General features: G+C 44.7%; 2 protein-coding genes across 2 annotated transcripts; both read right to left on the bottom strand.

The window, feature by feature from the left end:
* Positions 1-7,745: 7,745 nt before the first annotated feature.
* On the bottom strand, positions 7,746-24,700 carry LOC108282941 (membrane-spanning 4-domains subfamily A member 18-like). Its single transcript, XM_017498992.2, has 7 exons — positions 24,573-24,700; positions 20,320-20,802; positions 17,045-17,176; positions 15,243-15,299; positions 13,286-13,381; positions 10,798-10,911; positions 7,746-8,287 (listed from the first exon to the last, which is right to left on the bottom strand). The coding sequence occupies exons 2-7, from the start codon at positions 20,788-20,790 to the stop codon at positions 7,961-7,963; spliced, it is 1,197 nt and encodes a 398-aa protein (XP_017354481.1). The 5' UTR covers positions 20,791-20,802; positions 24,573-24,700; the 3' UTR covers positions 7,746-7,960.
* An 11,599-nt stretch (positions 24,701-36,299) lies between these two features.
* On the bottom strand, positions 36,300-52,596 carry MS4A8 (membrane spanning 4-domains A8). Its single transcript, XM_017498837.2, has 7 exons — positions 52,396-52,596; positions 51,085-51,298; positions 48,620-48,742; positions 44,042-44,101; positions 42,069-42,200; positions 36,979-37,092; positions 36,300-36,807 (listed from the first exon to the last, which is right to left on the bottom strand). Exons 2-7 carry the CDS (start codon positions 51,295-51,297, stop codon positions 36,688-36,690), a joined length of 762 nt encoding a protein of 253 aa, XP_017354326.1. The 5' UTR covers position 51,298; positions 52,396-52,596; the 3' UTR covers positions 36,300-36,687.
* Positions 52,597-71,053: the final 18,457 nt, after the last annotated feature.

Consider the following 71,053-nt stretch of genomic DNA (forward strand, 5'->3'; position numbering starts at 1 on the left):
AACAAACACTTATTGAGTGTTAACTATGAGCACCAAGTTCAGGGTCTGGGAATGTAATGACGAATTTTTTTTTTTTTTGAAATGGAGTCTCACTCAGTCGCCTAGGCTGGAGTGCAATGGTGCAATCTCAGCTCACTGCAACCTCAGCCTCCTGGGTTCGAGCAATTCTCCTGCCTCAGCCTCCTGAGTAGCTGGGACTACAGGCATGTGCCACCATGCCCAGCTAATTCATTGTATTTTTAGTAGAGGCTGGGTTTCACTGTGTTAGCCAGGATGATCTCGATCTCCTGACCTCATGATCCACCCGCCTCAGCCTCCCAAAGTGCTGGGATTACAGGCACGGGCCAGCAGGCCCAGCTGATGAATTAAGGCTAGATGTCCTGCTCTCAGATACTAGCAAGGTAGGAGGCTTGGTGGATGCAGGGAGAAGCGTTCCTGATTTCGGAACTCAGGGATGGCTTCAGGGAGGACATGGAGCCAACACAGGGGGCCTCAGAGCCTGCTACCCTGCTGTCCCCATCTCCCTTGCCCCATGTTCCTTCTCTTTCCTTTTTCTCTCTTCTTCAATCTCTTTCTCCCTCTGCACCTTCTGCAGTCTGAATGTGTCCCCTCCAAAATTCATGTTGAAACTGAATCTCCATCATGATGGCCTTAAGAGGTGGGGCCTTTTGGAAAATGTGAAGTCCTGAAGGCTCTGCCTTGTGAATGGATTAGTGCCTTATGAAAGGGAGACAGGGAAGTAGCTGAGGTCCTCTTCCCTTCTGCCTTCTGCCACGTGAGGAGGCAGCATCTGTCCCCCACGGAAGATGCAGCAACCAGGCGCTGCCTTGGAAGTAAGTGAGGAATGGGACTCTCACCAGACACCAAACCTGCCGCACCTCGATCCTGGATGTGTCTGCCTCCAGAGCTGTGCAGCATACATTTCTGTTCTTTATAAATTACCCAGTCTCAGGTCTTCTGTTAAAGCAGCACAAAATGGACATATTTGGGGAGACTCTACAGTTTCTGAGGACATCACTAAAGATTTTCTTGCCCGGGAATCCATGAACACTGGATGAGAGAGACAGACGTCAGAATGAGGAACTCGGGCTGACGGGGACCCACCTCGCCCATCGGTCTGTCCCTTCCTTGGATGTAACAATGAACATTTACAGCCCGTATCTTACTCCAAGGGAGAGGCAGTCATGGATTATTTGGTGTGATTTAGAGATAAGAAAACAGAAGTTCAGAGAGGACAAGTGTTTTCCTTCCAGTTGGACAGAGCCTCAGTGGCAGAACTGGAATGGACCCAGACTCCTATCTCTCAGTGGGAAGAGTGCAGACGTATGGAATTCCTATACTTTTAGGTTTGAGTCCTGGCTTTGTCAGATGAGGGAACAAATGGTTGTACTTCACTCCTGGGAGAAATGGTTCAGAAATGCGTGGTGTTCACAGATCAGCAAATGAGAAACACATTGGGACCAGATGAGTCTGCCAGTTTTCTACTTTCCCAAGTAAGTTCCTGCAAAAAGTCATCCATGTTTTCACCATCATCTAGGAAGGCTATTTGAACACCAGAGGTAGGAAGGACGTGATTTTAAGATACAAACACAAAACCTTTAAATGAGACCATTATAACTTGGCAAGCCCCTCACCACTCTGCCTGTATAGGTGTCATTTCACCAGGGACAGGTGAACACTGCGTCTGAGACTCGCAGTGGTGTATGGGCAGGTTTGTGGACCTTCTGGGTGGGGAAGGACCAGCTCCATGTGGTTCAGCTGGGCTCCTCCTGGGATTTCATATCAGACTGGGCCTGTGCGGCCCCAGATGGGAGCATGTGCATAATTAACAACATCTCTCCTGGGCAAGTGGTGAGAAATTTGCAAAACAGAGACCTTGTGATCCTCAGGGGAAGAGAAAACACCTATAAAAATAGGCTCTCTGTCAACAGGCAGGGTAAGTGAAATCATGAGCATGAAAGTGCCACATAGTTCCTGAGAATGTAAACTCCTCTCTCCTCCCCGCCCTCTGTGGCCGCTACCAGCGCCTCTGCACCCTGGGGCCGGGGACTAACTCATCTGCCACATTCCGGAGGCCATGCCCCAGCTCTGCGCTACCCAGAAGGAGGACTTTCTTTTTCTTACTAACCCATCAGTCAGCATGCCCAAAATACAAATGCGTGTGTCAGGGACAGACAGGTGGAGGAGGGAACGCCACTGCCCCCTGCCTCCAGGAATCTGCAACTTACCCATTAGAGGAACAGCTGCCTGTAGCAGAGACACAGAAAGTGCCCAGACATCACCAAAATGCATGTCTTCACCCAGTGAATGGGCAGTGGTAGTAACAGCCCTCATAGGCACAGCCCTTTTACAGTTTCTAAAGAGCTGTCACCTGTATGAGACCATAGAACCATCCCATAGCCCATAAGGTAAGTGTTATTCAGCCCATTTTGCAGACCAGTAAAGCAAGGGCTAGAAATGGCAGTGTGGGAGAATGGGACAGGCTGCGGGCCTTGAAGGCTGATGTATTTGTCGGAGATGTTGAAGGGAGCTTCAGCTGAGACCAGGTACTGAAGTGAGCTGTGACGCAGACGGGTCAGTGGGACAGGTGGAAAGCAGGTGGCTGAGAACTTGCTAGATGCCTTTCCTCCTCCCCCACCGGGTTAGGAGTGGGGGTGAGAGTGGGTTTGGGGAGAGAACTTACAGAATCATCTGAGCACTGTATATGGGGGAGTGGATGCATCCTTCTTCATCTTAAGACAAGATAGAGAGGCTGGCTTTAAGGAGACTGCTGGGAGAGATTTCAATGTACAGCCTGCAGAATGGACCTGCCTGATTCCTGAGTTGAGGGAGGAATTTTGTGGGGGCTACACAGGAGAGAGACCTCAAGCGTGGGGGGCCATCTCCATAAAGCCCATGAAATACCCTTGCAGAGAAATCAGCTTGACCTCCAGCCTCAGGGAGGTGATGCTAGCTTCTAACAGTATCAGGCAAGTACGCATTCCTATCCCGTTCCCCTCTTTCCCCATTGTTCCTCCTTGCAGAGGGCAGAAGCCACAGTTAGCTGGCTGGCTGGGGAAGAGGAGGGAAATCCAGTGGGAAAAGGGAGGGGAAGCCCACCAGACACCCTTCTCAACTGCCATGTTCCCGGGGCTGAGAACTGAGGGGCCCCAAATCAAGTCGTGACATACACAAGACTGAACACTTCACTGACTAGATCACAGCTGCTTGTCTTGTCTGAGCACGGTCAGAAAAGCCACTGGACTGCCCCAGTGTCAGACTTCCGTGGTTGCTGTGAGTTTTAAGGGAGTTAACACCCAACCTGTGCCTAGCACAGTGCCTGGTACACAGGAGGCATGCCATGCCTTTTAGCTTCAATTATTGTTAACAGCCTTATGAGGTCGGTACTATTAGTATTCCCATCTTGCAGATGAGGAAACTGAGCTTAGGACATTCAGTGACAGGCTGCCCCAGAGTCCTAGGCTGAGCCGCCCTGAGCAGCCAGGACTCGTTCTGTGAGCATCTCTGTGAGCGTCTCTGTGCATCACCTTTATTCACGAGGAGCCAGAAGCAACTTTGTTCGCAAGCTCCCCACTCACCTGTGCAATGGGGCCTATGGGCTCTGGGCTGGTGGTTCCCTGTCTGTGAGAGGCTGGGCATTCAGAGGGCACCAGGAGCTTTCTAGCCCCTCGTGCCAGGTGGGGGATAAGCTGCATGGGGAGGGCCGCACCCTCCTGTGATGAGCAGCTCTACCTCTTTCCTTTCCCAGGGATCCCAGGTGCCTGTGTGCCAGTTCCCCTGCTATGCCCTGGGGCTGGGCGGCCTGGACTAACGCCCAGCAAGGGCAGAGGGTACTCACCCGGCTGCCACCGCTGCTGTGCCGCTGCCCGCTCCCCGCTGCCTCTGCTCTCCCTCAGCCTACTCTCCTGAGTTCACACATATTCATGTGAAAGCTTTGCTATTCACGTGGGGCTTGGAAATCCACTCTACTTGTGAGCCACTGCCTCTGGGAAGTTCTCAGGTCTCTCCTGGCTCTGAGGCCTCTGTCTGTAAGGCCCAACTGAGGGAACCGAGGAGGCCGCTCATGGAATCATCTGCCATCAGCCCACAAGGGCCCTGGGAGAACATCTGGATCCCTTCCCACAATTTACAGAAGGGGATACTGAGGGCCAGAGAGGCAAGTGGTCCATGTTAGCATCAGAGCTGGGATGGGGAGCCACACTGGCCTTCATCTTTCTGCCGCTGGGTGGGGGAAACTGAGTAATCAAAGGCCACCTGTCTTTCTTCCATTGGACTTGTCCAATGTTAGATGAGGGGCCAGGGAGCCCACAACTTCCCAATGCAGGGGCAGAGTGTGTGAGCATAGGGGCGAGTGTGTGTGAGAGTATGAGCATGCGCACATGTGAGTGAACACATCTGAGCATGTGTGTGTGCATGTGAGTGTGCATGATGTGGGTGCATGTGTGTGGGTGTGTGAATGCGTGATGGTGGGTGTGAATGTGTGCACACACAAGTGTATGTGTGTAAATGTGAATGTATGTGAGGGTGTGAGTGTGAATGTGTGGATGTGTAGGTGTGTGTTAGTGTGTGTGCATGCATGTGCATGCACATGTGTATGTGGGTGTGTGCGTACACATGTGAGAGTGTAAGGTGTGTGCACACATGTAAGTGTGATTGTGATTGTGTGTGCACACATGTGCCTGTGCACCCATATGTGTGAGACAACATATGGGTGAGTGTGCACACATGCACACTGTACATGTGTGCATATGTACACATGTAAGTGTGTGTACACATACATGAGTGTGTGAATGTGTGTGCATATGTGTATACACATTTATGTGTGTGCATACATGAGTGTGTGTGAATGTGTGCACATGTGTGCGTGAAGACGTTAGTGTGAGTATGCACATAGTGTGATATTGGAGTGGTACATGCATGTGGAACAATTTGTTAATCAGTTTCTGGGTTCCAGTTCTCACCAAAATAGCCCCTGATGCTTCCATACAAAGTCAGGGAGATGATACAGGACCTGAGGGCTCATGATGGCCCAGGGAATGGTCTGGATGCCCCTGGCTGGGCCAGCTTTCAGCTGAACCAGTACCACACCTCTTGTAGCTAGAGATGGAGTCTCTTTTCCCAAATCCTTGAAACTGAGCTGCTTTGTGGCTTCCTTTGCCAATAGAACACAGCAGAAGTGGCCATGTGTCAGGTCTGAGCTGCTTCCGTTCTCCCTTGGAGCTCTGCAACCCCCTTGGACCACTCCTGGACCAGCCTTCAGGAGGATGAGACACCTGGAGCACAGCCAAGCTGGCCCAGTGGTCCCTGCTGAGGCCCTACATATGCAGTCAAGGTCAGCAGGGCCACCTAGCTGACCCTCAGTGAACACAAGCATATGGATGAGTCCCGCCAAGCCCAGATCGGATCAGGAAGGCTGCCCAGCCAACAATAGACTCATCAGCAAAAATAAACGCTTCTTGTGGGTTGCCACTGTGTTTTTACAGAACGTTTATGGCAATAGCTAAGTGTAGCAGTCTGTTTCTTTATGGTCATTGCTCACATCAGCAACCCTGTAGGCCCAGACCAAGCAAGGCATGCTGAACTTTACGAACTAGGAACAGCAGGAGAAAATGGAAATATCCAGGCTCTAAGCCCAGCACTAAGCTCTACCCTCTCCTTGCCTGCTGCTGTGCTATCCCAGCTGATGACCTATTTACCTTCCTTGGTATTGGCTGCCCTAGGCTGAATGATTCTTTCCTTGCTTTTCCTTATGAGAATGCTTGATTCCTTCCTGTTATTTCCCAGTTTTTAGAATAATAGGTGTGTTCTAGCAATCTCCAAAGACGATCACAGGTTTTTTTTTTTTTGAACATGATGAGCCATGTATTTCAATCCATTGCAGGGGTTGTTGCTATTATAATTATTGAGATTGCTATTATTCTTGGTGTTCTAATTCCTTCCTTTTTGGCTATGATTTGTCATTATAAGAGTATTATATACGTGGAATCACCAGTGTACAACACTTTGAGACTGGCTTTTTCACTCATGTCTTTGAAATCCAAATCGTTGTGTGTATTGAAGGAAACCAGATTACGTCACCCCCAAATATGACTCTTTGACATAAAAAGTATTTCAAGCTGAAAGCAATTAAGAAAAAGCAAATGCAGTAAAAGTTCCCTCCATCCTCTTCCTTTTCTGCCTAAAGGCAGGATATAAATTCTCCTTTACTGGAGAAGACTCTAGACTCTAATTAGCCCAGAGATGGCTCCAGAGGAAACTGCAAACCTTACTCCATTAGTTTCTTTCCGTATATTTAACTTCCCACAGTTTCCTGCCTTTGGAAGCCTAAAACTGCTTTCCTTTGTCCTGTCATTTCTCTACAAATCCATTGTTCTTTGTGGATTAGAATCTGCTATGAAAGCAGATTCTAAGCCACTGTTTTGAGTTACTTTTCTTCGAGGTTTTTCCCAGGTGATGTGTGCTGCGTGGGTTAATAAACTGCTTTTCTCTTGTTAACCTGTCTTTTTGTTAAAGAGCCTCAGCTGAAAACCTATTATAGCTTGATTTAGAACTGGATTTTCAACAGTGAGCATACATCAGGAATCATGGAACAAAAATGCACCCTGCACTGTGCCAAGGTTAAACGATACCGAGAGCCAAAGGAAAATTATTTATGAACGAAGAAAAAAAGACATCAATAACAAACAGAAGCGAAGATAGGTAGAGGTAAAGTTTTGCCTCCCCCACAATATCAATAGCTCGTTCCTTTTTACTGCTGAGAAGTATTCTATTGTACGGGTGTAGCACAGTTTGCTTTCCATTACTTATCCACTGAAGGATATTTAGATTGTTTCCAGGTTTTGGTTATTACAAATAAAGCTACTATTCACATTTTGTGTCAAAGTAAGTTTTATTTTCTCTGAGATAAATACCCAGGGGTGAGATTGCTGAGTCATATGGTCAGTGTATACTTTGCTTTATAATGATCAGCCAAGTTGTTTTCCAGAGTAGCAATGCCATTGATATTCTAATAACATCTGAGACCTCCAGTTGCTCTGTGTTTTCACCAGCACTTGGTATTATCAGTATTTTTTATTTCAGCCATTCTAATAGGTGTGTAGTGGTGTTTCACTGCACTGGCTAATGACAATGAACATCTTTTCATATGCTTATTTGCAATCCTATAGTCTCTTTGTCAGAGCTTCTGTTCAAGCCTTTTGTCTAATTTGTAATTAGATTGTTTTCATACTGTTGAGTTTAGACAGCTCTTTATATATTGTGGAAATGTGTCCTTTGTCAGATATATGATTTGCAAATATTTTCTCCTAGGCTATGACTTTTTATCTTAGCAAGATCTTTCACAAAGCAACTGTTTTTTTTTTTTTTTCTTTTTTCTTTTTCTTCATAACATTCTTGGAGTAAAAGCAACTGTTTTTAATTCTAAGTTCAACGTACTGATTTTTCTTTCCCTTTGCTAATTGTATTTTTGGTGTCTTATTTAAAAACTCTTTACCTAACTCTAGGTCACAAAGGTTTTCCTCTACTCCCACACCAGGGAATACTGAACACACTCTACATTGCTCCGCCTTTTCTGTGGGGGAGAACTGTGTCACAGTTAGAGCCGGGGACTGGGCAGAAGTTGGACCTACAAGAATTCCATGGCTGAGGCACTGGTTTAGAACTGGTTTTTTAGCGGTGAGCACACATCAGGAACCATGGAACAAAAATGCACCCTGCACTTCACCAAGGTTAGAAGATACCAAGAACCAAAGGAAAATTATTTATAAATTAAAAAAAAGGCATCAATAACAAAAATGAAGGTTAGGGGTGAAGAGGAGAGGAAATGCTTGTTCATTTCAGTCTGGCAGCAAGGGTAGGGTCATGGGCATGGAAGTTTCAGGGAGGAGGAAAGATACTGCTGCAGTGCATCCTCTTGTCATTAAGACAGGCATCCTATGTCATCTAGCTTTGGGCAAATCAGTTATTTCTTGATATGAGGGTTCAGGGGTACAATGTTGGTGTAGATAGCATTGACAGAATTGGTGGTAGTGTTGGCAGGGCCAGTGGTGGTGTTAACAGGGCCAGTGGTCACATTGACAGGGCTGGTGGTTGCATTGACAGAAACAGTGGTGGCATTGACAGGGCTGGTGGTAGCATTGACAGGAACAGTGGTAGCATTGACAGGGCTGGTGGTAGCATTGACAGGAACAGTGGTAGCATTGACAGGGCTGGTGGTAGCATTGACAGGGCCGGTGGTGGTAGTACTGGATGGGTTGAAACTGAATATGGCTGGAATCCCTGTTGCATTCTGAAAGACAAATGGCATGTGGTCATCACCTTCCTCTGTAGTAAACAGCAAAAAGTGACCAAAAATTCTTCTCCTTCCTCCTTCCATACCCTTAGGTAGACCCTCTCTCCCTGATGCTGGGCTTGGTCATGTGACTTCCTTTGGCCAAGGGGACAACAGTAAATGTGACCGTAAAGTGTTTGCCCATTGGAGATTGCTTTCTCTTGTTGCTCTTTGGAACAGTGAACATAAAGACTGGCCTGACTGCTGGATAATGAAATACAAGTGGCCCAGCTGGCCCTGTTGATTGCCAGCTTGCAAACATCCAGATGCCCATGTGGGACTGCCCAATATCATCCAGCCACTAGGCAACTCACCAACTGACTGCAGACTCATGGCAAGTCCAGCAGGGGTCAGAAGAACTGCCCAGCAGACCCAGGGGATCATGAGCTACATAAGTGGCTGCTGAGTAAGCCATCAAGTTTTAGGGTTGTTTGATACAGGACAAAAGCCAATTGACATGGAAATTGGTAGCTAGAAGTAAGATAACAATCATCCAACACATGCATGGGGTTTGGGACTGGGTGGCAGATGGGGCTGGAGAAGCTGTGAGTAAGCCTCTAGAAAAGGCTGGAAAAATGGTGATCTCACTGCTGGAGGAGGCTGGAAAAGGGGAGAAGAAACTGCCACAGCAGAGTGGAGAAATGATTTCCCATGTTATACAGTGGTGGAGCACTGTTGTATTTTAGAAGACAAAAATACGCATCTAATAGCATTTGGATTTGGCTAAGGAGATCAGGCAGAGTATTGAAAATGTCACTTGGGTGCTCCTGGCTGCATATGATAAAGTGCTGTAAGAAAGTGAGAGGATAAAGAAGGAATGATTTCGTTTGCAAGTGGTATTTAGAGGCAAAGTAGAGGGCCCAGGACTTGATGAGTTAGAAAACAAGATTGTCTCTAACTTCCAAGGTCCTCAAAGGATAAATAACATTCAAAGTAAAACTAGGGCTAAGAACAAAGATCAAAACAAGGATGTGTCTACACAGCCCTTTGTTAAGACCTTTGAAGGCCTAATCAGTGCTTGTTAGATCCTTTCAGATAGACAAAATGCTTCTAAGAACCTTAAAGTATTTGTCTCACAGAAGGCTAATCCCAAAATAGACATTGACAGATTTGGAGAGAAAAGTATGTCTAGAGCAGTCTCATGTGTGGCTCTTATCAGATGGTGAAAGCCATAATCTAATACATAAAACACCCTTGGAGTTTTAAGGGAATTGTATTAGTAACGGGATCACCAACTTGGACCAGATCTGACTGAAATTTCTCAAACTGCAAAAAGACCTTTAGGTCTCACTCTTAATATAGGAATCAGGTTGAAAAAGCAAAATGGAAAATATAGGCCTTTTCTTATGAAAAAAGAAAACATGTTTCTGAGGGTGGAGCCAGGAGTCCAGAGGGTGGGGCCAGGATCCTGGAGAACAATGGATTAGAAAGCTCCTCTCAGGAAGCAGTAGAGAACAGTGGCATGGGCAGAGTCTTCTAGATAGTCAGATTGACTCCTAATCAAGAAACATTCTCTGCCCCCAGGGTAGGACAATACGTGCCCGCATAGGATTTCAGAATTATTATGGAGGAGTGACAATCTTGTGCTTCTGTTCTTTTCCTTATTGAATGGGGAAAGAACAGAATTCTATTTATCCTATTTTTCTCTCACTAAAGTATGTTGGCTATATGGGGGGTGGAACTTGCTTTTAGTTCATAGGTTTCTGAATCAAGAAGAGCAATACCCCCAAATCCTCAGTCACATCTAGATCTGATTTGGATCCTAGTTTTCAAGACTGATGCCATGCCATGATTAGATGGTATGTTTGGGCATCCAAAGTATGGGCTGAGCATGCTTTGCATCCTGAACAACTGTGAGTTAATTGTGGTCAGAGGGAAGCATTGTTGTAGGCTGCAATGCTGGTTACAAATCCTTACATTCATCAGCCTTTGCTGGGTGACCTTGTAGCTCCTCTTATCAAGAGGTAGAGCTGTTGCTCCACTCATGGAATCTGGGTTCAGCGATGTGATTGACTGTGGCCAGTGGGACATTAGCAAATGTGATGCAAGCAGGGACTTAAAGTGGCTGCCTGTGGGGGCTTGCTGTGTCTTGCTACTCTGAGAACCCAGCTCCCCATGAAGAAGCTCATGTGAGCTTACTGGAGGATGAGATAACATGGGGAGCAGAGATGAGCTATTTCACGAAGGACCCTGGAGACCAACGATCCCCAAGCCAAGATTCAAGGGTGAATTCATCTGAGGCCAACAGAAGAGCTACCCACTGACCATAGCTCAAACTGATGATGTGAAGAATGAAGAGCTAAATAATCGGAAGCCACGAAGTTCTGGGGTAGGTTACTATGCAGCAAAACTTAACTGATAGAGCCCCTCTCAGGTCTCATCTCTCCAGATCTCTGGTTACCTCTTGCTACAGCCCACGCCCAATCCCAGAGCATGCTCTGATTATTGGAACAGAGTCCAACACTTACCTCAAATTGTCTGCAGCAGGTGGCCTGGCACCCAAAATATGAGACCACACAAGTGAGGATGAACTCCAGGAGGGCGAAGGGGAGCAGACCACCAAAAATTGTCTTTACATCTACCTAGAGACAGAGAGAAATGGGAGGCTTTTAGTCCTTTGGCTTGACGGTCTAGGTGACAGTCCACATCTGGAGTGCCACACATCTCACCTGGAAGCCCTGAGACCCTCTCTGCACGTGGTTCTTTGGAGCAGATGCTGGGGGCACACATTTTATATGCCCTTGCCTTACCCTTTTAGTCACTGGCCTGACTTCCAACTGCCAGCACCTGTATTCCTTTGCCTCAGGGCTCTCTCTGGCCTCTGGAGCCCATTTTGCTGTTGGCACAGGTTCAAAGTTCCAGGGAATGAGTGCTCCTTGAGAACAGCCCTCTCTCCATGACTGTTAGGGTGTGGTGTATAAATACCCCAGCTCCCTCAGTCCTTAGGTTGGTGTTTGCTTCCTCTCCCAAATAAACTACTTGTCTCAAAGTCTGCTTCTGGGAGGAACCCAAACTGAGACATTTCAACAAGTGCACTGGCTAGGAAACCCTGTGTGAGGTTCTGGGTGCCTCTCCCGGGGCCAGGTGATAGACACCAGCCCGGTCAGGATCATTAGCTCTGCCTGGCTCCTGGGTTTCTCAGCCCTCTTCCAGTATCCCTGCCTCATACTTCCCTTGGCAGGTTGGGATGCGTCCTCGGAGTTTCAAGGGCTTCTGCCAAGACGGAAGTTAAGACAGGATTGAAGGGGCCCCACACAGCTCAGTGTGCTCTGGGCCTGGTCCCTGCCCACAATAAGGTGGGAGAGATCACTGAGCTCCTCTCATCCCTACACACTCTTTCTCTGCAGCAGCAGGTGGGGAGCCTGGGGCTTGGAATGCCTGTTGGACTCCAGTGCCTTCGTGCTACACTATGCTAGTATGCTCTTTGATGACAGAGGCCCTGATTGCCAAATGGCCACCTTTAGGATTTGTAGCTGTTGTGGTCTTGGTTCCGCGTGACCACAATCCACTCCCTGGACATTGTTGGGACATCCTGTTGCATCGTGTTGAACTATAGAGGCCAGCACCTTGCTGCCACATCCCCTAGACACCAAGTTACACCCTGTGCATCAGGGTTCTTCCCGGGGTCTGCAGGGAGCTCTCCCCTTAGGGACTGCCTTCACCTCTGTAGACACGTCTAGTTTAAGACCCTGTGTCCTGCCAGCCTTCCCTTGCCCACTTGGTTAGTCCTGAGAGAGGATCAGATTGCAGCCAGCTGTGGAGCTAGCTACTCTTGATCTTGTTCTTCAGGTCTCCTCCAGTACTGTGTCAATGTTACCGACATCCTTCCCACATTTCCATGCCTGCTGCCTGACTTTCATTTGCGTGGCTTTACCTGAGGGCTTCCTTTGACCACAAGAGACTCCTTTGTCCATGATCATGGCAGACTGGAAGCACTAGGGAATTGATGCCCCTCAGGGGTATTTTTTTGTTTTTTCAAGACAGAGTTTCACTTTTGTTGCTCAGGCTGAAGTGCAGTGGTGTGATCTCAGCTCACTGAAACCACCACTTCTGGGGTTCAAGTGATTCTCCTGCCTCATCCTCTCGAGAAGCTGGGATTGCAGGCACATGTCACCATGCTCAGCTAATTTTTGTATTTTTAGTAGAGATGGGGTTTCACCATGTTGGCCAGGCTGGTCTTGAACTCCTAACCCCAGGCGATCCACCTGCCTTGGCCTCCCAAAATTCTGGGATTACAGGTGTGAGCCGCCGCACCTGGCCAGGGGCAGTTTTTGATCAATAATTGAGGGAAGCTGGTGGATAAATACCCCAGCTCCCTCACTCTAGGACAGGGTACAGCTAAGATGCATGTCATTCTCTGGCTACCAGGTCCCCAGCGGGTTCATCTCCAAAGGCCTTTGCTGGATAACACTTTTATAGTGAGGCTTCCTCCCCTTGCTTGTCTTATTTCTTCCCTCCTCTAGTGAGGTTTCCTAGAATAACCTCTGAAATACACAACTTGCACCTGAATCCTTGTCTTTGCATCTGCATCTGGAGGTCCCTACCGCCCCCCTTCCCCCTCCCCCTGCACCAAAAGACCAGGACTAGCATCAGCACTTCCTGTTTGTGTGAAAGGCTATCCCATAACAGACTCCTAGGGGCAGGTGATCTTGTGAGTCTGAGTGTGGCAGCCATCCAGGCCGCTTACCTGGCCACCTGCTACCTCCAAGCAGAGAACAGGATGAGGAGGGGTCAGCTGGCTGCATCTCTCTGAGTCTCAGCATCCTCACTGTGAAATGAGGTTTATCATGGCCACCTCAGAGGGCACAGGATTTTGTTGAGGGTTAAATAGCTTACAGGCCTGGTGGTTGTCATACTAGGATGGAATTCTGGGGCAATTCCTTTCTGCTCTGGAAGTAACCTTGTAAGCCCTCCTGGCCCTTTGGCAGCATGGGGCCCTGGCAGTCAAATGCTCACCATCTTATAGTCAGTGCACAGATCCACAATGAGAATGAGGATCCCGCCAAGGGACAAGAGTGCGCAGATGACGTTCAGGACGACGCTGGTGCTCACCTGTGGGAGAGGAGGGAGAGGAGAGGGAGCCGAGTGCGAAGAGTCTGAAGCCCAGCTTGTGGGGACTCTTGGGAATTCAGAGAAGAGAGAAGGCAGGGCAGAAAAGAGATGGCCAGGCAGGGTGGAGAAGCCAGTTTATTTCAGCGATAGTGAGGTGAGAAATCATTTTAAATTCATGCTTGTTAAAGTCCAGGTTTGTTCATTTAAGTTCAGGTTTGTTACATGGGTAAACTTGCAGCATGGGGGTTTGTTGTAGAGATTATTTCATCACCCAGGTATTAAGCCTAGTACCTGTTATTGTTTTACCTGATCCTCTCCTTCCTCCAAACCTCCACCCAAAATCATTCCTTAATCAATGTGCAGCATCCTTCTATGGCAGAGACTGGATTTGTTTGGGAAGATTTCTTGCTAAGCAGCAGAGGGTAGGAAATGAGATTCGGAAAGAGATAAGGCAAAGATGCAGGACTGCTCTGCAGAGAAAATGAACAGAGATCCCAAGCTTGAATTGAGGGAAGGGAGTCGGGGAGACTTGGTTTCCATGGTGGAAGGCTGGGGCCCGCTGGTAGGATTGGCTGGGGAAGGTTTTCAGAACCTGAAAGTCTCATATTCAATTTTGAGGGATCTGCTGCTCAGTGTTGAGAGGGTGAAATCATCAAATTATTCATTATCCATCCCCCACTCAAGCTGCTTCCCGTTAAGAGGGTTATGGGGATGAAGACAGAGAAAGGCAAAAGAGAAAGGGACCATGTTCCACATTTGGGCAGGGGCCAGGACAGCTGTAAGATGTACAGAAGTACAAACGGATGTTTCTATATTTCAATAGAAAGTCACACGTCAGAGCAAGAGAGGACTAGGAGACCTCCAGGCGTTGGCAGACACCTTGGAGAGGGCAGTGGACTTCCCAGAGGATTTGAAACTTCCTGGTCCTGTTGGGATATGAAGGGGCGGTGTGAGCTTGATTGATGCTGGGGTGTCTGGAGGACTCTGCTCCTCCTAAAAGGGGTGAAGCAAGGCAGACTATGGGGCCACTGGAGTTTGCCTTGTAGACTGGAGACTGGTAATTGGGAAACCCTCTGTTAGACACCCAGCCCCTAGCTGACCTGCTGCTTTCCCATCAAAAGGCAGAAGAAAGATGACAAGCCACGTAGAGAAAGTGGAGAGGGGGAAGGAGTACCTGAAAAGGAAGGAGATGAGAGAAGGGCCACTGTGGAGCTCTAAACTTATCCCTAAGCTTCTTAGAGGCCACAGCAAAAATCAAAACATGACCAGATACTTTGCTGGATACTGAGCAGAGAATAATGCCCCAAGGGCGCAAGGGAATTCTGGGCCCTGTGCTCTTGGTTGAGACTTTAAATTGTTCAAGGCAGACATTGCTCTCACTCTTCTAGATCCACACAAAGAGGATGGCGGAAAATATCTTAAAGAGATGGTTGAAATGCACACACATATTCGTTTGGCCCGGACCTGGCTTTCTGTTTTTTTCGGAGCATCCATGAGGCACTGCATGTAAATACTCATGAGTTTTCCAAAGAGGTAAGTTTTTGAATAGTAAATGCCATAGGTAAAGAGGAACAGCTTTGGAATCAGAGAGCTCTGGGGTCAAATCCTGGCTCTGCCATGCACTCACTGTACGATCCTAGGCAAACCACCTGACCTCTCTGTTTCCCAATTTTCTCCTCTGAAAAATGGGGATAATAGGACCTCATAGAGTGGTGGGGATTGACTGGAAAAAGGTATCGAAATGCATTGTACCCAGGCCCAGGCCCAGGGCACACCACTACTGTGAGTCCCCTTTCTTCATGTTTGGTAGAGAGTCAAATTCTAACATTCAGGGATCATCAAAGATAGCACTATGACTCACCACACAAGGGCTGGGGTCCTTTGAAGCCCATACTGAGAGGGATCCAGATGTAATGTACTATGACAACAATAACAACAACAAAAAAGAAAAAAGAGAAAAAGAATGACCAATTGTGCAGCATGTTAAAAAAGACAGCTGTCCATTCAGAGATGCATTTCTCAATCTCAATGTTCTGTTCACCTCGTTTCACAAAATGTGCAAATCTGTTTATTTCCTCTTAACATTTTTACTATTCCAATGGTTAGGCACCAAATATACTAAATACCATAATATTCAAACTCCTGTGGGTCTATAGTAACACTTCCCTTTCTCCTAAAAACCTGAATTTTGTCCCAGGATGCTGTAAATCTCATTATTATTATTTTTTGACTGATTCTTCTTGAGTTCTCTGCCTGGACATATCATCGCCCAAATGCATTTATTGCTTATTTGGCCTCACACTGCCCTATCCTTGACTGTGATCTTGGAAAAGCAGGGGCTGAGTAGTGTGGTGGGTAGAGCCTTGGGGCTGGGAGATAGGAGACCTGGGCTATGGCCTCATCTGCTGTGATCCTGGACCCAGCTGGAGGGTCCTCTTTAGCACTTGATGCTGCCAGGCAGGTGATAGAAACGTGAAAGTCAAAAGCAGTAAGAGCTCTGTTCAGTTATGAGAGCCCTGAACTGAGGGGGCCTGAGCTCAGGACCTTCTTCTAGCACTTTCTGGCTATGAGGATGATAAATGCTAGAGGAAGATTTTGAGCTTCAGTCTCCTCATCTGGCAAATGCACATAGATAATGATGCCTGCCCTCTCTATCTACAAGTGGGTCATGCAGTTCAAGTGAGAGAACAAGGGTGGGATTATTGATGGGGAGAATAGGGGCACTCAGCGGTTTTGCTAGTGTTTTCTGTGCCCATGAAACATTAACTCCCCATTACCCCCTTACCCTGGCCCCTGCCAACCACCATGCTGCTTTCTGTCTTTGTGAATTTCACTACCCTAGAGACCTCATCTGAGTGGAATCATACACGTGAGTGTTCAACTTATTATTATTATTTAAGCTCTGCAAGATGATATACACTTAATGGCATGCTGGTAAATGATTAACATCTGCCTTATGAGGTGGCAGCAGTGCAGGGAAGGGCCCTGATTTGGAGCATGTGTTGATTTCTGTGTCATGTGTATACCCAACATGGGTAACTTCCTGCTACCAAATGGTTTGACAATCATTTTACATAATTCCTGGACATTTTACAATCGACTCTTATGACTGGTGGGTAGGAAGATGCTGTCTATAGCACACAACTTTACATACTCTGAGTTACCTATGAGATATTTTTTTTTTTCTTTGAGACAGGCTCTCACTCTGTCACCCTGGCTGGGGTACAGTGGTGTGATCATGGCTCACTGCAGCCTCCACCTCTTGGGCTCAGGTGGTCCTCCCACCTCAGCATCCCAAAGACCTGGGACTACAGGCGCATGCCACCACACCCAGCTAATTTTTTTGTGTTTTTGTAGCAACAGGGGTCTCACCATGTTGCCCAGGCTGATCTCAAACTCCTGGCCGCAAGTGATTCACCTACCCAGAGGCTGGGTGGGGGGTATGGGAGATGGGGAGGGTGGCAGTGGGAGGGAGTGCTGCTGAGGCAGGGAGATGGAAGGGTAGTTGGATCTTTAACCCTCTGGGGTATCTGCAGGTAGGTGGCTGGCTCTAGTCTATGGGGTCATACTACTGGGAATGGGATTCCATGCTCCTTCTTCCTCCACTCCCTTCTTGTCCCAGTCTAGTGACCCAGGAAGGAGACCATATGGCCTTGTACTCACGAATAGTCCTCCCCAGAGTGGGTACCCTGAAAGCCCAGTTGCAGTATAACATGGCATCACAAAAGTACAGCGATACAGCACAGGGTTAATTGCAAAGAAAATGTGCGTCAGGCCGATGAGGATCTGGATGGCCTGCCAGGGAAAACAAATCAGTATGAGAGAGCGGAACTGGGGGCCTGTGAGCTGTGGAGCTGTGCTTCCCACCCTGGCTGCACCCCAGAATCACCCCAGGCATGACTGGTGTTGGGGCTCATCCCAGACCAACTGGATAAAAATCTCTGAGGGTGGGGTCCATGCCTGGGTGTGTTTTAAAAACTTCATAGGTGATGTGAATGTGCACTCAGGCTGAGAACCACAGGCATAAAGGAAAGGTAAGGCTGCCTATAACAGAGCAAGAAATGTCTTCCCTTCAGACTGAGCCCACAGGTATTGCAGAGACATGGGCTGAGCCCGGGTTCTGGCGGAAAACCACCTGGGCTCTCATCCTGGCTGCAGCACTGGCCGGTTGTGTGGTCTCCAGCAGATATTTTCTCTGCCTCAGAGTTTCCTTATTTGCAGAAAAACTGCAAATGTCAAATCCTAGAAAACGTAACATTCTTATGTGTGATGCTAACATCGTTTTCAAGTAGTTGTTGGCCAAAATTTACTTGATGAATCTGATTTTTCCAAAATAGATGATTCTGATGATTCAGATGTTTCCGATGTTGGTTCTGTTTAGAAATAACTCAAAGAGCGGTTTTTATATTTTATTTTCACACCGAAAATCAGCCAGATTTGCTTCAGCCTCAAGAACATGTTCATGAGAGGTTATATATTTGCAAGATTGGGATAACAGTATCCAGCCTGCAGGGCTGTGGTAGAGATTAAACGTGTGCCCGTGAAACTCGTAGCTCAGTTCCTAGCACGTAGTAGGTGTTTCAATGCCCTCTGCTGACACCATTCTTCTTCCCGGTACAAATACTCTCTTTGTGGCCTTCTCTATGATGTGCCCATGGTTCCCCTTGGCAATGTACACGCCGGGGACCCTCTGTTCCCTGCAAGTCCTGTGTTTTTCCCCCTTTTTCCTCCCTGATTTTCTTCCCTCCTTTTTCTCCCCTGTTGCCACTGTCTGAAATCTGCTTGCTTTACTCTTGTCCTATTGAAATCCAATCTTTTCCTTAAGGATCAGAGAGATTCTTTTTCTGACCCCACATGTAGCATGAATTCCTTCTCATTTGGGGCTCCTACAGTGTTTACCACTGGCTTCTCTGGGCCTCGGTTTCCTCAGGGGTCAAATGACCACCGTAGGGCAGCCACTTTCTGCCCTCCTGGTCCCTGAGTCTATGAATTGGTGACAGACCTGGGTTTCATATGAACGTCCCTTCCTAAGATGACATGCTTGATTGTGTCTACAGGCCCACTTTATCAGTATGTTAATTAACCCCTTTGCCATTTAGAAAAAAAAATAGTGCTGCTTACTGCCAGAACTCATTTAATTTTACATAAACACACTCTTGAGGCTAAAGCAAATCTGGCTGATTTTCAGTGTGAAAATAAATTACAAAAACGGCTCTTCGAGTGATTTCTAAACAGAACTAACATCAGAATTGTCTATTTCGGAAAAATTGGATTCACCAATTGAATCTTTGGCCAACAACTGATTGAGAACTATGTTAACACTATGCGTGGAAATGCTACATTTTTTAGGATTTGACATTTTCAGCAATTAAGAATTACTGTATTTTGTACAGTATGCTATAAATAAACAGAATGCTCTAAATAGAATGATGTCTCTTGTTTCCAAGGTTGATATACTAGAGCAATGCGACAATAGTAATAAAAGTGAGATATTACATGGCAAAATTATCTTGGGGTAAATACTGCAGCTGCCAATGCTGCCGGTGAGTATTCTTGGGGCAAACAGGGAAAGGGTTAAGAGGCAGGCATACGTAGTTTCCTTCCCAAAACAAAACTGTAATTGGCTAAAGAGAGTCCACATTTTTGGCTTTTTTTCTTTTCATTTTGCTTGACCTGGTTCCCCAGACATTTGCTCTGACTTAATTCTGTTTTGACAAATTTTCAAATCCTTCCGAAATATCTTAGAATAACTAGGAGCCAAAATTAACAAGCCTTTACCCAGTATTAATTAATAAGAAGGATAGTCATTGTAATACATGATTATAATTACTATGCAATATCATAGACCAGCTTTACCTTTTGGAGGATTTCCACACACATTTATAGTCTCACTTGATGCTCATGACCAGGATTTCTATTCCTGACTGCTTTTTTATAGAATTTAGTTCACGATTTGATTTTGATTTGTTTGGGAGGCAAAGAACACCTTGTTTCTGGTACAATCTACTTGTCTACAAGGATCCTGGATTAAATAAGGAGGGATGAGTTGGGATGTTCGTAAGTCTGTCCCCTTTCTGAACCTGTCCTTGTCCTCCTTCCTCCAGGAAGGAGTTTGTAACCTCTCAAAGAAGCCAGACAGTTTGCATCCTGGGCACCCCCAATAACTTGTTCATGTGTCTCACGGCTGTTTCCAGAAGGTATGGTAATTACGACAGCCGCCAAGAACAAAGACCCTCCTTGGTCTTCATGGATGGCATCTTGGTTATCTCTGAGTCTCCAGCTCCTTGCAGGGTGCCCGCCGTGGCGAATGGATGCATGCATACCGTATGGGCACCTGTGACATGCCAGTCTCCATGCTAGGAGTTGGCCGAGCATTCAGTGGGATCTGGCTTCTGCCTCAAAAACAGAATCAAATTGAGCTTTGCAAGATGTGAAATAAATCTAGAGGAGTCAGGAAAGAGGCAGGGGCCCCCTTGATTAAAAAGGAAATTACAAACCCTCAGAGCTAGAGGGAATTTAAGAAAGCTAGATCTTCTTATTGTAAAGATGAGGAAATGGAGGCCCAGAGTGGGAAGAGACGTCTACAAGTCTGCTCAGCAAATCTAGCTGGACTGAGCCCTGCATTGCCTGATTCCTTGGTCAGTGGTCTTTTTAGCAGAACTGTTGCTGACCCATGCCCCTGAGAGCTAGCCAGGAACGGCCGGTCATTGATTATTCAGCCTCTTCCAAAGACCATGGGTCTCCTTGAGGAGTGGGAGGAAGACAGGGAAGAGGGGCCGGCATCTGGGGGATTGTGCTGGGTGCAGCCTCCAGAAATCGCCCCCCATACTCACTCCTTCTGCCCTTTGCCCTCTCAACATTTCCCTTCCTCATCCCAGAGCAGTAGACCTGGGCTTACGAAGTGACCCAAATTGGAGAGAAGAAGAAATCACACTCACCCCTAATGTTCTGATCTCCTCATTTACGAATTTCTTGGGATCAAATGCAGTAAATGATGAAAATGACACGTTCCATTGGAACGAGTTTGAAGTGGGTGTCAGCCCAGGGTTAGCATTCAGAGGATTCTGAGGGTCTCCAGGCCGTGTCTGGAAATTCGTCATTCCCTGTGCATACTGGATCACCCCAGGTGCAGTCTGCAAACTGGCTGCTCCCACCGGATACTGTTGCTGATACCCAATGGATTGACTCTGTGCACCTGCTACTGGTTTCTGGTTCACCACGAATTGGTTCTGTAAGTTTGCTGTTCCTGTAGCATGCTGGATTACTTTTGGTAAGATTGGGTAAGTGGTCACCCTTGAAGGCTGCACGTGATTTCCAGAGGCCACAGAGTTGCTGGGCTGGTTGACATGAACATTACCTGAGGCAGTAATGGCAGGCACACTGTTGACTACAATCACCTGTTCCATCATGGGGTACAACTGCTGCAAAACACATAAGAAGGTTCATTTCCCTCTTCTGACAAAATGAATAATGCATCTTATCTCATTCTTACTGTTAGTCTCATTTCATCAAAATAAGAATCACCTACCATGGTACAGACAAAATAAACTTCTGGCCTTTCCTGTAGTCTGTGTTCTTGGAACATGCTGTTTTCCTTTAATGGGTTTGGATTTGCAAGACTAGGTTTCCTGAGGCTACTTAGCTCCTCGTAGACCCTTTGTTCACAATCTGGGTGGTGGCTTTGCTTAGCCCTCTGCAGTGGGCATTTTATTTTTTATTTTTATTTATTTATTTATTTATTTTAAGAGCACAACACATTTTGGTCACTTTATTAAATGACATTAAATAGTTTAATTTTCAACTACTGAACAGCACTTTGAATGGTGAAAACAGAGATAGTATATTGTCATACTTGAATGCTTTTCTTTAAAAACACAATTCCAGTCCTTATATATATTACGAAACAGCCTTAAAGGAAGAAGCGACATCTTTTCTACAGTACTTAAGATACTCAATAGAACCGAAAAGCAGTCTAACAGGAACAAAGGCAAGTCTTCACAGCTGTATGATTTCAGCAGCCAAAGCTGGATGATGGACTGAAACATTACTATACAACTGGGACAAAACATATACGGTATCACAATACTAAGCAAAAACGCTTTACACCCGAAGAAATAAAACAGGTTACAAAATGTGGAGAATTTAGCAGGCAAAACTGTATTACAAGCAATCTGCCTGCCTCAAGTTTGTTGAGTGGGCACAGGCTACCTCCCCAACTTGCCCCCTGCCCTGGCCACAGCTGATTGATCTGGAGGTGAAAAACTGACCCCAAATGCTCTGGTAACTTCTTCCTCTTGGGTATTTGGAATTGGACCCAAGGACTACTGTGGGATGGGAGGCTCTGCAGAGCTGGAGGGGTCACTCTTACGCTGTATGCAGGGGCAGCAGAGAACACCAGTTGGCAGAGTGAAGAGAATAAAGCTGAGAAGTGTTGGGGGAGGGAGAGATAAAAGAAGAGGAGAGAGGGAGAAAGAGAGGGAAAGGAAGGGGGGAAAGAGAGAAGGAGGGAGGAAGATAGATACAGACACAGGCAGAAAGACACACATACACACACACACACACACACACACACACTACCTTGGTCCTTGATGCTCTTTTTAAAAATTTTTTGTTTTATTTTATTTTTATTATACTTTAAGTTCTGGGGTACATGTGCAGTTCATGCAGGATTGTTACATAGGTATACACATGCCATGGTGGTTTGCTGCATCCATCCCCCTGTCATCTACATTAGATATTTCTCCTAATGTTATCCCTCCCCAATACCCCCACCCCCTGCTATCCCTTCCCTAGCCACCCACCCCCGATAGGCCCCAGTGTGTGATGTTCCCCTTCCTGTGTCCATGTGTTCTCATTGTTTAACACCCACTTATGAGTGAGAACATGCGGGGTTTGCTTTCCTGTTCTTGGATCAGTTTGCTGAGAATGATGGTTTCCAGCTTCATCCATGTCCCTGCAAAGGGCGTGAACGTACCCTTTTTAATGGTTACATAGTGGTTCCAGGTTCTCATTTGCCCCAGCTTTACTTCTGTTTTTGAAGTCTCTAACTACTTAGCTCACTTATGGTTTAATTTAATTAAGGTTTTTTTGTGTGTGTATGATTTTTCAACATTAATTGGTTTCAGAGTGAAAAAACCGACTGTCTTTCCCAGGCTTCCTGGGTGCCCTTGACATCCCAGGAAGGATCATGGACCAAGTGGCCTGGGAATGACCATCTTTTTCCATCTCTTCATGGATCTTGTCCATGTTGGTGTTGGGATTAAGACGATGTAGAAATTTTGCTGCATTTTCCTTGTATTTAAACCGTTATCATTAAGGCCCAGGGTACTAGAGAATATGAGAGTGATCAAACCCTTAATAGCCTGCAGTTTCTACTGAATCTTGAGCATTAGAAAAAGTTGAGAAGGGAATCACTTGGTGAGAGACCTGGGATATTGACCTGATTTGATAAGGACTGATAAGCTGGACTTAGAGATTAATTAATTTTTTGATACTGGTGAGCAAGTGTGCAATGGGAGGAGGTAGGCATGTGGCCCTCAGAACACTGTAGATGTTATTAGATGGAAAGATATCCCATTCAGATGAGAGGTAAGGTTACTTGTGTACTTTACCTGTTAATTGTTGTGGCTGGTGGTCTTATCTCTCTACTGGCAAGGCACCAGAACCTATGGTAGAAAATAATGTGTGCAGGAACCCAGAAGTATGTTCTCAGGGGGCTTTCTGTCCTCTCCAAATCACAAGTCTAAATTGACCCCCTGTCCCAACTGCACCCCGAGAGAAACACTACAAATTGTCAACAGTCATCTTGAGTCTGGTGCTAGCTGATGGATTGGCACTATTTAATATTAATCATCTAGAAAGTAAACTCAAAGGCAAGACAGTATCAGGGTTAAGATTTCAGACAGCCCTAAGTCCGCTTCTCAGCTCCTTCATTTATTAGTTGTACGACCTTGAGCAAGTTGCATATGCTCTCAGTTTCTTATCTCTAAAAGATGCATAGTTATAGCACATTGTCCAAAGGGTGTTTTGAAGATTAAGTGAGAAAACTGGTAGCATGGAATGTGGCACAGAGGAAGAGGAGACAGTTAATATTTGTTCTTGTTGAAAGGAAAAGACAACCCATAAGAGAAGGGCCATTGTTTAGCAAAGTCTTGGAACCAACCCAAATGCCCATCAACAATAGACTGGATAAAGAAAATGTGGCTATATACACCATGGAATACTATGCAGCCATAAAAAAGAATGAGTTCATGTCCTTTGCAGGGACACAGATGAAACTGGAAACCATCATTCTCAGCAAATTAACACAAGAACAGAAAACCAAACACCTCATGTTCTCATTCATAAGTGGGAGTTGAACAATGAGAACACACGGACACAGGTAGGGGAACATCACACACTGGGGCCTGTCAGGGGGCGGGGGCTAGGGGAGGGAGAGCATTAGGACAAATACCTAAAGCATAGGGGGCTTAAAACCTAGCTGATGGGTTGATAGGTGCAGCAAACCACCACGGCACACGTATACCTATGTAACAAACCTGCACGTTCTGCACATGTATCCCAGAACTTAAAGTAAAAATAAAATAAATAAAATAAAATAAATAAAACAAAATAATAAAATAAAAGTAAAACATGTCACCTCAATCTTAAAAAAAAGAGAAGGACCATTGTTTTGAATATTTTTCCTCATTGACCTCAAGCTATTTTGATTTAGTATTAATATTGGTGGATCTTAAAGTGTGGTCTCTGGATCAGCAGTATCATTATCACTGGGAGCTTGTGGCAAAGGCAAATTCTTGGTCCGCTCCCCAGAACTACCAGAAAGTCCAGGGGCAGGGATCAGCAATCTGAGTTTCAACGCGCCCTCCAGGTGATCCTCTTGCTGCTGAAGTTTGAGAGCCACTTCCATGCAGACGTGCCCTACACTTCTCCATTGTGGTTTCACTTCTCTTCCCTTGGATCCCAACAGTTAAAAATATTGGTTATACAGAGCTTCAGGAAATTCCTAGCTTTTTCCTTATTTTAAAATCTAGCTAGTCTCTGAGGCCCCTTTCCACGCCACTCATCCACAGGAAAAACAACTGTCACTGGTAGCTAAGGCATTCACCCCCTCTTCTCACTCATTTTGATCCGACTCGCCTCTTTGCAAAGTAGGGAGAACAAGGCTCTGAAAGTGGAATAGCTTGCCTACAATTATGCAACTCACAGGAGTAGATCTGAGACTCAAATTTACTTATTTCTGGCTACTATTTGCATTTCACTATGCTTTTATTTCCCAGAAGAAATGTTCTATCTGCTAGGTGACATATGGATGGTGGAATGTCCAGCTGCATGAACAGACAATCTGCAGGCAGTGTGAGCCACTTCTGCCTTAGACCTTGACATTCCTTGCTTTCTTGAAGGAATAATAGGTTTCCTAATAGAGTCATTTAAAATAATAACAACAGCATCCTTGGATATTGATGAGTCACAACCCTGTAGCGATGAGGCAGTTCCCCCAGCAATACATTATTGTTACTACCATATTTCAGACAAACTATCTGAGGTGCAGAGAGGTTAAGTACATTGACCATAGTCACACAGCTAGGAAATGCTGAAGTTGAGATTTGAATTCTGAGAATTGAAAGTCTGCCTGCCTTCAATTTTCATAAGAATACTGTGCTAAATGTTATACTCTGCTTCATGATATTAAAAAATATATTATTTCTATCTTCCTTTTTTTCAGAGCAGGACTCCTCCTTCAACGTGTGAAAAACACATTGAAAATACAACTGTAGACCCGACACTTGGCACAAACAGCTGGGCCCTGTGAGGGATGCTCCTGGGACCCCTACGGTTCTACCTCCTGTAAGGAAAACGTTGGGACAAAGAAAGTGGTTAAGTGGTTCCGTCAGAAGCCATTCTACCAGTTCTAGACTGAGGTCCTAAGTGTGCTGATCACAGTGTGCCTACAGCTGGGCTCAGGGATCAGGGCAGCCAGAGGATGCCTTGCAGAGTCTCCAGTCTTCTATCTTAAGACTGCTGTGTCTATGGAGGAGCTCAATTTAGGAACCTGTCGTGACTCTTCAATTACTTCCCAGCCTCCCAGTGCCTCCAAGGATGGGTTGCTGCATGCCTGTCTTGCTGGAGAGCACTATTCTATGTCTGAACCCCTGATTCCTTGCAGTTACCAAGAGACACTTCCCAGGGACTGCCTAGGTCCATGTCTCTGCTGGCGCTACCCAGGCTCTGTCAGAATCTTTCAAGAGAATTCACAGAAGTCTTACCTTGTGGTCCTGGGAAGGCACTGAATGTTCTTTCTTCAGGCTCTGTGGGTTTCTGCAGCCTGGTCTAGAAATTCTGGTACTAGCTAATGGACTGGCCCTATTGAATACTAATTATCTAGAAAATAAACTCAACTTAGGTTTCTCTTTCAAGTTCCAAAGTCTTCTTTGCAGTTTCGTTTGCAGTCACTACATCTATTTTCTGGCATCCGCGCTGAGTTTATTTGCCCCTCAGAACATTTATGCCCTTGTCTAAAGTAGGATTCCATGGGAATTCCTTCCAAAGTCTTTCTTTGAGAAAGTGAGAAATCCAGAAGTGGGTCATTAAGATTTGGTAAGCCAATAGATTTCCCTTAGAAGCCATTAGTGAGCATTTATGGCGTGTCTGGTGGATGCTGGGTGGTATGCTAGGATACAAGTTGCTCTAGAATTTACAAGGAGTTGACGAGAAAGAATATAACCACTGTTGGGTTAATTCTAGTACCAGTATGGATAGGAGCAAACAAATATTCAGACCATCAGTGATGAGGCAGTTGGGAGATGTGTCAGAGGGCTGCGGTGGTCCTGGAGCTTTGTCGAGTGGCTGGACGTGGAACTAGACCTCTAACTCAAGTTGGATATTGAAAGAAGGACTGGATCAAAGCTGCACAGGAGGCACAGTGTATTCCAGAAGAGTGAGAACCAGAGGCGTGGGGGCATGTCCAGATCCATCCCACCCTCCAACACTCATCCTGAAGCCTCTTCCTCCACAAAGCCTTCCCTGAGCTTCCCAGTCAAACTAAATCTCTTTGAAACCCAAATGTGAGCTGCCTGCTCTGTGTGTGTGTGTGTGTGTGTGTGTGTGTGTGTGTGTATCTCCAGTTTTTCCAGCCTTATAGGACTACCCTTTCTCGTGTCCATGGACTGGCTAAAGACCCCATCACCACCACCATATGCTTTCTTTTTGTCCTGTGACCAGAACTGTGGACATCACAGGATGCGGTGGCAAAAGGGCATGGGATCTGGGGTGAGAAGACACGGATTAAAATCCAGCTCTACCATTTACTGGCAGTGCACGCTTGGGCAAATTACTTAACCTCTCTGAGCCCCATATTTTTCATATTTCTGTTTCCTAAAACATAGATAACGTCACTCTATATTGTTGCAATACAAAATGAGATCATGCAGCTGAAAGGTGTGAAAGCAAACTAAATATGGCCTGAGATGGACTCCCTATTTGTATATTTGAGTCCTTGTGGATGAACTGTAACCTAGCTTAATAGTCAGACAAAACTGAAAACCTAACTTAATAGTATGCACCAGTAACAATAGCTGAGTGTTGGCCAATCCCAGCAGACATACTTCAACCACTCATAGACTGCCGAGTGTTCAAACTGGGTTCAAATAAGGCAAATGAGGAGCTGTAACCAATCTTGCTGTTTCTGTACCTCACTGCGGATGCCTGTACACTGCTTTTCCTTTTTGTCTATAAATTTGTTCTGACCACGAGGCACTCATGAAATCTCCGTGAATCTGCCGTGATTCTGGGGGCTGCCTGCTTCGCAAATCATTCATTGCTCAAATAAACTCCTTTAAATTTAATTTGGCTTAAGTTTTTCTTTTATCAAAGGACATTGAACAGAATAAGTTGGTAGACATTAACGACTCAATAAGTGTTAATTACTTCTTTCTTTTTTTCATAAGATTATGTTCATTTGACAGGCATTTATTGAGCACTACAGCCCTGTGGCCGGCACGCTGGCAGTGTTCAGTAGTGGAGATGGGGAGTGCTCAATTGCATGATGCCTCTGGCAGTCTGTGGACTTGCCCACTGGGTTGTCCTTCATGGCATTTTATTACCCTCTTACCTGGGTGAAGTTGAATGTTGCTGCTTCTGCCTTTATTGCCCTCTGTATCTCTATAGTTGCTATTGACTCCTGGTTACTGATTTAACTTTATGAGACATAGAAAGTGCAACTGATACGAGCCTTGCTGGAGTGAGAAGGGGGAGAAGTTTGACCAAAGAGAACATGAGAGATGCAGCCTACCAGAGACTGCAGCGAGGGATGGGCTGAGACAGAGTCTTACCTAATAGTCTGATTATTCAAGTCTGAAGGTGAAGGGTCATCTTTTTTTTGGTTTTGTTTTAATCTCCCACATGAAAACTTGTCATAGTTCATTCTTAGGAAGAGCCTCTCAGTACACTTGTCTATAGATAGCATGGGCCGTCTCTGTAAACACCATCAAAATATACGCCATCATGTTAGGAGGTTCTTGAAATGAGAAAAACAGGCATTTGAGAAGATGCTGTGGAGCAATTGTTCTCAAACTTGAGAGTGCATCAGAATCACCCAGTAGGAGCCGGGTGCAGTGGCTCACACCTGTAATCCCAGCACTTGAGAGGCTGAGGCAGGTGGATCACCAGGTCAAGAGATTGAGATCATCCTGGCCAACATGGTAAAACCCTGTCTCTACTAAAAATATAGAAATTAGCTGGGTGTGGTGGCACGCACTTGTAGTTCCAGCTACTTGAGGGCTGAGGCAGGAGAATGGCTTGAACCCCGGAGGCAGGGGTTGCATGCAGTGAGCCGAGATCGTGCCACTGCACTCTAGCCTGGTGACAGAGCGAGACTCCGTCTCAAAAACAAAAAGCAAACAACAACAACAACAAAACACTCAGCAGGCTTGTTCAAAAACAGATTGCTGGATCCTGTCCCCAGAGTTGCTAATTCAGTAAGCCTGGGATGGGGTCAAATAATTTGCAAGTCTAACAGGTTCCCAGGTGATATTAATATTATAAATCCAGGGGAAATTATAGAGGATACTCAAGCATTAATTGGAGGTTACAGTATGTTATCTTTAAGTTCCTGGCTACCTCGGAAATTCTATGTTTATGTAAGTTGTGAACCCAAAATATCTGAGACAGGCCTCAAGCAATCTAGAAAGTTTATTTTGCCAAGGTTAAGGACGTGCCTGTGACACAGCCTCTGAAGGTCCTGAGGACATGTGCCCAAGGTGGTCGGGACACAGCTTGGTTTTATACATTTTAGGGGTACATGAGACATTAATCAATATGTGTGAGACACATTGGCTTGGTCCTGAAAGGCAGGATAACTCGAGGTGGGGGCTTCCAGGTCACAGGTAGATAAGAAACAAATGGTTACATTATTTTTTTTTCCCCCCAGGATGGTGTCTTGTTCTGTCACCCAGGCTGGAGTGCAGTGGAAGGATCTCAACTTACTGCAACCTACAGCTCCCGGTTACAGCGATTCTCCTGCCCCTCAGCCTCTGAAGGAGCTGGGGTTACAGGTGCGCACCACCATGCCCAGCTAATTTTTGTCTTTTTAGTAGGGACAGCGTTTTACCACGTAGGCCAGGCCGGTCTTGAGCTCCTGACCTCATGGTCCGCCTGCCTCGGCTTCCCAAAGTGTTGGAATTACAGGTGTGAGCCACAGCGCCCGGCCAAACGGCTGCATTCTTTTGAGTCTCTGATTAGCCTTTCACTGAATACACAATTTAGGGTAGAGGAAATAGTCACTTATGCCTTAGTCTGGCTTAGTGAAACAACAGGGTAGAGAAAGCCATCAGATGTGCATTTGTCTCAGGTGAGCAGAGGCATGACTTTGAGTTCTGCTGTCCTTTGTCCAAGAGGAATTTCCTTGTGGGCAAGTTGTGAGGGGGATATGTGGCTTTTTAATCTCTGTAGCTGTCTTCTTTAGGAATAAAATGGGAGGCAGGTTTGCCTGACTCAGTTCCTAGCTTGGCTTTTCCCTTGGCTTAGTGATTTGGGGGCCCCAAGTCTTCCTTTCACAAAGGTCTTGAGGGACATATTACTAAAATCTTGGTTTTTATATTTCAGCCTTCTCCATCTAAGTAAAGGACTGTCAACCAGTTACCTGAACCAGAAACCTTGTCCTCAATTTGCCCCTCTTCCTCAGCTTCCTCTATCCGGTCCAATCCATCCATGAGTCCTAGCATTGCCAGCTCTAAATCATGTCCCACAGCTGCCTCTTGGTGTCCACTGTCACTCCCTGGTCCAGATGTTCAGCGCCTGTGCCCTGAGCATCACCTCCCTGTGCTCTTCCCTGAGCCACGATCATGAGGGCACAGAGTCCATTTTAACTGCTTTCACCAGGGGAGCCACTGGGTGTCAAGGGCAGGAGAGGATGTGAGTCACAGTATTTCATCCCCACCATGAACAGGTGACATGGGACATCACAATTCTGGTACACCAAGGACAGCGACTTTGTCATTATTGTGATTATCAGTCCCCAGGGTTGGAAAACGTTTTCCGTAAAGGGCCAGATAGAAAATATTTTAGGCTTTGTGAGGTGTATGGTCTCTGTCATGTGATATAGTGCAAGAGCATGAAACAGTTTTCTTTTTTGATTTTATTTTTTTGAGACAGAGTCTCACTCTGTCACCCAGGCTGGAGTGCAATGGTGTGACCTTGGCTCACTGCAACCTCTGCCTCCTGGGTTGGAGCAATTCTCCTGCTTCAGCCTCCCAAGTAGTTGGGATTACAGGTGTGTGCCACCACGCCAGGCTAATTTTTGTATTTTTAGTAGAGATGGGGTTTCACCATGTTGGCCAGGCTGGTTTTGAACTGATGTCAGGTCATCCACCCACTTTGGCCTCCCAGAGTGCTGGCATTACAGGCGTGAGCCACTGAATCTGGCCTTTAATTTTTTTTTTTTGTTTTTTTGAGACAGGGTCTCACTCTGTCACCCAGAGTACAGTGGCACAATCACAGCTCTCTGCAGCACTGACTTCCCTGGCTCAGGAGAGCCTCCTCCCTCAGCCTACTGAGTAGCTAGGACTACATGCACCCACCACCACACCTGGCTAATTTTTGTATTTTTTGTAGAGACAGGGTTTTACCATGTTGCCCAGGCTGGTTTTGAACTCCTGGGCTCAAGCTCTCCACCCTCCTCAGCCTTCCAAAGTGTTAGAATTGCAGGTGTGAGCCACCATGCCCAGCCCATGGAATGGTTTTCACTGTACTTCTAGTATGGCTAGCTAGTTCTCATCCTTCAGATCATAATTGAAACGCCTTTGTTTAGAGAGGCTTTCCAGTCTAAAACTCTTTCCCAGTCTTCCCTCCCCAGTGACATCTACATGAGCATCCTGTTCATTTCCCTCATCTCACTCTTCTTCACTTCAGTGACCACGTGGCTGGCCTGTCACACACTGGCATGCAATCTCTAGGAGCGCAGCAACTGCGTCTGTTTTATTCACCACTGTATGCCCCGCACCAGGCACACAGTAGGCACCTCATACTGACAAATGACTCAGGGCATGGATATGTAACGGTTTCCCTTCTGGAATTAAGAGACTACTTTTTATTTTAGCAAATATTCAGTGACTAGCTGCTATGTACCAAGGCTTGTCCTGGGCCTGGCAGGTGAGCTATGAGCTGTTGAAGACACAGTGTCAACACCTAGGAAGACTGAAGCTACCGTCAGCAGCCAGCGCAGCAACACAAATGCTATACACTGTGGTCAGAGAGTCCTGGGAAGGGAAGTCAGGATTGTGTGGGTCACAACATGGTACTAAGGCTGGGGGCTCTGGGAATCTTGTGTCTTTCTTTGACATGACATACCCATGACACTGAAATGCACCTTTTCAAGACTAAACATACCTTCCCAATGTTCTTCGGGGGAGTTGGAAAGAGCTATAAATCCTGCAAGTGTGAATTAGCTACTGTGAAACATAAAGTCACAGTTCTACTTTTTTTTAGCCATGACACAAATACCAGATTTTTTTTTCTGTCAAGACCAAAAAAACCATCGTCCAGGGTGCACTCCTGTCAACACTGCTGGACCACGCTGTGCCCCCCACCTCACTCCACCACTGGTATGCTTTACCCTGAACGCTTCTGACTGTGGGAACCTATATTATATATGTATATATGTGTTCTCTGCCCCTGACTCCTGGCACAGAACTCCTAAACCTCTTGCAATTTCCTGAGCAATAGGGGTGCTAGGAAAATCTTTTGTTCTAATATTTGGTCTTCGACTCCGGCTCCTGACACAGAGCTCCTAACCCCTGGGAATTTCCTGGGTGATAGGAGCACCTTTGTTCTTATGGGGTGACTCTTGGTGTGCTCCCAGATGCGGGTTGGTCACCAGAAGAACCAAGCCATGGTTAGAAGCTTGAACATTCAGCCCTACTCCCACTCTCTGGGAGGGGAAGAGGAGCTGGAAATTAAGTTAATAATCCAACCTGTCTATGTGACAAAGCCTCTGTAAAAAACTCTGAACTACAGAGTTTGGAGAACTCCTGGGTTGCTGAACACACGGAGGTGGTGCGCCTGGAGAGGGCGTGGAAGCTCCACATCCCTTCCCATACGCCTTGCCCTGTGTATGTGTCCATCTGGCTGTTTACCCGTATCCTTTGTAATATCCTTCATAATGAACAAGTACACATAAGTAAAGGCTTTGCTGAGTTCTGTGAGCTGCTCTAGCACAGTCAAACCCAAGGACGGAGTGGTAGGAACCCATAGTTTAGAGACAGTTGGTCAGAAATTCCAGTGATCCAGACTATGATTGGCATTTGAAGTAGGGATAGTTCTGTGGGACTGAGCCCTTGAGCTGCGAGATCTTATGCTAACTCCAGGTAGACAGTGTCAGAATTGAATTGAATTATAGGACAGTCAGTCGATGTCCACCAGAGAAATGGTCAGTGTGGGGAAAATCCCCACACATTTTGGGAAGTGTGAGACACGTTGAATGTGAGATTAGGAAAAACACACGTTGAAACTCATGCATGTTGAGTGTAGGAATAGGAAAATAAATTGTTTTTTCCTGTCTTATACAGACTCTTAGATTCCCCATGGAAGTGGCACTTGAACTTGCCAGGGGGCAGGCATATGCACAAGGAAATAGCATGGCTTCCTTCATAAATAATCCAAAATTGGAGGATAGTGAGGCTTAGGCTTGATCTTATAATCACTCTGTAGCACTTCCATGCACTTACTAGCACATATGAGCCTCACGACAGCTCCGAGAGATAGCATTGAGTACACTGGCTCAGAAGCAGGCCAAGGGCAGTGTCATATTGGAGGCACAGAGGCAGAAATAGTTGTTCATGCAGGAGAACAAAGGGGGCACCTAGAGAAGCCAGAACAGAACCAGGAAACAGTGTTCTAAGAAGTGGTTTGCTGGGTCAAATGCTGCAGATGTCAAGTAAGGTAGGAAACAGAATTACTGGGCTTGGGAACATGAAGGGCATTGGTGACTTTTGTGAGAATGGTGTCTTCAGTGAATGAGAAATTAGGGGAGAAAGCCAGTTGAGAGTGGCGTTGATAGCAGCAGGAGGCAGACAAATTCCTAGGCAGAGAGGGGTGGGTCCTCAGTGAAACCCAACCTTTAAGCCAAAGAGCCTGAAGCCTGAAAACTGGGCTGCCAGTTTCAGATAGAGTTCACGACCTAGAGTGAGAACTTTCTTGATGCTTTTTAGCCAATCAAGGGGTGCTTTTTCCAGGCCTGCCCCAGACCAGTGAGTACACATTCACTCATTCTGAACCCATAAAAACCCTGGACTTAGCCACAAGGGGCTACCCACCTCTAGGTAGGGGCTACCCACTTTGGGTCTCCTCTCTGCTGAGAGCTATTCTATTGCTCAGTAAAACTCTTCTCCACCTTGCTCATGCTCTGGTTGTCTGCATAACCTCATTTTTCCTGGACACAGGACAAAAGCGTAGGACCCGCTGGAGGGCGGCTGTGAAAGGAGCTGTAACATTGTATCCCTCTTGCCTTCTACTGGTGCTAGGTGGCTGTTCCACATGACAGGAAGCAGTGGCTGGGCCAGGCCAGCCCAGGAACTGTGGGCCAGAGCGGGGCAGCAGGACCAAACAAGCTGTAAAGCAATCAAGCTGAAACACCGTCCTGGCTGGCCCACTGAGCAGCAGGCGGTGACATGCTCCCGTTTGCTGGACTATGAGAGAAGAGCTGTGACCCTTCAGGAGCCCAGACCTCGGACGCCCTGAGCCAGAGCTGTGACATGCTATAACACCCACTTGGGGCTCCGCAGTTGCTGATGTCTTTAAGTGTGTGTTCCCCTTGTCCAGATGCCAGCGCTCAAGGCAGTAGCCACTTAAGGCACGCCTGGTCCAGCCATAGCCTTGCACAGAGCTTGTGCCTGTGCTGGCTCCTAGAGCTGCCTGCCCCATAGCAGCAGCCAGAGCAGGTGCACCATGGCCAGACCCCATGCTTGCCTGCTGGCTCATACACCCCTTGCTGCTCTATGCCTGGCTTGCCCAGGGTGGGTGTGGGATCTGGGCCAGTAGCATGAGCTGAGTGGGAGGCGCCAGCCCAGTAGTCATGAGCGAATCTTGAGCAGAGGCGCTGTTGGCTGTGAAGGTCTCTGGCTGGTGAAGCGGCACCCAAAGGATCCTGTGTCATTTTGAGCTAAGGAAGTGAAGACAGTGTCTTTCAATCTTAATCACCCTGATTTTTTTTTTTTTTTTTAACTACATGCTCCTCCTTCTACAAGGAGTCCTGAACCGGCCATCTGAAGTTCTGGTTCTGGACCTGGCTATACTTCTAGCTCAACTGATGACCTTGGGCAAATTTCTGCCTTCTCTGCCTGTCTTAGTCTGTTTTACACTGCTATAACAGAATACCAGAGACTGGGTAATTCATAAAGAAAAGAAATTTATTTCTCACAGGTCTGGAGGCTGGGAAGTCCAAGAGCATGGTGCCAATATCTGCTGAGGGCCTTGATGCATCATAACATGGCTGACAGGCAAATAAGCACATGAGACAGAGAGAGGATACTGACCAAAATTTATCCTTCTATCAGGAACCCACTCCCATGATAACTAATCTACTCCCAAAATAATGGCATTACTCCAGTCATGAGGGCAGAGCCATCATGAACTAATCATCCTTAGAAGGCTAAAGGCTCACCTTTAAATACCATTACAATGGCAATTAAATTGCAACATGAGTTTTGGAGGGGAGATTTAAACACTTGCATGACTACAGTGCTGTGGTTAAATAGTTGGGTGTGCTACAGATCTCTGAGATGTCTTCTAGGTTTTATGTTCCATTGTTATGGAGTGGATATGGAGGGGATGGAGCCCTGTGGATGGAGCGCTTGTGGGATGGTGCAGAGAATGCACAAAATTTTATGCAATGTGCTGTCACTCAAGGTTGGCAAGTGGTCCTCATGGGAACAAGGACCTAGAACACAGGAATAGGTGATAAGATAGGAAAGAATTTGTTCCAACAAGCCCCATGGTGATTTCAGGAGGGCAGGGGTCAGGTGCCTCCATCTGGAGAGGCACCAGATGTATTAGGAAGTGCTTTCTCTGGGATGACCCACACTGCAGGAAGTGAGCTATATTAGCAATATCTGAGTTAACTCACAGGTCGGAAATGTCAGGAAGGAGACTCTGTGGCCAGAATGGATGGTCAGGATTGAGGGGTAGAGTTCTGTAGAATGAAAAGGTGTGGAGTCAAATGGGGCAGCAAGAGGCAGCAATAAGGAAAGAGCTGGTGAGAGGGGCAGGCTTGCTCTGTTTACCCAGCACTCAGAGAATGGTGGAAACAGGTGGGTCCCTTTTAGGGAGCCCAAAGTCCTAACCTCCTAGCTTACAAAACAGATGTGTGAAGAGCTGGTCTAAAATCAGGATACTATATGACTTATTACGTGCCTATTATTCCACCTGAATAATCCATTTTTCAGGGGTTCTGTAATTCCTAAGGCCTGTTTAGTTCTAGTAAATGAAAACCCTCCTGTTCCTGGCTCACTGATGGGCATCAGAAGGATCCCTGATCAGAGAAGATGAGAAGATGCAGGTGCACAAGCGACAGACCTCTAACTGCATGCCATTTAGAAGCAACTTCTTAGATAACCCCAAGAACAAAATTATTTACAGGAGCAAAATCACATTTTGTATTTAGTAATCAAAACAAACAACAAACAAATCCTTGCAGTGCTTCTGTAGCTAAGGAAAGCTTGGCAACACCTGGACTTCAGGGATTATTGATACAACGCATCAGAATGCAAACTTTTGGATGCCTATTGGTCATCATAGGTAACAATATTTAAATTTTGCCTGGCTCAGGAAGCAACACCGAAGTAGGTCATTAAAGGACAATGAGGGATTTTCAGTGTAATGAGGGACCACGCTGTTTGGGAGACCTTTGGAGAGAGTGAGTCATGTGCTGAAAGGATTAGTCCTTTTTGATGCTGTTACCACCGTAAATGCAGATGTGGTAACAGTAATGACACAGCCATTTCTCTTTGGAATCAGTCCTTTTACAGATAATGATGTACTAGCCTTATGTCTCTGGAAGATTCCTTCCGCATTCTTGCACATTCATGAATTTGGTCGCATCATTGGTAACAGAATCTAAAAGGGCTGATCATTCTCTCTGAAGGCTTCCCAAACCATGCAGTCCCTTACTACCCTGAAAATCCTCACTGTCCTTTAGAGCCCCATTCAGATGTTGCTCCCCCAACCAGGCCTGTCCTCTACTCTCCTCATTTCTTTCTTCACCACAGCCAGCTCCTTCTGCCTCTCCCCAATGTTGCCCTGTATAATTGAAAATTCCCCCCATGGTGTCTTTGTGTCCTTTCTCCTGAGGCCAGAAGTTCCTTGAGGTCCAAGACTGTGTCATGTCAATGTCCAGCCCCCTCCTGCCATGAAGAGAGCTTTGAACACATTGAATGCTCAATATCTGTTTATTCAATGAATGCACAATTGAAAGAGAAGATTGAATGTCTAGATATGTGTTTCTCTAACCCACGAGCTCACATACAGCAGAGCACATGAATGTGTGTGTGCCAAGGCTGCAGGCTGGATGCCCGTATGCGTGCAGATGTATGTGCCCTAGGGAGGGCCTCCTCGTTAACATCCATTTGAAATCCCTTCTTCTTCATAGAGAAACAACATGATTTTCTAGGCTGAATTGAAGAATAAGTTGAGAGTACAAACAGTCGTGGAGACATTTTCTCAGCTGTCAGAACAGGAGTGACCTGGGTTATGGAAGCCCAGAAAGGGAGAAGGACTTCTTTTGGTCCCAGTGAAAGATGCTTCCAGAATCTGTAGCTTTACTTGTTTGCTTGCAACGCACTGGAATAACTTGGTGGTGGGGGTGACATCGCTGGTTCTGGGGTGACCACTGGGTTTGCTGCATTGACGTTTGGATAGATGACACTCACCTGTCCCACCTGGAAAACACAGGCACACAGGGGGCACGTTAAGAAGGGTGAAAGAAGGGCAGGCCTTGGACAGTGAGGAGCTACTCCTGCTCCTGAGCAGGGAGTGGAAAGCACAGAGAGCTCCCTTGTCTCCACCTTTATGGGACCTTGTTCCACCCACTGAGGAACGCTGGGACTCACATTGCTTGGTTGACAGCAGAGCAACTGGCAGCCAAAGTGGGAAGATGTGCATGCAATGGCAAACTCCAGGAGAGAGAAGATCAGGAGCACGCCGGTGATCGCCATTCCAGGGTTCTGGAGGCAGAGCAGACAGGGAGGACAGGAGCACTGGATTGGGAGTCTGAACTGACCTCTCATGGGGCCCTGCCATGGACTCTCTGTGGCTTTGGGGCAGTCCCCTGTCCTCTCTTAGCCTTGTGGGGAAAATTTCCCATGGGGTTTTTGTAAGGGTCAAGTGTGGGGGTAAAAGAATTGTTATTGCAACATTTACTTGGTAGTGTTCCTCTGAGAAAAAAGATGACCATGTTTAGGGAAGCCCCGGATAGGTTGCTTTGGGTGTGGAGACCTGAGGGTGTGCTCTGGAGTCGGGGAAGCAGTGATACTGCTCTGGAGAGGCTGTGGCTAGGAACTGGAGGGTATGGACAAGCCATGGAGAGAACAAGGAGATAGCTAGAGGAAAAACAAGGAACGAGGAGGCTACAGGAAAAGGCCTCCTGTGAAAAACGAAGACTTCTCAAAGCAAGGATGTCTAATCTCAGTAATCAGTGGTTTGCTGGGCTCTGATGTCAACCTCCACCATCCCTCTGAACCTTTGGGAAAAAGCCTCTGAAAAGACTTTCTTTGCTTGTGACAGTGGTGTTTGGTGGAGGGGAGGAATTGAGGCTGCTTCTCTGGCTTGGGAAGAAGAGTCAGTGAAAGAATCCCCAAACTGAAGTAATTTAACAGTAGCAGGAGGTAACCAGGAGAAATAGAAACCCTCCACTTGCTGTTACCCATGAATACCCAGGAGTATGGGGTCTTTCAGAGTATCTGGGAAGAGAGTTTTAATCTAAAACGTGCAGGAATGACTCCCATTACCATTTGGGTTCCAAGTATGTGACATGAGAACATTTCTTAGTGAAGATGGATGACATGTGATAGGCACCAAAGAAATGTCTCTCAATTATGATTTTTTTTTTTGAGACAAAGTGTCACTCTGCCACCCGAGTTGGAGTGCAGTGGCATGATCTTGGTACTGTGAGCTCCACCTCCTGGGTTCAAGGAATTCTCATGCCTCAGCCTCCTGAGTAGCTGGGATTACAGGCATGTGCCACTATGCCTGGCTAATTTTTGCATATTTTTAATAGATGGGGTTTCGCCATGTGGCCCAAGCTGGCCTTGAACTCCTGAGCTCAAGCGATTCACCAGCCTTGGCCTCTCAAAGTGCTGGGATTACAGGTGTGAGCCACTGTGCCCAGCCTCAGTTAAAAAACAGCACTGGTGACAGCCAGCTGCTTGGAGAATTCTCCCTTTTGGAGAGGCCTCTCTTTAGCCTCTTTTCTTCTCCTTCCTCTCCATTTAGCAAGTAGTTATTAAACATCTATTTGGTACAAGCGGCTAAGAAATGCATCCTGAGAGGCAAAATCTGGTAGGAAGACAGATGCAGATGATAATTCTAATTCACATCAGTTGGGGTAAGAGCTACAGAACAGCAAAATGGTATCTCAGGGCACTGGAAAGGGAGAGTTTCATTCTCATGAAGGGATTTAGAGAGGGTGAGGGTAGAGGCAGGTGTCTCAGGAAAAGAGGATGGCAGGGTAATAACGTCTAAGCCAATGGATCACAGAGACTTAGAGTAGAAGAGTCTGGGCAAAGTATGCTGGTCCTTTTCAATTTTTAAAAAGATAAAATCCTTTTACACATAAAACCTTTCATGGAAAAGGGGTTCCTCAAGCAGCTATTTGTTATTTGGCAAAAAATAATTCCTGCTGTCGAAACCCCAGCCTCTCCATTCCTTGGGTCAATATTTGCAAAGCTCGGATCAGTCAGACCCTCCATGTTCAGATGGGAGGACTGAGGCTGGGAGGTGGAATGGGTGGTGGGCATGGGGGAAATTCTTGTTCCAAGATTGATCACTGGCAGAACGAAGATTGAAAGCCAAGTTGTCTGACTCAAAAATTATTGCTCCCTCTACTCCACACAGGACGTGGCTGTACTGCTTGGGGTTTAGTCTTTCCTAAATGCTTCTCCCATCTTCCTTTCCTTTAGTTCCTCCACCAGCGTTTGCTGCTTAATTTCTTGTATTAGGCAGTCCACGCCTCCTTGGTTGGTTCTTTCTCAGCAGGAAAATTCCCAAGTACTCTGTTGTGCCTGCCTCTCCCAGCAGATGGGAGTAGCTGGGGTTCAGGGTGAGTGAGAGATTTGAAGCGGGGTGAGCTGCAGGGCACAGTGAGAGAACCAGATCCCCAGGGAGGGTAAATAACCTGGCTGAGGAATTTGGACTTTAATCCTAAAGTATCTGGGTGCCATAAAATACTTCTGGGAGGGGAAAAACTCAAGACAGTTTTGATAAATGACGTGGACTTGGTCCATAGGGCCTCTAGGGAGAGGCTTTGCTTAGGAATCTTGGAAAGGTAAGTCTTTCAGTATCTTGCAGAGAAAAGGATCTGATGGAATACAAACAACAGTTAATGGCTGTTGATGTTTACTGACTCCGCATCACAGCTCGTACATTCATTTATTCTTTGACAAATGTTTATGGAGTGTCAACCATGTGTCAGGCACAGTTCTAGGTATTTGAGGTACGACAAACATCCCTACCCTTAAGAAGCTCATCCCAGTGGGAGCGGACAGGCAGTGAGCATGAAACGTAACAATTAAGTCAGTTGCAGAGGGTGTTAGATGCATAGACTACAGGAAAGATAGATAATGGGAAGGGAAGCGGGTTGCTGGGAGAGTGTGAGTGTTGAGTTGTTCAGGTGGGACTCATTGGGAAGGGGGTTGCAGAACAGTGATCTGAAGGAGACGAGGAAGGGAGGGAGGAAGCGGCGGGGACATCTGAGGGAAGAGTGCCCACTCAGAGGGAACATTCCAGGCCTGAAGGTGGAAACATGCCTGGAGTGTTGGAGAAATCAAGGAGGTTCCTGTGGTTCAGCAGCAGAGCCGGAGGATGGCAGCAGAGCCCGGGGCCAGGGGCACCCGAGGTCCAGCTTCTTCAGGAGGGACATAGGCTTTTTTTCTGAGTAAGATGCCGGCAGAGAAGTGATGGGATCATACGTTTCCAAAGGCTTCCTCTCGTGGCCACGCTGTCAACAACTGCAGTGAGGCCAGAGTGGGGGAAGGGGAGCACTCAGGAGGCTGTTTCCATGACCAGATGAGCGATGTGGTGGCTCGGCCAGTGTGGGAAGAGAGGGGCTGAGGGATGGTGGGATTCTGAATGCATTTTGAAAGTAGTACCAATAGGATTGCCCAAGGGACTGGCTGTGAGGTGTACGAGAAAGAGAGGGTCAATGATGATTCCAAGGTTTTGTCCCGAACAACTGGAAGGATGAAGTTGCCATCAACTGCAATCAATAAAACTGAGTACGGAAGGCTTGGGAAGTGACATCTGGAGATCGGACGTGGATGTATGAACTCTGAGCTGATGAACTGACTATTGGACGTGTCAGATTGGTGTGTAGGAGAGAAGATTTGGCTGGAGCCGTGGATTCTGGAACAATTGTCATAGAGAACGTGTTTCCAATCGCCAGACTAAATGAGATGGACAAATGAGTAGAGAGAGAAAACTAGAGAACCAGTTATTGAGCCTAAGAGATTGGGAAAAAGAGAACTAGCAGAGGAGGCAGAGAAGAGGACAACCGGTGAGGGTGGAGCCTGCGAGCCAAGCAAAGTCCCTCCCAGAAGAGGCATCCATCACCCCACTGGGGATTTGGAGAAGAGCAGGCAATTGGGGAAGTGGGGCTGCACGTCTAATTGGAGCAGGTTCAGAGAGAATGTGAGAGAAGAGCATTGGAGTCACTGCGCATAGACAATTCTTTTAAGAATTTGTTTGCAAAGAGGGCCAGAGAAATAGGGTGGTAGCTGATAAGGGAAGTAGAACGAAGAGGCGGTTGGTTGGTTTGTTTTTTAAGAAACAAAAAAGAAATGCCAGATATAGGTGAAGGGGAGGAAGGCAGCAAATCACACTGCCACGTGTGTACCTATGCAACAATCTTCCATGTTCTTCACATGTACCCCAAAACCTAAAATGCAATTAAAAAAAAAGCATGCTTAATGCAGATGCAAAAGCCCCGGTAAAGGGGGAAGGACTGACGATGTAGAGGAGAGACGGGGTGAGGGAGAGGGGAGGAGAACTTGAGCAGGTAGGAGAGGATAGATTCAGTTGTGCAGACAGAGGATTGAATTTACACAGGACACAGGTGGCTCATCTGTAGCTGCCCCGTTCAATTCAGTAGCCACGATTCCCATGTAGCTTTTAAACACTGGAGATGCAGCTGGTCCCAAATCAAGATGTGCCGTTAAGCGCAAAATACACACTGGATTTCAAAGATTTAGTTCCCCAAGTGCAAAATAGCAAGCCAAGTTTTTATACCCATTACATGTTGAAGTGACAACATTTTGGGTGTACTTGGTTAAATAAAATAGATGATTAAAATCAATTTCACCCATTGCTTTTTCTCTCTCCTAAATGTGGCAACTAGGAAATTTAAAATAACATATGCGGCTTGCATGTTCCCGTTGGACACTGCTGGTGTGTAGTGCAGGTTGCTGAATTATGATCTGTGGGTCAAATCCTGCCTGCTGCCTGTTTTGTAAATAAAGTTTTATCAGAACACAGCCTTGTTCATTTGTTTAGTGTTTTCTGTGGCTGCTATAAGGCAGCTATAGCTCCACGACAGAGACTGTAGGCCTGCAAAACCTTAAATGCTTACTATAGGCCCCTTAGAGAACAAGTTTGCTAACTCCTTGCCTACAGTAATGGACAAGAAGGCAGGGAATGTGTGGAGAGGTGCTGGTTGGTGGGTACATATGCATTCTTTGTAAAATTGCATTTAATTCTCTCAACACTGCCACAAGGTAGTCATTGTTTTACAAAGGCAGAAACCCAAATTAAGAAAGGTCATGTCCTTAAAGCTATGGGTCAAGGACTTTAAATTTTGTTCCCATTCTGATAGCACCTCCTTTTCCTCCCATGCTTGGCGAGGAAGCTGGGTTGTCAGGCTCTTTCTGAGAGTGTTCTAAATGCAGCTAAGTCAGAACTTAGAGGATCTTTGGTGGAGAGGGATACTCACCACGCCCCAGGCGTAAGGATAATAGTTGGGGTAGTCATCTGGGTGGGGAATGCTTAGATCTGCGATTAAGAGTAAGACTCCAACTGCAGAGGAGATTGCACTGACAATGTTCAAGCCCAAACTGCCAGACAGCTGAAGAAGACACAGAGGGTCAGGGTGGGAGAGAAAAACTGTTAGAGCTGAGATGAATGGAAACCCAACAAGTCTTTCTTTTTTCCTCCAATTTGTAAAATTGTGTTAAAGTATACACAACATAAAATGTCACATCTGAATCATTTTCAAGTGCTACAGTTCAAGAGCATTAAATGCATCTGTAATGCTGGGCAACCATCGCCACCGTCCATTTCTATAACTATTTTCATCAACAAGTGTTTCTTAATGTGAATCCCAGGAACCCTATTTCCACCGCAAGTAAAGAGGCGTTTTGTGCAAGAAACGTTTTGGGGTAAGTTAGCTTTGAAAATAGCTGGGTTGAACAAGCCCAGCTCAAAGGTAAACAGATCATGGCTGCAGGACTTCTCAGCACCTTTTAGATTTTTCAGAGAGGGGACAATAAATAGAGACTTTTCCCAAGTTCATCTAACTATCTTCATTGAACATATCATGGGAGAAATGTACTCAAGAATAATCTTTGGGGCTGGATGAGGTGGCTCGCACCTGTAATCCCAGCACTTTGGGAGGCTGAGGCAGGCAGATCACCTGAGGTTAGGAATTCAAGAACAGCCTGGCCAACATGGTGAAACACCATCTCTACCAAAAATACAAGAATTAGCTGGGCATGGTGGTGTGTACCTGTAAGCCAGATACTCAGGAAGCTGAGGCAGGAGAATTGCTTGAACTCGAGGTAGAGGCTGCAGTGAGTCGAGATCAAACCATTATGCTCCAGCCTGGGCGACAGAGTGAGACTTTATCTCACAAAAAAGAGGCAGGGGGCTGGAGGCGGTGGCTCATGTCTGTAATCCCAGCACTTTGGGAGGCTGAGGTGGGTGAATCATGAGGTCAGGAGTTTGAGACCAGCCTGGTCAACATGGTGAAACCCCGTCTCTACTAAAAATACAAAAATTAGCTGGGTGTGGTGGCAGCCACCTGTAATCTCAGCTACTCGGGAGCCTGAGGCAGGAGAATCGCTTGGACCTGGGAGGCAGAGGCTACAGAGAGCCGAGATTGTGCCAGTGCACTCCAGCCTGGATAAAAAGAGAAAAACTCCATCAAAAAAAAAAAAAAAAAAAAAAAGGATCTTTGAGAAACGCTTGACCTATTTGTCCCATAGGATAAATAGAGTCTCAGCCTGAGTGTCTTGGGATGTGATAGGCTCAGATGCTCCATGATTCTGGGCCATGTGCCGAAAGATATGCTTTGATATTTTGAGCTTTCTTTTGGAGACTTTCAAATAGATCTCATCTGGTTGTAGGGACCTGGTTACCTTGAGTCCCTTCACCTTGGTAACCTGCTTGTGAGAGGAATGAAAGTACTTTCTTGGTCTGTTGCTAGGGGAGCACAAAGCTTTGTCCATGTTAATTGTCAGAGCTCTGCTGGCCAGAATCCTTCAGCAAGCAAGTGACTGAGCCTGCTTTGGCTTCCCTGGAGGCCTGCTCTGTGCACTGGAGGTATTCTTGGCACCTGGCTCTGCTAGAGGGCAGCCCTGGGTCCCTGGGAGCTCTGTGCCTCTCCATGGCAGGGCTTCTTAGGAAAGCTGTTCTCTGTCTCTCCTACTCTCTGTACTCTGAGGCCTTAACTAAGGTGACTGCATTGCCCCTTCTCACCTCTGCATCCTCTTGGGACTTTTCCACATGTGACTCCAGGGCCAGGCTCCTGTGGCCAGTCTGTATGAGCGGGAATGTGTGTGAGCACCCAAGGTCTGGTTATAGTAGGTGCAAGGCTGGGGCAGGAGTTGTGTGTGACCTTATTTTTCCACTTGTGACACCATTCTATAGATCTCCAGTTGGAAGAGCGAATCTCAGAGTGTAACTTACCAGGCAGTAAGAAGACGGCTGGTTTTCTGCTGCCACGGAGAGGGATCCTGAAATGATAAACTGGTATAGAACAGAGTGGGTTTAGAAAAGAGGTCAGGGGCTAGGTTGCCCTTCCCCAGGCTTCTGTGATTCTGGTCACAAACAGTGGGTTCCTTTGCTGGGACCATCAGCTCAACATGGGGAACAGAAAGAATGAGCTGTTCTATACTGCATGAAAGAGCACTGAGGTGGAATAAACAGATATTCTAGGATCCAGCAAACCTGGTTTAAATTCTGGCTAAAAACTCTTGACCTTGGGTAAGTTATTAAATTCTCTAAATCTTTATTTCCTCATCTAAAAATGGGAAAATTTATAGCTCTCCCCAAGCAACATTGCCATCATTTATGCCCCACATCTGGCATTTAGTATATCTTTGAACATAGTAGATGCTCAGTAAATGTTAGATTATTTCCTTGTGTTTTATTTTCCCACATGTAAACCCTGTTGTTTTCCCACCTTTATATCAAGATTCAGTTAGGTTTGGGGGCTCTGGGGGGAAGAAGGAAGGGGTTACCAGCATCTTCTCTGCTGGTTTTAGATAGATGCCTGACATCAATCCTTGCTTGTCTGCATACCTGGACACATATGCAGTAGTTTTTAGTTACTAAGATAAATGTAGTGTCCCTATGATGCAGAACATCAGATATGAGGATGCTGTCTATTGTGTGCATTTTAATAACACTGGCATTCTGCAGGCACTGTGGCTGATGAGATTACCTGCCATCATTTGCCCAATGGGCTAGCAACCGTGGCATGAGAGGGCATGAACTCTCATTTAATAAGAGCTACTATTTGTGAAGCACTACAGAAAATGCTTTTTAAAAAAGGTTTCATTGACATAATTCATATGTAATTCACCCATTTAAAGTATACAATGCAATTATTTTTTGTATATTTATAGACTTGTGCATTCATTACTACAATCTAAGTTGGAACATTTGAATCACCCCCAAAAGAAGCCCCATCACCCCCAAAAGAAGCCCCCAAAGAAGCAACCCATCACTGCCCTCTTCCCAACACATGCAGTGCTTATTTCACCTCGCCTCATTTAACTGCACACTGGCCTACCAAGCAATGTCACTCTTATCCACGAGACTAAGGCTTGGAGATTTTAAACAACTCACACAACATCATCCAGCAGGTGGCAGAGCTGAGAATCACATCCAGGCAGCTCGATTTCAGACTCCATGTTCCTAACCCTCACCCCATACTCCCTCCCACATAGGGCAGATGATGCACGTGCCATAGAGTGGAAATAGCTGTTCACGATGAAAATTTATTCCAGCTGCTTCTGCCTTCCAAGGCCAATGCCGTAGTTTCCTACAAGTGGAAAAACATATCTCGCTCTCACACCCTCTGTTTACAGATTTTATGGGGAGGAAGGGCTGGACTTTTGAAGTCCCTCTCAGTCCTTCTGAGGTGCCAGAGGAGATGGGCCTTTGTTTCAGAAGAGGGTATTGATGATCTTTGGGAAACAGAAAGACAGTCCTGTGATCAAGAAGGCAGCAAAGAACACAACTGCCCTGCAGAACGAAAGGAGGAAGGTCATGCAGGCTGAAGGGACTCAGCAGCTTGGCAGGAGGGGGCGTGGTCGGTGAGGCATTTGCAATGTCAGGACAGCTGCCTGCTGCTCACCAGCCCTTGGTGGAATCCAGTACTCAGTGGTAGGTCTGAATGGCCGCGATGCTAGCCCTCTCCATAGCCCCACATTCCACGAAGGTCAGAGACACAGGAATAGGTGTCTTATGAGTGGGTGGGGGAAGGAAGGGGCTGAGTTCTGAGTTTGGGTGTGTGCATGGTACAGGGAAGACCACAGCCTCACTGGAGGAGCCCTTGTTCATTTGCAGACCTTGTGTGGTTGTGGGGGATGGAGACAGCTCTAGGCGTTTGATTTAACTCTTATGAGGTAGAGTGACGGGCTGGGACCTAGGTTACTCTGGAGTTGTACCATTTATAAGAAAAGTTGCATTAGTGTCACAGGTAGGTGTGTAAGTCAGGAGAAAGACTGTAACAGATGGGAGAGAAAGGAGAAAGGAAGGTGGAGAGGGGAGGAGAAGGAGTGTTTGTGGGGGGGGCAGGGAGACACTGCAAAGGAACCATTAAAGGCAATACAGTGGCAAGGAAGGACTGTAGTTCTTTGTGTGTGTGTGTGTGTGTGTGTGTGTGTGTGTGTGTGTGTATGTGTTCCAGTACAATTTATTTACAGACACTGAAATTAGAATTTCACGTACTTTTCATGTGTCACTAAGTAGTAGTAAGATTTTCATTTCCCCCTCCCAGCCCTTTAAGAGTAAAAACTATTGTTAGCCCACTGGCAGCAGGCTGGATATGGCCCAGGGGACTGTAGTTTGCCAAGCCCCAGTCTGGAAGATTGGGAAGCAGTGGCGAGGACCAGCCCTTTGTTCCCGCTGTCTGGTGTTTCTGCTTGCTCACTTGCTCTTTGGTTTCTGATGAAATAATAATGTCATGAGTTTTTATTTAATGCTTATCTTGACACAGGCTGTTCTATATAATTATTTATTGATTTAGAGTGCAATTTAGTGAGGCCCTTCCTTTACTTAATAATAGACAAAAATAGGCCGGGTGTAGTGGCTCACGTCTGTAATCCCAGCACTTTGGGAGGTCAAGGCGGGCCGATCATGAGGCCAGGAGATCAAGACCATCCTGGCCAACACAGTGAAACCCCATCTTTACTAAAAATACAAAAAAATGAAGGACTGTAGTTCTTCATGTTTTATGGAGTCACAGACCACTCTGATCATCTGATGAAAGCTATGAACCCTTCCAGAAAAACAATACCCATCAAACATATTAGGTATTTCGGCAAAATGGAGCCTCCAAAGCCCATCTACAGACTCTGGATCGAGTCCCCACTGCTTAAGCACTCAAACACTTGCTGTTCTGCGGCTGGGAAGCCACTCTTGACCTTTGCAGAATGTTTTTCTCCTGGAGCTCAGGCTTGTGGGCCTGTGTTCAGTAACACCAGGGGCTATTCCCAGTGTGTGTTTTACATGTGGGTGTTTTCTTTGTGAATTAAGAAAATACATCCCTTTTGGCTGGGTGCAGTGGCTCTCACCTGTAATGCCAGCACTTTGGGAGGCTGAGGCAGGCAGATTACCTGAGGTCAGGAGTTTGAGACCAACCTGGCTAACATGGTGAAACCCTGTCTGTACTAAAAATACAAAAATTAGCTGGCTTGCTGGTGGGTGCCTGTAATCCCAGCTACTAGGTAGGCTGAGGCAGGAGAATCGCTTGAACCTGGGAGACAGAGCTTGTGGTGAGCCAAGGTTGAACCACTGCACTCCAGCCTGGGAGACAGAGTAAGACTCCATCACCATCTCAAAAAAAAAAAAAAAAAAAAAAAAGGGTAATATACATGCTGCCTGGACACCTCGGTCTGAGTGCCTGCACGGGCACAGCCACGTCAGGCCAGGGCTGCCGGTCGAGGGCGGGTCCCATCTTGTCCAGCAGAAAGGGAGTGAGCTTGCGGGGAGGCTGGAGAACAAGATTTCAGGATCTCAGCCTCTGCTCATGGATCAGCTCTGAGACCCCAGGTGAGCCAGGGGTGCTCTGTGTGCCTTGGTTTCCCCAGCTATCAAGTAGAGAGATTGGATGAGGAAGTCTCTTCAAGCTGGAATGAACTCAGACTTGGGACGAAACGAATGGTCCTGCTCCCTGGTGGTGGTGACATTCTATAAACAGGGCTGTTGAGAGAAGCTGAGAAGGGTCACACTGCAGGCAGGGGCCCGTGTGACAAGCCCCTCTCACCCCGAGAGAGCTGACCAGGCAGCTCAGGAACAGTCACCCCCTGGGAGTCTGAGAAAGGCCCTGGCTGGGCTCAGCAACCTCATTGGCCACGGTAGGCTTTGCCGTGTGAGCCTCGCTCTCCTGGGGAGGCTCAGGCTGACAGCTGATNAAAAGAAATACATTCCTTTTGGGGGGATGTCACCTGGTCACCTTGTGGGGTTGTAGCTTCATACTGATATTATGGGCTGAATTGTGTCCACACCCTCTGCTCTCCACCAAATTTCACAGGTTGAAGCCCTAATCTGTAGTGCTTCAGAATGTGGCTGGGTTTGGAGATAGGGTTGTTAAAAGGTAATTCAGGTGAAATGAGGTCATTGGGGGGGGCCCTCATCCGATGTGACTGGTGTCTTCATAGGAAGAAGAGACTAGGACACAGGCATAGAGGGACGATCATGGAAACGCCCAGGGGGAAGACGACCATCTGCAAGCTGAGGACAGAGACCTCGGGGACACCCTTCTGCCAACATCTCCATCCCAGACTGTCAGCCGCCAGGACTGTGAGATAACAAACTTCTGTTGTTTAAGTCGCCCAACCTGTGGTATTATACTTTGTTAAGGTGGCCCTACCAAACGAATATACTTCTGGAACAAGTCCGGGGCTGGATTCCTACCCCTCACCCTTGGGTGGCTGAGGACATTCTGCAGGGCACAGCTGCACAGCTTGGCAAGGCAGCCTTGAGCACCTTGGCACCTTCTGGGGACTCATCTGCAGGGGGACTTGAGTTACTCACCCATATGCCTCCCCAGAAGGGGTAGCCTCCGTAGAATGAAATAGACACGTACTGCCCTAGGAGCAATGTGGCCAGGGTGGAGCCGAGGCTGATGTGAACCAGGCCAATGATGATCTGGATGGCCTGTTAGGAGAGCCACGAGCTGAGTGAAGCCTTGTTTCTGGGGCTGGGTCCTGCCTCCCCTATGAGCCACCTTTTTATTTTAAAAAATGTTTACTTTCATGGTCTAAAAGGTTATATGGAAAATACAAAAATGAAATAAAAACTACCTATAACCTCCCCCCGGACTGGAGAAAACAGTTATTTACATTTTGGTGTAGTCTCCCATTATTCTTTTCAAATATACACCTTGATAGCACAACATGGCCCTGAATTCTATTAACTTAATATTTGATCATGAATGTGTCCTCATGGCCTTAAGTATTCTTGGAACATATATGTTTTCAGAGCTGCTCAGATCCCATTATGGATGGTCTGTGGAGCAGTTGGGACAGTTATTGGACAGGTAAGATTATTTTTACTTTTTTCTATTATATGTAACACTGTAATAAACATCCTTGTATGTAAATCCTCGCCCTAATCTTTTATTTCTTTAGGCTATTGTTATGTGTTGAATTATGCTTCCTTCCCCAAACCCCCTCCCAGTCTATATGTTGAAGTTCTAATGCCAAGTGCCTCAGAATGTGACCTGATTTGAAAATAGGGTTGTTGCAGTTGTAATTAGCCAGGATGAGGTCACACTGGAGTAGGGCAGGTCGCTAATCCAATATGACTGGTGTCCTTATCAGTAATGCCATGTAGGCCGGGCATAGTGGCCAACGCCTGTAATCCCAGCAGTTTGGGAGGCTGAGGCAGGTGGATCACCTGAGGTCAGGAGTTCAAGACCAGCCTGGCCAACATGGAGAAACCTTGTCTCTACAAAAATACAAAAATTAGCTAGGCATGATGGCAGGTGGCTGTAATCCCAGCTACTTGGGAGGCTGCAGTGAGAGAACTGGTTGAACCTAGGAGGCAGAGGTTGCAGTGAGCCAAGATTGCGCCATTGCACTCCAGCCTGGGTGACAGAATGAGACTGTTTCAAAAAAAAAAACAGTTTTCAACTTTATTATGATGTGAAAGTGACATGAATTTAGTAGAAACCATATTTGGAGTACCCATACAACCATTCTGCTTTTCACTTTCCATCCAGTATCCAGTAAATTACATGAGCTATTCAATATCTTATTATTAAATGGGCTTTGTGTTAGATGGTTTTGCCCAACTGTAGGCTAACGTAAGTGTTCTGGACATGTTTAAGGTAGGTGAGGCTAAGCTATGATGTTTGGCAGGTTAGATGTATTAAATGTATTTTCGATTTATGATATTTTTAATTTATGATGGGTACATTGGGACATAATCCCATTGTAAGTCAAAGAGCATCTGTGTATGTTTGCATATTATACATGTGGTAGCAAATGCAAATATATTGTTTCCTTAAATTCGCATAAATATTAGCAAATTATACACAGTATCTGCCCCTTACTTTCTTCCATTAACACCGTATCTTGGAGTCTGTCCCTATCATTACTTAAAGAGCTTTCTTGTTTGTTTTGAGACAGAGTTTCACTCTTCTCGCCCAGGCTGGAGTGCAGCGGCGTGATCTCGTCTCACCGCAACCTCCGCCTCCTGGGGCTTGCTCTTTTTACAGCTCCCCTATGTTTTATTTTTGGATGCACAATATACTGACTTAATCAGTATTATGCTGACAGATATTACAAATCTTTTGTTATCACAAACCACGCTGCAATGAATAAGCTCATACCTATCATGGTTTTTGTGAGCCCAGGCATATCTGGAGGATAAAGTTCCAGCAATGGAATTATTGGATATTTTGTAAATTTGGCAGATAAAAATTTCCCTCCCTCTGGGTTGTATCAATTTATGTTCCCATGAGCACTATTTGAGGGTGAAGCTAGGGTCAGAGCTCCGGCAGTCTGCATCCAAATTCAGCCACACAGTGAAATAGGCTTTTCCTTGTCCTGCGCAGGGCAGCCTTTCCAGAGGTTGCTCTGGGGATTTATGTTGTTGGTTGTCTAAGCTGCTTTGTTTCCTGCTGGGCAAATAATGGATTTGATTTGATTGGCTTTCGGCTCCACCTGGTAGTCTGCTTTGTTCTTGCTGGGACCCCTTTCCTGAGGCCACAGGGCTGGGCGTGGATGCTGGTAACAGGATCCACATTCAAACACACTGCTTTTTTGTTGCTTTTCTTTCTCTTTCCTGAAATGCCCAAATCAGAAAATACAAGACCTGTGCAGAGGCTCCCCCATGATGTTGTACATCTGAGCTTCCTAATAGACCCATGCTTGGCAAGGCGCAATCAGCTCAGCCCCCCTTGCGGGATGTGGAGTTTGCGTATTTCCCAGGCCTTCCCCCTGCCGTAATTCCAGCTGTGCTGCCCATGGCCTGCGAAGGGAAATCTCACTTACCCCCAGGGTTTTGCCTTCTTTCAAAACTTTCTGCACAGGCTGCACATTCACATTTGACACCAAACCAGGGTTCCCAGCAACCAGGCGGAATTGCGGCTGATTGTTTGGATATGAGGGCACCTGAGACACTCCTGGGGCCACAGGATAACCACTGTGGGGTGTCACCACGAACACAGAATTGGCCACTGGAACTGCTGAAGCCATCGAATTCATGCTGCCAAAAAATAAATGCGACAGAGTGGTCCCTCACATATGGACTTGTACTTACATTTAAAAAGGACCTTTGCTTTATCTAGCTCGTTGGAGCATCTTAACCCTCTACAGGTTTATGAATCCCATTTTACAAATAATGTTAGATATCAGTTATAGGACACTTAAGAGATGCTTTACAAATACATTTCCTTTCCTCCTCTTACCCGCTCAGTTTTACAGAGGAAAAAACTTAAGATTCAAAGAGGGTAAAGGATACCAGAGGGCAAGGGCTCTGTCTTTTACATTTTTGTGTCTCTCATAGTGTTTATTTTTTAATTAAAAAAAATTTTTTTTTGAGATGCAGTCTCCCTCTGTCACCCAGGCTGGAGTGCAGTGGCACGATCTCAGCTCACTGCAACCTCTGCCTCCCAGGTTCAAGCGCCTCTCCTGCCTCAGCGTCCTCAGCTGGGATTACAGGCACCTGTCACCATGCCTGGCTAATTTTTGTAGTTTTAGTAAAGACAGGGTTTCTCCATGTTGGCCAGGCTGATCTCAAACTCCTAGCCTCAGGTGATCTGCCCGCCTTGGCCTCCCAAAGTGCTGGGATTACAGATGTGACCCACCGTGCCCAGCCTCCTATAGTGTTTAGAGTGATGCTTTGTATATGTTTGTACTGGCTGAAAGCCAAATTTTAGTACTAGAAAATCTCTCCGACAACATTAAGTTTAATTCTCTCATTTTCTGGAAAAGGAAACAGAGTGAGAGATTGGACATGAATCCCCAAGATCCCAGTTGTGTCAATATCAGTTAAATGGAGATTATCCTCCTCAAGGGAAGCCAATGCAGTCTATGTTCATTGGGTAGCTTCTACTGCTCAGTTTTCTAGGCTGCTAATAAATTCTGGTGTGATTTACAAAATTCTTTTTCTTTTTGTTTCTCCCTTCCCTCTCCATCTCCTGTCTTTCTCTTTCTTTTTCTTGGAGCAGCCCCAATAAAGATAATACAATACACTTTGCCATATCCTTCACCCACACTGGTTTGCCGTAAGTATCATTGGTAGAAAAACCTTTTCACCAACTCTCAGTTACCCATAGAAACCACTAGATTAAGCAGACTCACCTTCCTCTGCCAGAAACCACGTATCTCTTGTTCCTATTCCCTTTTCTTTGCTGTGGAAAACTTTGTTTTCCGGAGAAAGCAAATGCACTGGGGCCAGTTGGGTGGCAGGGTTAGAAGGATCCAAAGTCCTCTATTTCCTGGATACAGGCCAGGTTGCATGCTGCTTAGAGCTCAGCCTCCTCATTCATATTTATTTCCTGTCTGGGCCAATGAGTCAGTGAAATATGGTTTGATTTGACAAGTGTCTAATGGTGTAATCTCCATGGAGAAGAAAGGGTTGTGCTGGGTGCTCTGGGAGACACAGAAATAAACTGGGCACCGAAGCTCCTATCACGTAACATGCCTGCTCCCACTTTGCCTTCCACCATGAGAAAAAGCTCCCAGAGGCCCAGAAGCATATGCTGCCATGCCTCCTGTACAGTCTGTGGAACCATCAGGCAATTAAACCTATCTTCTTTATAAATTACCCAATCTCAGGCTTTTGTTTCCTTCCTTCCTTCCTTCCTTCCTTCCTTCCTTCCTTCCTTCCTTCCTTCCTTCCTTCCCTCCCTCCCTCCCTCCCTCCTTCCTTCCTTCCTTCCTTCCTTCCTTCCTTCCTTCCTACCTTCCCTCCCTCCCTCCCTCCCTCCTTCCTTCCTTCCTTCCTCTTTCTCCTCTTTCTCTCTCTCTTTCTTTCTTTCTTCTTTCCTTCAACAGGGTCTCACTCTGTTGCCCAGGCTGTAGTGCAGTGGAACGATCTCAACTCACTGTAGCCTCCACCTCCCAGGTTTATGTGATTCTTGTGCCTCAGCCTCCTGAGTAGCTGGAATTACAGGTGTACGCCACCATGCCCATCTAATTGAGATGGGGTTTCACTATATTTTCCAAGCTGGTCTTGAAATCCTGGCCTCAAGTGATCCACCCACCTCAACTTCCCAAAGTGCTGGGATTATAGGCATGAGCCACTGTGCCCGGCCATCAGGTATTTCTCTATAGCAGTGTGAGAACAAACTGATACACCAGCTGAGCCAGTCTTTGGGCCCCAGTAGTGGCAGCAGTGGGGTGAGTGAGCCTGTTTTAAGGCTCCAGAGTGGCTTTTCCTGGCCTTTGTGTTAGTGGTTCTTGAGGGCTCGTTCTTGGGCCTCTAAGATGCTTTCTTAGAAGTGAGCGGTGGGAGCAGTGGGCCTGGTGTGTGGGTAGATTCTCAGGCCCCTGGGAAGCTGGTGTGGTGTGGCTAATGGCAGTAGCAGTGGTGGAGGAAATCACAGGGACCCATGCCATCTTGTTGGTGTTCCTGGAAGCTGCAGTGGATTGGATGGGTTACTTCCTAGTCCCACAGCTGCCCGTAGCAGGGCGGAAGGTATTATCCTCAGTGTGCTTTGGAGACCTTCATCTTCCTTGTCTCTCTCTTAGTTGGGTGGCAGCTGCAGTGAGTCACTTTGAACTTGGGCCAAGGGTGGGGCACAGCTTAGTGTTAAACTCTCAAATTGGTGCCAGCTGTGGGCTTGTGACCAGAGCGGGTCAGGCCCCTCTCAGGTGCACGGTATGGGGAAGGCTCTGTAGGAAGTGCAGCTCACCTGAGTTTTGGCCTCACAGCAGTCTGTGGCAGAGCACTGAATGTTGTCCTAGGAATTTATAGGAAAGCCTGGCTGCCCTATCCCTCCTTGACTGGGCAGTAGCTGCAGCCATGGCAACTTGAATTTGGCCTGACCGGGGTGAGTGGGGGGCATAGCCCAGCATTAAACTCTCAAAATGGCACCTTGAGCCTGTGGCCAGGGAGGGTGGGATCCCTCCTAGGCAAGAAGCATGTGTAAGACACTGTGGGGAGTGTAGTCCCCTCACCTTTCAGTCTCATAGCAGCGTGCTGCAGATCTGTGGGTATTGTAGATTTGCATGAGATGGCCTGGTTTTCCTGGCACTTCTTGGGTAGGCAGCAGCTGTAATTGTGTTAGTTTGACCTCGGCCCAAGCGTGGGGCATGGTCCAGCATTCAACTCTTGAGATGGTGCCTTGGGGTTAGGACCAGAAAGGGTGGGGCATCTCCTAGGCAAGCAGTATGAGCAAGAAGGCATGGGGACCGTAGCCCACTTGGGTCTCAGTCTCAACTGCGGCCCATTGCAGGGCGGCCGGTACCCTCCCACGGGCGCATGGGAGCACCTGTTCTTCCCTCGCCCTCCTTGGAGCTGCTCAGTGGCAGCAGCTGTGTCTGTAGAGCTCCAATATCTAGGCTATCAAAAGGGCGCCCAGCTGAGGCTGCTCTAGGTGCCAAAGCGTGTGGGATTCTGTGCGGGCTCACTTTCTGGTGCAACATCTCTGTGCAATCTTTAGGAAGCTCCGTATGCAAGGCCTGATGCTATAGTGCATCTGCTTCAGCGTTTCTCCCACAGCCAAGATCATGAAAGCCCATGTTGGAGTTCTAGGGCTTTCTCTCTTCCCGTTTCCCTAGATCCCGCAGCCGCTCTTGGCTCTCAGCCGGTTCCTGGCTGGGCAAGCTGCCTCACACCGTCTCCTTTCTTACTGCTGGTGTTTCTCGTCTCTTCTCTGGTGCATCCAAGTGTTTTTTTCCGAGATGATCTGTTCAAAATGTGAGTATCTAGGTACCATTCTGTTTCCTCTTCTTGGAGGAGGCGCACCAGCAATTAAATTTGGCAGGTCATCCTGCATCCTGACTTTAGGCTTTGTTAGGGTGGGTCTTCTTTCTCCATTTTTCTTATTCCTAGGTGTAGTCTGTTCTCCTACTTAATTGTTCTTAATTAGAAGCTGTAGCATCTCTGGAGTATCCTTTGAATGTCACGGATGATCAAGAAGGTTTCTGTCTTCTGTCTGCACCTGACTTCACCACTCACCACATTGTGTAGGATCAAGAAGCTATGCTCAGCTCTCAGTCTCCCTGGAATTCACTTCCTTTTTTTTTAATAAAATTTTTTTTTTTCTTTAGACGAGGTCTCACTCTGTCGCCCAGGCTGGAGTGAAGTGGCAGGATCTCGTCTCATTGCAACCTCCACCTCCTGCCTCAGCCACCCGAGTAGCTGGGATTAAGGCAACCAACAACACACCCGGCTGATTTTTGTATTTTTAACTAGAGATAGGGTTTCACCGCATTGGCCAGGCTGATTTCAAACTCCTGACCTCAAGTGATCTGCCCGCTTCGGCCTCCCAAAGTGCTGTGATTACAGGCTTGAACCACCGCATCTGGCTAGGAATTTACTTTCTGTTAGGCCTTCTGAAGTTGTATTAAAGGATATGGCTAGAATTCAGCTAAGGACCTAAGGAAAATTGCTTTGTAGACTTCTGAGGTATCTGTTCCATTGTATGCCCATCAAATTCCAGCGACTTTAGCAGTTTCAAACTTAATCTCTGCTTTCGTCCAGCAAGACCACTGTAAGTATTTGGATTCTACTTTCCTACCACATGATCTGGAAAATGTTTCCAAGGGGAAGTCTGGGTGATTGTGGGGCTCACTTTGTATACTTCCCCATTTCCAAAGAATGGAAACCTGTTGGTTTTTGTACAGTGCCGAAAAATTGATGATTTATGTCTTTTCCCCAGTTTTCATAGCTGGTTTCAGTAAATCTGATATCAGTTATTTCACATTGGATGGAATTAGAAGTCTGTATTAAGACTGTTAGTCAAAGTCTAGCTTAAAAATCTAGTTTAAAATCTGGTTTTAAAATTTTTCAGCAAAATAAATGTAGAGTTAATATTTTTCATATCCTGAGACACAAATCACGAATAATAAGATCTACAGAACTTAAGAGATCGATATAATGCTTAAGTGTAATATAAAGGGCAAATAAATTTATTATAAAATATCCATGTTATTATAGAAAATTTCAGACCTGAGTATCCTGAAATACATCATAATTAGATACCTACACAGTTTTATAATAACTTTGTATGTAAGAGAAAAAAATCAGAAGTCATATGTACAAAAAATATTAAAAAATGAAAGAGCAGAGGTATTAGTGGGAATTAATACTGTAAATAAAGAACAGAATAAGATAATAAAAGAACAGACTTATTCATCTAAGATAGGAGAAAGGAGGATATAATGTTAATCTGTGTAGGCAGAACAGGCTGAGGCCAATTAGAGAGGGCTGAAGTAGAAAAAGTGAGAAATAGTCTCGTAATTAACCGTGCCAAATAGAGCATTAATTTCTTTGGTTATTTCATGGCATGGGGAAATAGAAAAGTATCCCTTACGAAGTTTGAACTATGAGAGATCCCACTATCTGTTGAGATATATGTTCAGTCTCTAGTACTGAACATGATCTTGGGTGCTGTAATCTTTAAAAATGTATCAAGAAAAATAAAAATAGCTGGGTGTGGTGGCATGTGCCAATAATCCCAGCGACACAGGAGGCTGAGGCAGGAGAATGGCTTGAACCCAGGAGGCAGAGTTTGCAGTGAGCTGAGATCACGTCACTGCACTCCCCGCGCTCCACCCTGGGCAACAGAGCAAGACTCCATCTCACCAACAAACAAACAAACAAACAAACAAAGTGTATCAAGGATGGATTGGAAGAAGGTAGTTATAACAGAGGCTCTGGAGAAATTATATGGTGGACTCTTGGAGATAAAATCAGAGTAAGACTGAAAAACAGGGAACCCAAACATATACATTCAATATGTAATGTTCACATCAGAGACTTATAAAATTATTGAATTACAAAATATGCGTAAACAGTATAAAATTGTGATATAAATTAAAATATGTGCATTTAAAATATGCCCATAAAATGATGAATTTTATTCTTACAAAAACAACCTTTTTTAAAATTTATTTTTTAGGTGAAGAGTTTAACACTATTTTATGCTTAAATAATGATGACTGTCTTGTGTACTGGCCATAAGATGTAGACACCTTTCAGTAAGACAGTCATTTGTAACCGTTCTAGCAATGTCATATCAGGTTAATAAAAACAATCATCTTTATTCTAAAAAATTAAATGAAATTAAACGAGCTCCTATGTCAGAATATAGTTCTCTTTCTGTAGATTATACTCCTAACCTAGGCGGGTATGTGGAAGCTTCTACTGACCACAGTTAAGAGCCACTCAATTCTGAGAAGCTCTCTCCTAGGCATTAGAAGCTTCTTTGATAATGTGGCTACGCCTTCGCACTGAGCCTCCACCAGCAGCATTTGGCTGAAGTGCTTTCGTGTGCATTGCTCCTCAGGTTACAGCAATTTTCAGGAAACCCGAGGCTTCCAGTCTCATCTCTCCCTAGTGTTCCCGTGTTGGGGCCCGCAGGCAGTGGTGATAGGTATCTTGCTTTTTCACCCCTTGCAAGTTCTGACTTTTAGGAGTGACCCATGGTCCGCCTCTGCAGGCTCCTATAGCCATGTCTTCTTTTAACCTTGCTGGCTTTTGTTCTGGTTGTTCTAGATCAGGTCAGCAAGTCCCACCTGGGTCCCAAAGACTATCAGTAGGGAGTGTGATTTTTCCTGTAGGCAGCCACAAACTTTACAGCTGCTTCGTCTCTTCCCCAGCTTCAGAGAGTAGAACCATTTGAATGCCACACTCCTGCTGTGGAATGCTGAGGTGAGAGGATAACCTTCTTCCATAAACACCTAATGTGTGCCATGGGATGGGGAAATAGAGTGTTCCTTATAGTGAAAAGGCACCTGCATTCGTTTCCCAGAGTGAACGTAACAAGATGTCACAGATGAGTGGCTTAGAGTGACAGAAGTGTATTGTCTCACTGTTCTGGAGGTTAGAACTCCAAAATCGAGGTGCTGGCAGGGTCATGCTCCCTCAGAAACCTGTAGGAGAAGGATCCTTCCTGACCTCTTCCTGGTTTGCTGGAAATCTTTGGCACTTCTCAGCTTCTGGGTGCATTGCTCCAATCCTTCATCTTTACGTGGTTTTCTCCCTGTGCATCTTCACATTGTTTTCCCTCTGTGCATATCTGTGTCTGTGCCTAATTTTCCCTTCTCTCTTTTTTTTTTTTTTTGAGGCAGAGTCTCACTCTGTCTCCCAGGCTGGAGTGCAGTGGCATAATCTCAGCTCACCACAACCTCTGCCTTCTGGGTTCAAGCGATTCTCCTGCCTCAGCCTCCTGAGTAGCTGGGGTTACAGGTGCACACCACCATGCCTGGCTAATTTTTGTATTTTTAGTAGAGATAGAGTTTCACTATGTCGTTTAGACTGGTCTTGAACTCCTGACCTGAAGCAATCTAACTGCCTCAGTCTCCCAAAGTGCTGGGATTACAGGTGTGAGCCGCTCTGCCCGGCCCAATTTTCCCTTTTTATAAGGAAACCAGTGATACTGGATTCGGCTCTATCCTAATAACTTCATTTTAATTTGATTGGTTCTGTAAATACTCTACTTCTAAATAAGGTCATATTCTGAGTACTGGGGATTAGGACTTCAATATAATTTTTTGAGGGGGACACAACTCAATACATTACATTTTCATCAAGATTTTAAGTGATTTTCTGGCCTGAAAATATTGAGTACATCTGCTTTCAGAGGGAGGTTCTAGTCACCAATTCTTGGAAAACAGGAAAAATTCAATCTGGCTTCCTATACCATTATGCTACTGATATGATAAAAGCTGATAAATAATAAGTAATAAAAACTTATTGAGGAACTACTATAAGTTAGGAGCTGTGGGAAGCTCTTTTAATGATATATTGTCATTTAATTCTTCCATCTACTCTGTGGGTTAGACTATTACTTCTGTTTTACGGATGAGAAAACAAAAGTACAGAGAGAGCAAAAGTCTTGACATTACCACATGAACATTTTGCCAACTTCCAAAATCAGAATATTTTCTCCTCTTGGATGAAGGAGTCCCTTAATTTAAGCCAATCTCCTCCAACCTAGATAAAGTAGGCATTTAACACTACTCTGCTACATCCCCTCAACCACAGGGATTGGAGAGGCTATATTTATCCACGTTAACACATATTGGCTTTTAAAAAGGAAAGAGTCAATTTGTGATCAAATCGCGTACTTTATTGAAGAGCTAAGAAATAAGAGTAATGGAAAGGACTGAATTAGAATTCATTTTCCATGTGGCCTCTTGAAAAAATCAGAGTTCTTCACAAATTCACAATCTTTTGTTCTTGACTGGAGTCACACGGGTTCCTTGCAAATTATAAAGAAATAGAAGTTATGGATGGTGTGATTTCCAAGGATTCCGACAGTGACATTTCTGAGGGCGAAGTACCTGAGATGAATTGAGTGATAGGAAATTGGTCATTATTATAGTCTAAAATAAGAGGCTTATCCTGAGCCATTGAATACAAATATGCAAACCTGGCATGTGGTTAGTTAAAACTGTACTGGGAAAGACAGTAGCTACTCTGTTCTGGGGGCCTAGCGAAAGGCATATCAGACCTATAACTCAGCAGTTATCAGAAGTCTCAATGAACTGCAACAACCATATTGAACTAGAATATTCTTCTTCCTAAAATGATTTTAACCTTCAGCTGGACTCTAGTGAGTCCTGATTTCTCTTGGGACTCTACTTCATGTTCCAGATCAGAAGAGAAATACCTGAACAACCAATGGAGCGGAGAGCCATCTGGCTCATACTACAGGATTTTTGGGAGCCACTGCAGAAGGCATTCTAATGGGAACGGTGTCATTCTTTTCTCAAGTAAAACTCTGTTTTTCTATTTTGTTTTTAAGTTCACAGCAGAATATTATATTGTATAAGCACATACACACAAAACTGAAAATACATGAACATTTTAAAAATAGTTTTCTAATCAAGTAACAGGTTAGTATTTAAAGCTATGTTCAATAGTTATTGAGCAGTATGGGAAATAGAAATAAAGGATAAGTAGTTTATTAAACAAATTTTATTTAATCTAAGATCTAGCATTGAGTGTGAAACTAACATACAAAACATTAATAAGCTTCCTAAATATCTTTCAAGTTTATCATATTCTCTTTATTCTTCATTGTTTAAGTTTAGGTATTCATTGTTTGCCTTGCCTGTTAGGGCAACCACTTAATTATATTCGTCTATAGCTTTGTTCTTCTTTGATTCTATCTCTATTTTCCTGCCAGAATGATGACATTCTGGTTGACTCCCTCAAAATTAGCCTACTACGTATGATTTGTCTGAACCCGTCATGGTAATCCTATTCCGTTTGCTATTACTTAATTCAGAGATGAGCACACCTGAGGCAATTAAGCCAAGTGAAGTAAAGAGAGGCCTTCTTGTAGCTTCTGAGATAGGCCAATTCCTCCTGCTGGCTGTGAACCAGAAATTATGCTGCCTAAGCCATCTTATGATCATGAGATGATTCCTGATTGATTCAGCAGTTTGAGTTGGGGGCAGGGGGAAGGGCTGTAATTTGCTGCAGAAAATATTGTTATGAGAAGAATTATATAACTGAAAGGGTTGATCAAGAAACACTGTTGTTAAAAACCCCGTGAGAGTACCCTGCTATCTATAGACTAAATTCAAAATATTTTAATAAGGTATAGTTAAGCCACGTTAAGATCTGGTCTCGATTTACTTCTACTGCCTTGTTTTCTGCTATTCTCCTCCACATATTCTACAGGAATTCCCCAAACATGCCATTCCTTTGGCTTCTGGCAGAGTTTTAGCTTGACACCAAATTACAGATTTTGTTTTGAATTAATTATCTATTTTGAAAGGATTTAGGGAAAATAGGTAAGGCGATAAAATCATCAATTATTACAATCTGTTTCATCACTTTGGTTAGTGAGCGTGTTTTTACTCTTTATTATTTTAATGTAATATATTGCATTGATTGATTTTGGTATGTTAAACTAACTTTGAATTTATACAATACCTCTCACTTGGCCGTATAATCATATTTATATGTTGCTAGATTTGATTTGCAAGGTTTTTGTTGAAGAGTTTTGTATCTGTAGTCATCAGACATGTTGGTCTGTATTTTTCTTCCCTTGGCCAATTTATCTATAATTTTTCTTTTATTAAATGTACTTTTGGTGTGATATCTAATATATCATTACCTAATTCAGACCACAAATAATTATGCCTGTATTTTCTTCTAAGAGTTTTATAGTGTTAGCTTTTAAATCGAGGTCTGTACACTTTAATTTGTGTATATTCTGTGAGGCAGTGGTCTAACTCCATTCTTTTGCATGCAGATATCCAGCTGTCCTAACACCATTCGTTGAAGAGACTGCTATTTCTTCATTGTATTGTCTTGTCATGCTAGTCAAAACTCAAGTGGCTGTGTAAGAGCTCATTTTTGGGTTTTTTATCCTATTCTACTGACTTTTATGTTTATTATTGTGCCAGTGCCACAATGTCTTGATTACCATAACTTTTTAGTAACTTTTGAAACTAGAAAGTGTGAGCCTTCCTGTTAGCCCAAACTGCACAAGTTTATAAATTCCCTGCTATTTTGCAGACCTTGGTCAAAGTGAAGCATTTCACAGGAGTTTGGGATGTGAGAAACATCCTGCCTAGCCACCTGACCATGAGGCAGACAAAGGCCCAACTAAAGAAATGTCCCTATTATATCTTGCTGGGCAAAGGCCCAGGAAACACCACAATGATATCTCGACAAAACAAGGGTCAGAGATCCTTGTTCTGGGATCTAGCAGTATGGCTTGCTGCCAGGCAGGACATTGATAAGATGTTCCCATGATAAGAACATCTTATCAATGTCCTGCCCGGCAGCAAGCCATACTGCTAGACCCCTCCCATCTGGCCTATAAGCAGTGGGGGACTCTGGCATGATGCTGGTCCCCCACTTCTGTAGGATTTATGCTGGATATAAAGGCTGCATTGGCTGTTGAGCCGCCCTCTTTATGTGCGTGTCTTTCTTTAACTCTTGCCTTCCCTTGAAAACCTAGCACATCGTAATTTGTTTTTCTTTTTAAATATTGGTTTGGCTATTTTGGGTCTTTTCCATGTTCATATGAATGTTAGGATAAGCTTGTCAATTTCTGAAGAAAGTCAGCTGCAATTTAACAGGGGTTGTGTTAAATTGCATATTAATTTGGGGAGTATTACCATCCTAATATTGTCTTTGATCTATGAACATAGGATGTCTTCTCATTTGTTTATATATTCTTAAATTTCAACAATGTTTTGAAGTTTGTAATAGACAAGTATTGTACTTCTTTTAAAAAATTTATTTCTAAATTTATAAAGTGTAAAGTGAAGTATATTTATTCCTTTTCATGTTACTGTAACTGTGTTTTTGTATACAAAAATACAATTGGCTTTTGTATGTTGGTCATGTATTCTGCCATTTTGTTAAACTTATTTGTTAGGTCTAATAGATTTTAATGAATTTTTTTTAGCATTTTATACAAGATCAGATAATGTTATTTGTAAAAAGTGTTAGCTTTACTTTTTCCTCAAACTAAATTCTTTTGTTTATTTTTTGCTGCCTGATTTTCCTGGATAGAACCTTCAATACAATGTTGAATATAAGTGGCAACATATCTCGTTCCTTATCTTAGAGGAAAATGATTCAGTATCTCTTTATCAAGCATTATATTAACTATAAATTTTAAATAAATGGCCATTTTAGGTTGAGAAAATTCCATCCTATATTCCTAGTTTGTCAACTTTTCTAATCATAAAAGCGTGTTCAATTTTGTTAAATTCTTCTTCTATGTCTTTTGAGGTGAACATGTGGTTTCCGGCTTTCATTCTATTAGTAAGGTGTAATACATTGATTAGTTCTCATATGTTGAACCAGCTCTGTACCCTTAGGTTAAATCCTAACTAGTAATGATAAATAATACTTTTTTTTTATGTTGCTAGATTCCATTTGCTAATAGTTTTTGAGGATTTACACATCTATATTCATAATGGATATGGGTCTATAGTTTCCTTTTAATCCAATGTCTTTCTTTTATTTTGTTTTATTTTTAATTCCAGCATTCATTGAATCCCTCTGCTTTTAGAGGAATTTTTAATTTTATTTATTTATTTTTATTCTATTTTTAAAAATTTATTTATTTAACTTCAGGTACATACTATATCTGGCATTTCTCCCCATGTTATCCCTCCCCACCCCCCGCTGCCTCTCCCCTACCCCCCCAACTACCCCCAGAGTGTGATGCTCCTCTCCCTGAGTCCACGTGCTCTCATTGTTCAACACCCACCTATGAGCGAGAACATGCGATGTTTGGCTTTCTATTCTTGTGTCAGTTTGCTGAGAATGATAGTTTCCAGATTCATCCTAGTACTAGCCTTATAAAATGAGTTAGGAAGTGTTTATTCCTCCTCTCTTTTTTTGGAAAAAGTTAGTAAAGGACTACTATTAATGCTTTAAACCTTTGGTAGAGTTCACAATATATATCTGAGTCTGGACTGTTCTGTATGGAAAGGTTTTGATTACTAATGTGATGATTTAGGTTTCTATTTCTTCTTGAGTCAGTTTCAGTCATTTGTGTATTTCTAGAAACTTGTCCATTTCATGTAGGTTATCTAATTTGTTGACATATCAATGTTCAATATTTTTACTTCTATAACATTGTCATTAATGTTTTTTCTTATAATTACAGTAAATTAAGTCTTTTTTCTTGGTCAGTGTGGTTAATGGTTTGTTATTTTGGTGTTCTTTTTAAAGAATGAGCCTTTGGTTTCATTGTTTTTCTCTATTGTTTTCCTGTCTTCTATTTCACTTATTTCTACTCTAGTCTTTATTATTTTCACTTTAGGTTTAGTTTTCTTTTCCTGATTTTTAAGAAGGAAAGTTGGGTTTCTGATTTGAGATACTTATTCCATTCAAAATGCAGTCTTTAAAGCTTTACATTTTCCAATATTTCTTCATAAACTCACTGTTCTTTTTTTCTTTCTTCTTTCCGTATGTGATCACCATTTTTGTTTCAAAGGTGTTTCAAAGGTGTCTAAAGCTCTGTTCATGTTTCTTCATTTGTTTTCATTGTTTCATAGAATGAGTAATTTCAACTGATCTATCGTCAAGTTTGTGGATTATTTCTTCTGCCAGCTCAAATTTTCCGTTGAGATCCTTGAGTAAAATTTTCAGTTTAGTTATTATAATTTTCTGCTCTACAATTTCTATTTGATTCTTTTTGAAAAATAGTTTGTATTTTATGTTATCATTAATATTCTCTTTTTGGTGAGAGATGGTGTTCATACTTTTAGTTTTATTAGACTTTTTAAAACTTTTTTGTGCTTATTCGTAATTGCTGATTTAAAGTTACTTTTTTTTCTAGTAACCCCAACAGACTTTTTTTGGGAAAATTTTTATTGACTGTTTTCCCCTGTATTTAGGCCATACTTTTCTGTTTCTTTGCATTTTTTATATTTTTACTCATTAAAAATTGAACATTTAAAATAATACAGTGTGGCAACATTGTAAATCACAGCCTTCTAGGTTTTTTTTTTTTTTTTTTTTTTTTTTTTTTTTTTTTTTTTTTTTTTTTTTTTTTTTTTTTTTTTTTNATGGTACTTTAGGTTCTGGGGTACATGTGCAGATCATGCATGATTGTTGCTTAGGTACATGTACGGCAAGGTAGTTTGCTGCCTTCATCCCCCCATCATCTATATCTGGTATTTCTCCCCATGTTATCCCTCCCTACCCTCCCCACCCCCTGCTGTCCCTCCTCTAGACCCCACAACTGACTGCAATGTGTGATGCTCCTCTCCCTGTCCACTTGTTCTCATTGTTCAATACCTGTCTATGAGTGAGAACATGCAGTATTTGGTTTTCTGTTCTTGTGTCAGTTTGCTGAGAATGATGCTTTTCAGATTCGTCCATGTCCCTATGAAGGACACAAACTCATCATTTTTATGGCTGCATAGTATTCCATGGTATATATGTGCCACATTTTCTTTATCCAGTCTGTCGGTGATGGGTTGGCTCCAAGTCTTTGCTATTGTAAACAGTGCCACAATGAACATACGTGTGTATGTGTCTTTATAATAGAACAATTTATAATCCTTTGGGTATAAACCCAGTAATGGGATTGCTGGGTCAAATGGAATTTCTATTTCTAGGTCATTGAGGAATGGCCACACTGTCTTCCACAATGGTTGCACTAATTTACACTCCCACCAACAGTGTAAAAGTGTTCCTATTTCTCCACATCCTCTCCAGCATCTGTTGTCTCCTGATTTTTTAATGATTACCATTCTAACTGGCATGAGATGGTATCTCAATGCGGTTTCGATTTTCATTTCTCTAATGACCAGTGACAGTGAACATTTTTTCATATGTTTGTTTGCCTCATATATGTCTTCTTTTGATAAGTGTCTGTTCATATCCTTCTCCCAAGTTTGAATGGGTGTGGGTTTTTTTTTATTGTAAATCTGTTTTAGTTCTTTGTAGATTCTGGATATTAGCCCTTTGTCAGATGGGTAGATTGCAAAAAATTTTTTCCATTCTGTTGGTTGCCAGTTCACTCTAATGATTGTTTCTTTTGCTGTACAGAAGCTCTTAATTAGATCCCATTTGTCTATTTTGGCTTTTGTTGCTATTGTTTCAGTGTTCTAGAAGTCCTTGCCTATGCCTATGTCCTGAATGGTTTTGCCTAGGTTTTCTTCTAGAGTTTTTATGGTGTTAGGTCTTATGTTTAGATCTTTAATCCATCTGGAGTTAATTTTAGTATAAGGTGTCAGGAAGAGGTCCAGTTTCTGCATTCTGCACATTGCTAGCTAGGATTCCCAACATCATTTATTAAACAGGGAATCCTTTCTCTATTGCTCATTGTCAGGTTTGTCAAAGATCAAATGGTTGTAGATGTGTGGCATGGCATTGCCTCCGAGGCCTCTGTTCTGTTCCATTGGTCTATATCTCTGTTATGGTACCAGTACCATGCTGTTTTGATGACTGTGGCCTTGTAATATAGTCTGAAGTCAGGCAGCATGATGCCTCCAGCTTTGTTCTTTTTGCTTAGGATTGTTTTGGCTATGCGGGCTCTCTTTTGGTTCCATATGAATTTTTAAGTGGTTTTTTACAGTTCTGTGAAGAAGGTCATTTGTAGCTTGATGGGGATAGCATTGAATTTATAAATTACTTTTGGCAGTATGGCCATTTTCATGATATTGATTCTTCACAACCATGAACATGCAATGTTTTTCCATCTGTTTGTGTCCTCTCTTATTTCCTTGAGCAGTGGTTTGTAGTTCTCCTTGAAGAAGTCCTTTACATCCCTTGTTAATTGTATTCCTAGGTATTTTATTCTCTTTGTAGCAATTGTGAATGGCAGTTTACTTTTGATATGGCTCTCTGTTAGTCTGTTATTGGTGTATAGGAATGCTTATGATTTTTGCTCATTGATTTTGTATCTGCAGACTTTGCTGAAGTTCCTTATCAGTTTCAGATTTTGGGCTGAGATGATGGGGTCTTCTAAATATACAATCATATCATCAGCAAATAGAGACAATTTGACTTCCTCTTTTCCTAACTGAATAAGCTTTATTTCTTTTTCTTGCATGATTGCTTTGGCTAGCCCATATTATATTGAATAGAAGTGGTGAGAGAGGGCATCCTTGTCTTGTGTCAGATTTCAAAGGGAATGTTTCTAGTTTTTGCCTATTCAGTATGATATTGGCTGTGGGTTTGTCATACATAGCCTATATTATTTTGTGATACGTTCCATCAATACCTAGTTTATTGAGGGTTTTTAGCATAAAGGGCTGTTGAATTTTGTCGAAGGACTTCTCTGCGTCTATTTAGATAATCATGTGGTTTTTGTCTTTGGTTCTGTTTATGTGATGGATTACATTTATAGACTTGCGTATATTGAACCAGCCTCACATCCCCAGGATGAAGCTTACTTGATCGTGATGAATAAGCTTTTTGATTTGCTGTTGCCTTGGGTTTGCTAGTATTTTATTGAAGATGTTTGCGTCAATGTTAATCATGGATATTGGCCAGAAGCTTTCTTTTTTAGCTGAGTCTCTGCCCGGTTTTGGTACCAGGATGATGTTGGTCTCATAAAAAGAGTTAGGGAGGATTCCTTCTTTTTGTATTGTTTGGAATAGTTTCAGAAGGAATGGTACCAACTCCTCTTTGTACGTCTGGTAAAATTCGGCTGTAAACCCCTCTGGACCTGGACTTTTTTTGGTTGGTAGGCTATTAATTGCTGCCTCAACTTTGGCCCTTGTTATTGCTGGTCTACTCAGGATTTCAACTTCCTGGTTTAGTCTTGAGAGAGTGCAAGTGTCCAGGAATTTATCCATTTCTTCCAGATTTACTGGTTTGTGTGCATAGAGTTGTTTGTAGTAACCTCTGATGGTAGTTCATATTTCTGTGGAATTAGTGATGATGTCCCCTTTATCATTTTTAATTGCATCTATTTGATTCTTCTCTCTTTTTTATTAGTTTGGCTAGTGGTCTATCTATTTTGTTCATCTTTTCAAAAAACCAGCTCCTGGATTTGTTGATATTTTGAAGGGTATTTTGTGTCTCTATTTCCTTCAGTTCTGCTCTGATCTTAGTTATTTCTTGTCTGCTAGCTTTTCAGTTTTTTTGATCTTGCTCCTCTAACTCTTTCAAATTTGATCATAGGGTGTCAATTTTGATCTTTCCTTGCTCCTCATGTGGGCATTTGTTGCTATGAATTACCCTCTAGACGCTGCTTTAACTGTGTCCCAGAGATTCTGGTATGTTGTGTCTTTGTTCTCATTGGTTTTGAAGAACATCTTTATTTCTGCCTTCATTTCATTGATAATCCAGTTGACATTCAGGAGCCAGTTGTTCAGTTTCCATGAAGTTTTTGAACTTTCTATGAAGTTTTTGTGGGTTTGAGTTAGTTTCTTAATCCTGAGCTCTAATTTGATTGTACTGTGGTCTGATAGACTGTTATGATTTCCGTTCTTTTGCATTTGCTGAGGAGTGATTTACTTCCAATTATGTGGTAGATTTTAGAGTAAGTGTGATGTGGTGCTGAGAGGAATGTATATTCTGTGGATTTAGGGTGGAGAGTTCTGTAGGTTCACTTGGTCCAGATCTGCATTCAAGTCCTGGGTTTCCTTGTTCATTTTTTGTCTCTTTGATCTGTCTCATACTGACGTCGGAGTGTTAAAGTCTCCCACTATTATTGTGCAGGGGTCTAAGTCTCTTTGTAGGTCGTTAAGAACTTGCTTTATGTATCTGGGTGCTCCTGTATTTGGTGAATATATATTTGGGATAGTTAGCTCTTCTTGTATTGATCCTTTTACCATTATGTAATGCCCTTCTTTGTCTCTTTTGATTTTTGTTGGTAAGACTAGGATTGCCACCCCTGCTTTTTTTTTTGCTCTCCATTTGCTTGGTAAATCTTCTTCCATCCCTTTATTTTGAGTCTATGTGTGTCTTTGTATGTGAGATGGGTTTCCTGAATACAGCACACTGATGGGTTCTGACTTTTTATCCAGTTTGCCAGTCTGTGTCTTTTGATTGGGGCATTTAGTCCATTGACATTTAAGGTTAATATTGTTATATGTGAATTTGATCCTGCCATTTTGTTACTGGTTGGTTGTTTTGCCCTTTGGTTGGCATAATTTCTTTATTGCGTCATTGGTCTTTACCATTTGGTTCTTTTTTGCAGTGGCTGGTACTTGTTGTTCCTTTCTGTGTTTAGTGCTTCCTTCAGGAGCTCTTGTAGGGCAGGTCTGGTAATGACAGAATCTCTCAGCAATTGCTTGTCTTTAAAGGATTTTATTTCTCCTTCACTTGTGAAGCTTAGTTTGGCTGGATATGAAATTCTGGGTTGAAAGTTCTTTTCTTTAAGGATGTTGAATATTGGCCCCTACTCTCTTCTAGCATGTAGGGTTTCTGGTGAGAGACCCACTGTGAGTCTGATAGACTTCCCTTTGTGGGTGACGGACCCTACCCTCTGGCTGCCCTTAGCATTTTTTCCTTCATTTCCACCCTGGTGAACCTGATGATTATGTGCCTTGGGATTGCTCTTCTAGAGGAGTATTGTTGTATTGTTCTCTGTATCTCCTATATTTGAATGTTGGCCTGCCTTGCTAGGTTGGTGAAGTTCTCCTGGATAATATTCTGAAGAGTGTTTTCCAGCTTGGATTCATTCTCCTTATCACATTCAGGCACACTGATCAAGCATAGATTAGGTCTTTTCACATAATCCCATATTTCTTGGAGGCATTGTTCATTTCTTTTTACTCTTTTTTCTTGCCTTCTCATTTTATTTCATTGAGTTCATCTTCAATCTCTGATATCCTTTCTTCTGCTTCATCAATTCAGCTATTGAAACTTGTGTATGCTTCACGAAGTTCTTGTGCTATGTTTTTCAGCTCCATCAAGTAGTTTATGTTCTCTAAGCTGGTTATTCTAGTTAGCATTTCATCTAACCTTTTTTTCAAGGTTTTAAGTTTCTTTGCATTGGGTTAGAAAATGTTCCTTTGGCTCAGAGAAGTTTGTTATTATCCACCTTCTGAAGCCTGCTTTTGTCAATTTGTGAAATTTGTTCTCCATCCTGCTTTGATCCCTTGCTGGTGAGGAGTTGTGATCTTGTGGTGAGGGAGAAGCGTTCTGGTTTCGTGTGGGTTCATCCTTTTTGTGCTGGTTTCTTCCCATCTTGCTGGATTTATCTAGTTTTGATCTCACGTAGCTGCTTGGGGAGGCGGCCTTTCCTTTGTCTGCCTGCAGAGGTGCTGCTGGGCTCCCAGAGATTCAGTGGAACTGCTGTGTATTTTCCCTGTGTCTTTTATTTACTCAGGAAAATTAGTCTGCAGTGGAGGTTGCCCTGTCCCCTGCCAAGCTCAGTTGCTCCTGGTCACTCTCTACGTGATGATCTGGCTGTGAAACTCTGAAGGAATAGTTTTTTAGCCTGCTCGGCTTTGTTGGGGAGAGACCTGTCCTGCTGTATGGCCTATTTCCCTGCTTTCAGTTCCCCTTGTTTCTGGGGTTGGGTAGCTCCGTCCCACTGGCTTTCCGGCTTTCTTGTCACCAGCCAGTGCTTATGCCTAGATCTGTGCGGACAGCCCCGGCACCGGCCGAAGTTACTGTTCTGCCCTGTTCAGGCAGCTCGCAGAGGCTTTTCAGCCCAGTGAAGATCTCCTGTTCTGTGGGTTGTAGAGGGCTTGGGTGGAGAGCTGTATCCGAACCAAAGTTCCAGAAGGGGAGATCCCCTAGTCCTCCGGTCAGTTCACGCACCACCTGGGTGGGGCAGTGCCCTGCCTTGCCTCAACTTGCCCTATTTGGTTTATACCCACTGTCCAACCAGACCCACAAAATGAACCTGGTACCTTGTTTGGAATTGTGGAGACCACTCGACTTCTGCATCTCCCTTGCTGGGAGCTGCATTTTGGAGCTGCCACTTATTCGGCCATCTTGGGACACCCCCCCGCACCCGTCCAGGGGTTGGTTTTATCATTGTTTTTGTTATTCTGCTTTGTTAACTTAGTGGTCAGCTAGTGATTGGACATAGATTTACTTAATTCTCTTGAACCAGTAAGTTTCCATGACTTTGGTGAAAGGTTGTGTGTGTGTGTGTGCATGTTTGTATGTGTTTGTGTTGGGGTAAGGCTTTAAAGCTCTGGGAGAGTTTGGAACTCTGCCTTAGCTATCACTTCTTGCTTTTATCATAAAAGCAGGAGATGGGTTGTGAGGGATGGGACTAGGACAAGTTACAATACCACAAAGCTCACTGTTCTTACCATTATTCAGCCATTTAACTTGAATGGTTAAATTGGATTTCCTTCAGGTCAGCCAGAGGTTGGAGGTTAGGTCATTTTCAGGTCTTTTATTGGCATATACACATCCCTGCATATGCATGTGACCTTT

Source organism: Cebus imitator, unplaced genomic scaffold (assembly GCF_001604975.1).
Source record: "Cebus imitator isolate Cc_AM_T3 unplaced genomic scaffold, Cebus_imitator-1.0 Scaffold253, whole genome shotgun sequence".
In the NCBI taxonomy this organism is placed as follows: Eukaryota; Metazoa; Chordata; class Mammalia; order Primates; family Cebidae; genus Cebus; species Cebus imitator.

What these genes read in the sequence shown, in the direction of transcription:
- MS4A8 (XM_017498837.2), bottom strand. Translation starts at nt 51,297, where the DNA reads ATGAATTCGATGGCTTCAGCAGTTCCAGTGGCCAATTCTGTGTTCGTG. An exon ending in CCTTCTGGGGAGGCATATGG is followed by an intron (nt 44,102 to 48,619) that starts GTGAGTAACTCA and finishes GTTCTATACCAG; the next exon opens with TTTATCATTTCAGGATCCCT. An exon ending in AGCCGTCTTCTTACTGCCTG is followed by an intron (nt 42,201 to 44,041) that starts GTAAGTTACACT and finishes TGTCTTCTTCAG; the next exon opens with CTGTCTGGCAGTTTGGGCTT.
- LOC108282941 (XM_017498992.2), bottom strand. Translation starts at nt 20,790, where the DNA reads ATGATGGAACAGGTGATTGTAGTCAACAGTGTGCCTGCCATTACTGCC. An exon ending in AGGAGATCAGAACATTAGGG is followed by an intron (nt 17,177 to 20,319) that starts GTGAGTGTGATT and finishes TTTCCCTGGCAG; the next exon opens with GCCATCCAGATCCTCATCGG. An exon ending in TGTGCACTGACTATAAGATG is followed by an intron (nt 10,912 to 13,285) that starts GTGAGCATTTGA and finishes CTCTGTCTCTAG; the next exon opens with GTAGATGTAAAGACAATTTT.